Source organism: Ananas comosus, linkage group 23 (assembly GCF_001540865.1).
Source record: "Ananas comosus cultivar F153 linkage group 23, ASM154086v1, whole genome shotgun sequence".
NCBI lineage: Eukaryota > Viridiplantae > Streptophyta > Magnoliopsida > Poales > Bromeliaceae > Ananas > Ananas comosus.
In genome coordinates this window covers 2,803,269-2,873,724 of record NC_033643.1, presented here as the reverse complement: position 1 = coordinate 2,873,724, position 70,456 = coordinate 2,803,269, and the positions used below count along the sequence as shown (strand labels likewise).

General features: G+C 35.9%; 6 protein-coding genes across 9 annotated transcripts; 5 read left to right on the top strand and 1 right to left on the bottom strand.

The window, feature by feature from the left end:
• On the top strand, window positions 5,367-7,890 carry LOC109727852 (probable E3 ubiquitin-protein ligase LUL4). Its single transcript, XM_020258053.1, has 3 exons — window positions 5,367-6,020; window positions 6,927-7,413; window positions 7,515-7,890. Exons 1-3 carry the CDS (start codon window positions 5,779-5,781, stop codon window positions 7,617-7,619), a joined length of 834 nt encoding a protein of 277 aa, XP_020113642.1. The 5' UTR covers window positions 5,367-5,778; the 3' UTR covers window positions 7,620-7,890.
• On the top strand, window positions 9,502-10,537 carry LOC109728363 (DTW domain-containing protein 2). The gene is made up of 2 exons (XM_020258753.1): window positions 9,502-9,514; window positions 9,621-10,537. The coding sequence occupies exons 1-2, from the start codon at window positions 9,502-9,504 to the stop codon at window positions 10,433-10,435; spliced, it is 828 nt and encodes a 275-aa protein (XP_020114342.1). The 3' UTR covers window positions 10,436-10,537.
• Window positions 16,985-38,480, top strand: LOC109728365 (ABC transporter A family member 1). Of its 3 annotated transcripts, XM_020258755.1 has the most exons (40): window positions 16,985-17,335; window positions 18,228-18,307; window positions 18,662-18,833; window positions 18,947-19,029; window positions 19,346-19,562; window positions 20,369-20,598; window positions 21,483-21,543; window positions 21,642-21,728; window positions 22,288-22,520; window positions 22,598-22,712; window positions 22,791-22,880; window positions 23,789-24,009; window positions 24,093-24,205; window positions 24,288-24,394; window positions 24,516-24,578; window positions 25,899-25,985; window positions 26,124-26,222; window positions 26,311-26,495; window positions 26,941-26,995; window positions 27,093-27,164; window positions 29,637-30,347; window positions 30,421-30,599; window positions 31,121-31,331; window positions 31,810-31,893; window positions 32,627-32,668; window positions 32,754-32,850; window positions 32,973-33,100; window positions 33,204-33,308; window positions 33,646-33,792; window positions 34,834-35,097; window positions 35,212-35,347; window positions 35,501-35,580; window positions 35,673-35,780; window positions 35,898-36,048; window positions 36,489-36,625; window positions 36,726-36,800; window positions 36,866-37,163; window positions 37,473-37,606; window positions 37,757-37,815; window positions 37,912-38,480. In XM_020258755.1, the coding sequence occupies exons 1-40, from the start codon at window positions 17,249-17,251 to the stop codon at window positions 37,991-37,993; spliced, it is 5,685 nt and encodes a 1,894-aa protein (XP_020114344.1). In that variant the 5' UTR covers window positions 16,985-17,248; the 3' UTR covers window positions 37,994-38,480. The 3 variants fall into 3 exon arrangements, with proteins under 3 accessions (XP_020114344.1, XP_020114345.1, XP_020114346.1); XM_020258756.1 differs by lacking the exon at window positions 18,228-18,307; XM_020258757.1 differs by lacking the exons at window positions 16,985-17,335; window positions 18,228-18,307 and having other exon boundaries at window positions 18,703-18,833; window positions 18,944-19,029.
• On the bottom strand, window positions 39,268-42,057 carry LOC109728366 (protein RETICULATA-RELATED 4, chloroplastic-like). The gene is made up of 8 exons (XM_020258758.1): window positions 41,480-42,057; window positions 41,254-41,322; window positions 41,004-41,135; window positions 40,853-40,906; window positions 40,688-40,732; window positions 40,001-40,140; window positions 39,724-39,849; window positions 39,268-39,618 (listed from the first exon to the last, which is right to left on the bottom strand). Exons 1-8 carry the CDS (start codon window positions 41,969-41,971, stop codon window positions 39,570-39,572), a joined length of 1,107 nt encoding a protein of 368 aa, XP_020114347.1. The 5' UTR covers window positions 41,972-42,057; the 3' UTR covers window positions 39,268-39,569.
• Window positions 43,324-55,225, top strand: LOC109728237 (structural maintenance of chromosomes protein 5). Of its 2 annotated transcripts, XM_020258601.1 has the most exons (30): window positions 43,325-43,556; window positions 43,632-43,809; window positions 43,900-44,053; window positions 44,449-44,522; window positions 45,006-45,155; window positions 45,366-45,470; window positions 45,555-45,700; window positions 45,910-46,021; window positions 46,116-46,271; window positions 46,444-46,565; window positions 46,663-46,807; window positions 46,897-46,962; window positions 47,156-47,284; window positions 47,379-47,477; window positions 47,615-47,780; window positions 47,874-48,019; window positions 48,100-48,163; window positions 48,250-48,374; window positions 48,506-48,583; window positions 50,453-50,525; window positions 51,257-51,360; window positions 52,377-52,493; window positions 52,565-52,642; window positions 52,755-52,854; window positions 52,949-53,003; window positions 53,446-53,494; window positions 53,582-53,669; window positions 53,750-53,822; window positions 53,908-54,011; window positions 54,785-55,225. In XM_020258601.1, exons 1-30 carry the CDS (start codon window positions 43,516-43,518, stop codon window positions 54,841-54,843), a joined length of 3,156 nt encoding a protein of 1,051 aa, XP_020114190.1. In that variant the 5' UTR covers window positions 43,325-43,515; the 3' UTR covers window positions 54,844-55,225. The 2 variants fall into 2 exon arrangements, 1 of the variants encoding a protein (XP_020114190.1); XR_002220940.1 differs by lacking the exons at window positions 52,949-53,003; window positions 53,446-53,494; window positions 53,582-53,669; ... (1 more) ...; window positions 53,908-54,011; window positions 54,785-55,225 and having other exon boundaries at window positions 43,324-43,556; window positions 52,377-52,488; window positions 52,755-52,824.
• On the top strand, window positions 64,550-66,777 carry LOC109728298. Its single transcript, XM_020258675.1, has 2 exons — window positions 64,550-65,076; window positions 65,276-66,777. Exons 1-2 carry the CDS (start codon window positions 64,815-64,817, stop codon window positions 66,631-66,633), a joined length of 1,620 nt encoding a protein of 539 aa, XP_020114264.1. The 5' UTR covers window positions 64,550-64,814; the 3' UTR covers window positions 66,634-66,777.

Genomic DNA, 70,456 nt, shown 5'->3' with positions numbered 1-70,456 from the left:
TTTCCTTATATGTTGATGACATCCTATTGGCCGGGAATAATAAGGAGATGATTGTCGCCACTCAGACGTGACTGTCCTCTAATTTTGAAATGAAGAACATGGGTGAAGCGAATTATGTGCTCGGAGTTAAGATCCTACGAGATCGTTCTAAGAAACTTTTAGTTATGTCTCAAGAGTCTTACCTAAGAAAAGTTTTAGAACGATTTCAGATGCACAATTGCAAACCCATTGACACTCCTATTGCTAAAGGTGAGAGTTTGAACCTTAAACCGTGCCCTAAAACTTCTGAAGAGAAGGATAAGATGAATCGGATCCCATATGCTGATGCGGTCGGAAGCCTGATGTATGCTATAATGTGTACTCAGCCTGATATATGCTATGCCGTGGGCCTGAGCCATTTTCCGTCTAATCTGGGATTGGACCACTCGAAAGCAGTGGCGCAGAAGAAAATAATCCCGGAACACATATCTACGAGTCGCGTGGTTGCAGATTCTCTAACTAAGCCTGTTGTTAGAGAATTATTTTTTGGCTTATGTTAAAGCTCTTGCACTTCGTAGGATTTGATTATGTAGACAGTCGATTATTTTTGGTTATTTAATTACAAATTATTATTTTTGCAAAGATATTTGGTGAGATTAGTACACGTGGATATATTTTCTATATTGTTGTAGAACTGATTGATATTATGTCACAGGCTGATTGGCCCTCTCACACGGACAATCATTCTTTTCGGCGTTGTAGAGAGCGAGCGAAAATTGAGGCATTAATGGAAGCCGTCTTGGTTGGCACCAAGATGAGGTCATTAATGAGACCGTATACGAATAGTCCCACGATTCGTATAGCCTGTATATTAACAGCCGGATGTGAGCTCACCGTTTGACGCTTGAGATAGCGAGCAAATGGAGAACTCAGGCTAGACACTCCGGAAGTGATTGAGCTAAGATCCATATGACATTGAGAAAGACATACGCTTATTGGGATTCTCTGTCATAGCATGTATTTCATACTACATGTGCTAGGCGACTAAATAAAGAAGATGAGTGAATGGATCCCTGCTTCCTCATCGTGTGAGTTCTTACGGACATTATTTTGAGACGATGTCCTATATATGTTAGATGCTCTTAGTGATTTTTGACTATGTGATTAAGTGAAAGAATTGATGTTGCTACTTTGGCATGTTACCTACAGCTATGAATGATGCGGCTTTACGGGGCATTGCTGGAAAAGCAATCAGTTCTCAACTCAGTGGCATGAGGGCTCAAGGAAGACTAGTTGAATTACATTAAGACACTTTGACTCATTGTCGACAGGTTGTATCGCTTCAATATAGCGAAACAATCATGAGTATAGTGTCATAATGTGCGCAATTGCGGTTAGCATGGCTCTTTGAGGGATTAGAGATGCTAAACCTGATGTAATTCAATAGTCTAGGGCATCACGAGTCTAATATTTGTTTTTCCTTTTTTTGAGGGTTGATGTCTCTATGCTGGCCGGATGCGGTTTCTAGTATAGAGCTCCCAAAATGCAGGTTGACTCGGCGGTCGCACTATTCATTTTCCTGTATGAATAGAATTAATAGTGGTGTGATGTTGAGGAAGTGGTTACGATGGCATCGATGCGAGTGGGAGATGTTGGCATTCGGTTAATAATTAAATCGGGTACGCCCATAAGCGGGTTCGATCCGACGGATGTTATGTTATCTAATTGGATTGGAATTAATCTCGCTTTCAAATTGGAAAGTTAGTTAGAGATAAATCCTACTCATATTAGGATAACAATTAATAACCGATTTGGCCTTATCTCTAATACTATTAGGATTTTGGAATCCCTTATAAATATACGGGCGATCCCACATAACAAATATGTACAAGAATGAAAAAAGAAAAGAGAATAAGAAAACGAAAGAGAGAAACCACATCCTCCATCAACCTATTATTCTAAGAGTGACTTGAACGATGGATTTGTGATCATGCTCGTTTGTAGTTCGATCCATCGCGAGTTTGGAACGTGAGAAGATTTAATCAAGGACAATCAAAGGACACGTGAATCAACCTCGACGATCCGGGCTCATCGAGTTGTAACGCGAATCGCTTCCGTAAAAAAGTACGAACGAATACTTCCGCTGCGTTTTACATTTAGTATCAGAGCCGGTTCACCAGCTGGACATGTGTGGCGAGTCTCGGCTGAGCCAGGGTCTGAATGACGGGCTAGCGAGACGAGTCTCATATCGCCTGGTAATCTTGGGCTGTGTGTGTGATTAGACTGACGAGGACGTCAGGGCCTTAATGGAGGGAGTCTGTGACACCCCAATAGTCCCACATCGGATGGGAATGGGATTGTCATTGGGTTTATAAGAGACTTAAACACTAGTAATAATAACTGGACTTAAGCATTTTGGGCTGGTTGTTGGGCCCAACGAGTTATTGTTGCTAGTGGGCTGGGTCGTTACAAAGAGATATGCGGTTAGAATGATGTGGGCCCTCTAGGGTTGAGTGGGTGGTTGGTTGAATAGTATTATCTAACGGGTAAAAATGATTAAAAACGTAGATCTAACGGTAAAAAATTTACAAGCATCATAGCCGGACTCTAAAAATTAGTGCTAAACTTTTTTTTTTTGTTTCCTCTTGTTTACTAGTTTAATAAGTGTATTTATAGGAGTCCAATGGTCTATTGTTTAAATAGGCCTCTTTTTCTTCTCTTTGAGTCAAGTTGACTTGTGGTTTATTTTGGGCTAAGTGAGCCAAGTTGGGCTATATGGATTTTTCGTTAGGGGGTCAAAAGAAAATAGGTTAAGAGAAAAAAAGTGAGCTTCTTCTCTTTAGCTTCTAAATTTCCTTTGTTTTGGAGTTTCTCTCAAGTGCAAGAGAAGTGTGAGAGAGGATCCAAAAGGTGGTTGGATTTTTGCTAGGTTTGAGGTGGGTGACCTCTAATCTACCTCTTCTCCTCTCTTGTGAACATTCATTGTAAGGTGTTTTGATTGAATGTTCATTTGGTCTTTTTTTTATTTTCATTATATGGTATTTTGGATACTCTTGGTAAAGTTATTTAATTTTAGGGAAAACTTCAAAAACCCTCCCTGTGGTTTCACACTTTCTCATTTTAGTACCCTGTGGTTTAAAGTTTATCAAGTTAGTACCCTGTGGTTTCTCACTTTATCACTTTAGTACCCTGTGGTTTAAAGTGTATCAAGTTAGTACCCTGTGGTTTTGCACTTTATCACTTTAGTACCCTGTGGTTTCACACTTTATCACTTTAGTACCCTGTGATTTAAAAAACCACAGGGTACTAACTTGATACAAATTAAAACCACAGGGTACTAAAGTGATAAAGTGCAAAACCACAGGGTACTAACTTGATACACTTTAAACCACAGGGTACTAAAGTGATAAAGTGAGAAACCACAGGGTACTAACTTGATACATTTTAAACCACAGGGTACTAAAGTGAAAAAAATTGAAACCACAAGGGGGGTTTTTGAAGTTTTCCCTTAATTTTATATGTGGAGTTGTTTGAGATTATTATTGTAAGCTTTCTATTTCTTCATTCTTGTCCTCTTCGGTGGTTGTACGATCTTGGGCATGTAGGAAACTTGAATTTTTCGGTTTCTACACATCGGTGGAAAGGGTACGCTCGGGTTGGAGCCGGTTCTACTTTTCTCTTCATGCTCATAACTAGCTAGAATGGGTAAATGAATTGGGTAAATTACACTACTATTCCCCAAACTTTTGTCCATGGTCCACATTGGTTCTTGAACTTTCGCGTTCGATATTTGAGACTCTAAACTCTTACAAGCTCATTATTTTTGTCACTTCCCACATTTATCATTAGAGAGAAAATTGTTATTTATACTTAGGCCATGTTTGGATGTCAGAATAAGTTATTCAATAACAACTTAATTATGTCGTACGAGACTTTTCTAATACGATGGAAACTAAAGAGTTTGATTTTTGTTTCTTCAAATATCTTGTTATTCATGATTTAATAGAATATCTAGCATATTTTACCGATGAGATAATGTATCTTATTCTGAAAAAACAATTTGAAGATTGAATATGGTTTTCTATTTTAAACATCATACTTTTCATCTACCAAATGTATGAATTTCTTGAGTAAATTAAAAAAATATATCGAACAAGAAATTCACGCACTCAAACAAGACCTGCATATACAACTATGTTAATGTACTATGCATCTACCATGCGTTGATTTACTATCGCGTATTCAAATACCGCCACACATTGAGTCGCATCTTTAGCCATACTATTTCTCGTTCTAAAGTGAGGACTTTAATAAGTGAAACAATTTAAAAAGCTCGAAGTCTCAAAATGTCGAAAGTAAATGCTCGAGAACTTGACTGAGAATTCAGGAACTAGTGATGGAACTTACCCTAGCTAGAATCGACTTACAATTGCAGAATGTAAACTGCAGATAGTGGTGCGAATGGGCCGGATCGGGTGTTGCGTTGCAGTAAACCCGAGCTCGAATCGAACATTATTTGCACAATCCTGGGCCTGAGAACATATGTTATGAATCCATGACGACATAGCCCGCCCACTGAAGAGAAGAGGTTGGCCCAACTTAACTCCTAATAGGAAATAGCTTGTCATCATTTTGAATGTTTTGGGTATTCCGTATACAACACATTAATACGACAACACATCAATAGTTTTCAACGACAGCATTTTGAGATGATCGTGACTATATAAAATCATCCTTCAATACATTTTTATGCACAAATCCATTTCCCTTATGCCCAGTTTCTGAATTATGTGTTTCGAAAGGCATTTGCTTTAATATTTTAGAGAGCGCGAGATATCAAAGAGTTCTTAGGCGGAACAACTACTACCACCACTAAAGAAAAAGCTTTAACTATTTCATTGTATCGGAAGCTGCGAGCCCCAAAATGCTTTCGACTTTTTAGACCCCCCGAAAACATCAAATGAATGTGTTTAAACGAAATGGTCCGAAATTAAGCTTTAGAATATGTATGAAGCCCTTTGGAATAGGTAAAAAGCTTGCCTAAACCTCAGAATATGAGAAAGTCTCTCTTCTCTCTTTCTATGTTAGTGAGCTATAATTATAAAAGCCCACATTCATAAGAGGCTTGATCTAGTTCCGGCCCGAAAGGCGTTCCGGGACCTGCAAACCTGACCATAACCTATTTTATTTTGGAATAGCCCGATAGTCCGATGGACCGGCCCGCCCCATTTTTCGCTGAATATATGCATGTTGCATGATGAGCTAAGGTGCGATGCAATGCGGTGACCAGATTGTATCACAGAGTTCTACCGATCGCCATCCAACAATCCTATTTATTGTACCGAAACATCGCGCAAATATGAAATGGTACAAAGAAAGAAACTAACAAGAAGAAAAATTGTAAAAAGGAAAGCATCCTTTGACCCTTTGTAAGTAGCCTAAGGGTCACTATCTACCATGCATACATACAACAAACATACAACAAAAAGAAAGCTTTCATGCCTCTGTAGTTATTCACAAGCCCCAGTTGAACTCTTCTTCCTCTTCCCACCATCTCAACAACAAACCATCCGAAAACTATTCAACCATTTTCTCATTCTCCACACTCCATCCATTTCTATCTAAAACTATTTGGATCCAAACAAGAACTCGAACAACCGAGGAACCACAGAAAAGAGAGGAAAAATGAGAGAATGAGAAGTCGAGCAAAATTCGGCATGGGTCAATCTACAAGCAGGCGGCACCGAAGAAGGTACCAATGTGATCATCCACTTCCCTCTCCCCCTTTCATTTCGGAAAATGCGGGAAGTACCCCTTACTATTACTGCTGCCCAAATAATGTTGTACAGAGATGCTCTGACTATCACTTCCGGCTCCGCTCCCACCTCTGTGCAGACAAAGCCCTTGCCGTCACGACGAAGGGCCGAGACTGTCAAGAGCCTCATCAACGTGGACAAGGACTCGATCTGGATCGAGCCTGACGAGTGGGAACCCGACTGCCATTTGGTCTCCTTCTCCTTTGATTCATTGGCCGCCGGCAGGTAATAACTGATTGATAGTAGCCTTTCAGTAATCTCTTTGTTCAATGAATTTTGATTAAATTTAAAGTAGAGATAAGTATATTGACTCCTTGATGGATAAAATGGATAAGTTTCCTTTTTACTGTTGGTTTCTGGACTCATTCTGAATCTGCAAACAGAACATAAAAAATGAGAAAATAGAAGAAAAATGAGGACAACTGGAGGAGAAATTGGAAAATAAACTTCAAGAGTAACTCATCTTAATCACATATGACGGTAGAATTTATTTAGTAAAAAGTTCTATTTGAGTGAATTCCAAATAGTTGAGAAATAAGATTTTCCGATTTATTTAGCGTTAAGGGGTCTTATATGCAACTAGAATAGAATGACGTAGAGTTTGCTATGACCGCGTAGATAATCTATTGTAGTCAATTATAACTAACTGGATATTCAATCAAGATGATAAACAGTACACAATTTGAAAAAGAAAACAGCACATTCTGTTCTATTGCAAATTGGTGTTACTAATATTATGAAAGAAAACAACTTTCAATTGTTAAAAAGAAAAGGAAAGAAAAGGAGCATAATCTTACAATATAGTGGCCTGCATAAGATTACCATATATCCTGTGCGAAACAACGCTCGAACAAGTATAAGCGGTTCTTACTCATGGGTATAAATAATAAATACGACATTCTCTAAAAAATTAAGCTCTTGGAGAATAACGGTTGTTTCCCATAGTTTAACATGGTATCAGAGGACGAGTCCCATTAGGCTCCTAGTGTTATTCAGTTTTGTCCCATTTAATTCACATGCGAGGCAGGTCTCCGAGGCCTTGATTTTGTCATTTGAACATGAGATCAGAGATTTGCTCAGTTTCTACTATCTCAAGTTTTTGAACACAAGACCTTTTGTTTGTGGTGACAGTTTCACTATATTTTACTTTGCAAAGGAAGAACAATATTGTGGCTTCTCCCAAGTGTATCATAACATGGACAGGCCTGTGAAAGTACCTTTTCGACAAGGGTTCGGCCAGAGATTCATACAGCCTCCAGGATCTGGAACGGATTTGGGATTCTTCGAATACAATGAACTCTCGAGGCCTTTGCATGGCAATGTCTTCCCTCTTGTTCTTTATGCCGAATCTTATTGCGAACCAATTTCTCCATCAACAGCCTCTAAGTGCACGCAGGTCACCCAAGCTGTGATCGAGAAGGTCGATGATGGACCCTTTGGATTCCAAGTGAAGGTCAAACGGCAACTTTTGTGGGTCAACGGTGAATGTTATGACCAGGAGTTTTTCGGTGTTGGCTCTTCCCCAGAAGCAGAAATTGGCACCAATATTTCGGAGATAGAGTGTGTAATCTGTATGTTCAACGCAAGGGATACTGCTCTTCTTCCATGTAGACATATGGTAAGAACTGCACAAACTTAACTATGACCTGAACTGTGAGAAAACTGAATCAGTCTCTTAAGGTGAATTGTACTAATGATCGAACTTTCTTGCATTTACAGTGCATGTGCAGAGAATGTGCTGAAGCCGTTAAGCTTCAGTCTAAGAAGTGTCCAGTATGTCGCCATCCTATTGAGACGATTATCGAGATACCAATTAGCTACTAAATGGAGGTATAAGAGCCAGGACAAATGTTTTTTGTCACAAAATTATAATCCTCCGCGATATGTTGCTTGATATGTATACTTCAAATCAATTCAGCTGTACACTTGTAGGTATAGCTGCTGCACGGGGAAAGTGCTTATGACTTGTGGATATGTGGATTGCTTCTAAGAATAGTCGTTTCAGTTTTTCATGACTCTGTTGTATCATACACAGTTGATTTCAATGTGTACCAATTTTCATGCCAAATTTAAATGTTAATGGTTGTTTTGCTCATTTTGCTTTTTTCCTTTTATGTCGAGTACTCTCGAGTTTGAAAACTGCACAATATCATAAGATATTGTGCTACTAATTACAGAAAATTACCATCATAATCAATCTGCAATTTCTTTGGAGATCTTTTCAATTTTCTTTAGTAATCGTAGTAAGACTAACTAACTTTTCCGATGATCAAGCAGCCTAATTTAGCAAACAAGATACTGATAAAGTCTCTGACATTTAACACGGAAGAGATAGAGGACGATCTTGTAGAACCACTGCAAACTTAGTAAAGAAACACATTGTCTAGTTGAGATTATGAACACCTTTTATTTGAGAGAAATGATTGAATATATACTGGTCTACGTGCATTCGTAGTACTAGAATTGTTATTTACCATCATGGCACAATAGTATTGGAACTATCCAATCAGACTGTTTTCAACTAGCAGGAAAAGCTTTATTTCAAGATGGCGGTAAAAGAGAAGTGCTGGTGCTGTGTATCCTCAAAGATTCTTTAAAAAGTTGCTGATGTGCGTGCATACATGCATTGTGTGCAACAATTGGGTTTTGTATAGTACAACCAACGCGTCACGACTATAAAGTGGCAAGATAAACGGCACCCAAAGCATTACTTACGGTCAAATATTGCGAAAATGTTTTAGATACTTCTCATACAAACAAACCATCAATTGTCGCTAATGTTCTAGTTGTATTGCACAAGAGTTTATTGTTGCATGCCACACATGCAATCTAGAATGAACCTATTGTTGGCTTTTCAATGGGCCCTTGAGTAGGGATGGATCCGGATTGAGGGAGTTCTCGTGCTGATCTGCTCCGAATAGGGTAGTAAATGAGAAACATATAGACAATAAGCAGATTTGGCACAATAAACAGGGTCATTTTTATAACTTGAGACTGATCCGTGTTGCGAGAAGTGAAAAATTGATCCACCCTGAATCCGCCTAACGAAGCCCCGCCCTGAATCCGCCCAAAATAAATATTTAAATGGGTAAACCTCAATTTGCCCCTCTGTAGTTTACAGAGTATTTAGAATCAAATTGAATGAATTATTATTATTTTTATTTCTATTGTTTTTTTCTATTCAAATTCTATATGAACTTATTTAATCATATGTTAAAAAAAAAATTGTAAGGGCACAGCAGTTCCGATAATATTAATAAAAAAAAAAATCAACTTTCAACTTAGGACTTTTTTTGCATTTGGCCTCCTGAAAAAAATTTATTTTAAAAATAACACCAGCAGATTTATATTTGCAAATATTGTCCTAATCCTGCCACGCAGGCGCCACGTCAGCGCCACGTAAGTAGGACTGGGCCAGTTTGTTAAGTTAAACACGGTGAACCATTCACGATATCTAAACACGGTAAATGATTCACCGTGTTTGAAAAAAATACAAATATCTGTGTTGCGAAAAAATATAAAAAAAATGTAAGTACAGAACACGGTGAACCATTCACCTTGTTTGAATACGGTGAATGATTGTACTGTATCTAGAAAAAATATATGTACTGCGAAAAAAATATAAGTATTGAAAAAGAAAAGTAGGGGAATATAAGTGTTATTCACCGCGTTTAACCTAACACCCCCTCCAACTTATGTGGCGCTGATGTGGTACCTACGTAGCGAAAATATGGCCAAATTTGTAATTATAAATTTGATGGGACTATTTGTAAAGAAAAAAAATTGAGGGGCCAATTGCAAAAAAAAGCCCGTCAACTTAATAAGGAAATAAACACTTAAACGTTGTCGAACCTGTGCCATGGACGACGCCGAGTTCGGATCCGTTCTCCTCCCCCTCAGCGCCGGCGCCGGCGACGACGTGCGACGCGGGGTGCGGGCGCCCGGCGAGCGTGTGCGTGTGCGCGCACCTCCCCACGTCGCCGATCCCCACCGCCGCCACCGTCGTCGTCCTCCACCACCCCCACGAGCTCCGCCGCAACCGCCTTGCGACGCTCCCCCTCCTCTCCCGCTCCCTCCTCCGCCTCGTGCCCGTCCCCGGGCGCCGCCTCCGCCCCGGCTCCTCCCCGCTCCTCGACTCCCGCCCCTCCCCGACCCTCTTCCTCTTCCCCGGCCCCCGCGCCATCGACCTCGCGCGGTGGGCCGCGGCCACGCCGCCGAGGGACCGCGCGTCGCCGGTGCTCGTGGTGTTCGACGGGACGTGGGCGCAGGCGCGGGAGATGGCCGCGGCGAGCCTCCCGTTCCTGGAGGGGTTCGCGACGTGGGTCACGCTCGGGGGCGGGTTCGACGAGGGGACGGGGGAGGAGGGGGCGAGCGCGTGGGACTCGGAGCTCGTGCTGAAGAAGGAGCCGCACAAGGGGTGCGTGAGCACCGCGGAGGCGGTGGCGAGGGCGCTCAGGGTGCTGGAGCCCGAGGGGCAGGGGGCCGAGTTGGAGGCGGCGCTGCTCAAGGCGCTGAGGGCCATGGCGGGGTTCCAAGCGTCCTACATGAAGCCCATGAAGCCGAGGCCGAGGTTGACGAAGAAGACGAAGGAGAAGGAGAAGGAGATGTCGAAGAGGGACGAGGAAGAGCCCGGAGATTGATACTGCGTTCTAGGTGTTCGATGAAATTTCTGAGAGAATATAATTCATTCAATTTGATTCTAAATACTCCGTAATATTCAAATCTCAAAGCACCTTTTTTTTCTTTTTTCTCTTTAACATCCAACAAAACTGTGTGTATAGTCCACCCAACTAAACACAAAATATAAATTTACAAACACATCAATACATGCTTTGTAATAAAATTTCAGGTTATTTATATATCATTTACAATTATTGAATAATAATTATATTTCATCAATTATTAAAATTATTAAATTCAAGGTAACTTCATATACCACATATAAATAAAAAGTACCAAATCATCCAATTACATATCTTAGCAATAATTTTGAAGACAGGTTTACATAACATCTCAAATGTAGTGCAATGTAGAAGCTGGAGGATGATGAGATGCAGACGACTGTTCTTCAGATAATTGAAGAAATCATAGTGGCTGCATGATTGCATTGTATACTGACAGCTTTCATCTGAACTCAAACCCCAGCTGTTTGGGAAACTTCCCTGCTACATATACTCCGAGGCAGATGATGTTTTAGTTCTTAAATTTTAATTTTTTTAATTATTTTTAGTTTGAATTTGAAAAATTTATTGAAATCAAGTTTACAATCCAATTTAGTTGACTGAGCATCAATATATCACTAATGTCGAGAGGATACAGTAGCGTTGTGATTAATGATGATGATGAGCCAATAGTAAGATATTACATTATTTTTATATTAACGATGCGTTAAAATTTAGTTACGTAAATTAAATTGTAGAACTTGGTTGTAATAATTCAAAAAACTTGAGTCTAAAATTATAATAAATAAATTAAAGTTAAATATTAAAGTGTCACTTAACTCATAGTTTGAGGACCAAACTTGCAATTCATCCAAAAAAACAAAAAATAGACGCATCAGGTTTTGAAAATTCACCCCTTTCAGGTAATTCCCAGAATTTGAATCGAAAGAATTGGATATTAGATAAGGAATGGAAATTCCGCGGAGACGACTTTGAATATGAAACGTCTATTTCATTTGGGCTTTTTTTTGCGTTTAACCCCCTCTCAAAAAAAAATTCACATATAGTCTCATAAAATTTATAATTACAAAACTGATCATATTCCCGTCATGTAAGTGTCACGTCGATAGCTGTGGAGAGTTAAGTTGAACAAAATAAATCATTCATTGTGTTCAGATGACTAAATAATACCCAATTCCTGCAGTGCAGAATAACTCAAACAGTCTAGTAGTGTAATTTAACTTAAACACAGTAAATCATTCATCGTATCAAAATAAAGTGAATAGTTCACCATATTTAGCTTATACTACTACTCCAGCCAGCGGCTGATGTGGCGTTTGCGTGGCGGAAATAGAACTAGTTTTGTAATTATAAATTTTATGAGGCTATTTGTGAAAAAAAAAATCACGAGAGGCCTAAATAAAAAAAAAAAAACTCATTTTATATTTACTATTTATTGTGCAGATGACGTGAATCTTAAAATATTTTGGACAAAATTGTCTCGTCCAAAGAGACATTTTCCAGCAAAATATTTTCCCAAATGAGGGCATAATTGTCCTTTTCTAATATTTACATGGGTCCCTTCCCAGAAAGAAAAGGTCAAAATCTGAACCAACGAACAACTAAAAAATGTCAGAAAATGTCTGATTCTCTACGCCGAGATGACTGAGGGAACACGCCAACTATCCCAATCCGTTTCCTAAATTATTACCTACACTTGGGGCGTGTTTGGCTCGCTTCTTTTTCACTCTGGAATCGGAATCGGAATGGATAAATCCGTTTGTGGGTGTTTGGTACGCGGGAGTTCCATTCCGATTACAATTCCCGAGTGGAATGGGAATTTCCCAATCACCTCTTTTTTCAATCTGGCCTAGGAGGCCGGATTGAAAGTTGAATCCGGACGGAATGGATATTTATTCGGATTAAATTTATTTTTTCAACTTTTTTAATTAAAATATGAGTTAAAATTTTAAAATTAAATATATAATTTTAAATTTTAATTTAAACTTAAATTAAAAATTAAAATTTAATCAAGTATTTCGAATCTAACTTATGAATTTGAATTTAAATTAAATTTTAATTTATATAAAATGTTATTCAAATTTTATTTCAAACTTAAATTAAATTTATGTATTCAAATTAAAATTTAAATTGTAATTTTAAATTTGAATTTGAATAAATCAAAATTTAGTTTCATATTTTAAATTATCCACTCAACTTCAAAGTTTAATTTTTTTTAAAAAAAAAAGATTTAAAATTTAGACATTATTTCAAAATTTTGATGTAAATTTTTAATATTTAATTTTTAATTTGAATTTAAATTAATATATTATAAAGATAATGTTAGTATATTAATTTGATTACATTTTTTATATCTACCTGAACCAAACACCGACAATGGGAATGATTTATTCCGATTCCGATTCAGGTGATGAACCAAACAAAATTAGGTAATGAGTCATTCCGATTCCGATTCCAGCTTATTTTGATTCCGATTCCGATTTCGATTCCGACTTCGAACCAAACGCGCCCTTGGTGTATAAGTTAAGTTACACGGCATATACAACATTACCCCTAAAACTCAGTAATAAAAGCCTGAAACCAGAATTTAATTTTACAAACGTATATTTGTAAAGTTTTGTTTACAAGTTTTTTATGAATCAAATAATATTTTTCCCTTTTTTGTTAATTTTTTTGGACTATTTGATCACTAGATAATACGTTTTTAAAATATATAATTTGTTTTAAGTAAGCTCATTAAATATTATAAATCATATACGTTAAATTAAATTATTGTTTTAAAATGTAAATTATGAAAGAATAGATTTCAAAGTGTATTGAGAAAAGTTACACTTAAATATCATATCATTTTACTTGTATTTTGTTGTAAGGAATCATCATTAAACAAGATAGTGAATGATATTTTTTACAAATTATATATCAATAAATGTAGCATTATATAATTTGCACGATTTTGCACAAAGTGTTTTTTTTTTTTTTGAGAGAGAGATAGGTAGCACGCTACCTGCTTGGTTATTTTATTTAGAAATAAACTTAGTTAAAAATATAAATCAACTAGGATTAGAACTTGGGTCTCGGGTACCAACCACCAAGCCCTTTGGTACTTGCTCTAGAGACGGCCGGTAATTTTGCACAAAGTGTTACTTTGCTTTTTTGTTTCAAAATTATAGAATAGTGAGATATAATTTTTGAACCATAGATTAGTGAAATATATGCCAAACTACATAGCTAGGGCAAATTGTAGTTCACTCTTATTAAAAATTGAGCATTGCTAGGTGTAAATCTTATATCCTAGACTTTAAAAAGTGACCATTTTATTTGCTTGTCTTTTCAACCTTTTTCATAATACTACAAATCTAAAAAAGTTTTTAAATCTACTATCAATAGATGTAAGATGTACACACAATAACAAAGGGTAAAAATAGCAATTTTCTTAAATTTTTGGTATGGTGAGTAAAATGTATGAGCCGCTTTGTTTGACTAAAAGTGAAATTCAGATTAAATTAGACTTTCGAGTAAACTAGAGTTCAGATAAAAATTTATTTCTTTCGCTATCTGTATATATATATATTGTGTGAAACTTAAGTTACTCTAATTCTATTGTTTGTTTGATAAAAAGTAAACGATATAAAAACTAAAAATGTGAAATGCTAATATTTTATTATATTTTTTCTCACATTTTTTCTCCATAATTGGTTTCAGTCCATCCTAGGTTAAATTCAATTACAATAATAATTATAATTTTCAACTCGGACATTTTTTTATAATAATCCTATAAAAAATTTTAATTTGCCAAATGATCCTTTAAAAATTTTATTTATCCAATTAACCATTCTTTTATCAACTTAGTACCATGCTGAACAAAAATGAGGAACGTGGTGAATCATGCATTCACCGTATTTAGAAAACGGTAAATCATTCATCATTTTCAATGGTTATCATTTTTTTTATAGATTATGAGAATTTTTTTGAGGTTGTTAGGATTGTACATAAATTATTAGAATTTTTGTTTAATTGTTAAAATTATATGAATAGGTTGTTAAGATTTTGTAAGTTTTAGGATTATATATGATTTATTGGAATTTTATATAGCTGTTAGAATTATATATAAAAAATAGAATGAAACAATAAATTATTTACAATTTCTTTGCTGGGAAAAAGATGATAAATGATTCATCAACTTATGAATACGGTAAATGATTGACCTTCTTCATATTGTTATTTCACCTTTAGCTGAATTGGACAAAAAAATTATTTGGCTAAATAATTTTTTATAGAATCATTTAATAAATTATAAATTTTTTAAAGAATTAAAATGAAAAAAAATCTTTCGAACTTTTTATTTTTTATATTAGTCACATTGTGCTAAATAAACAGCATAACTAAAAAAACTTTAATTTGACAGTTATATAAATCAATCTAGACGTCACAAACACTGACACGGGACACGAAATACGATATGACGCAGACATGACAACTTGATAGTTTTTAAAAAATTGAGACTCAGACACCGCTAATAAAATATAATATTATTAATATAATAATATATATTTATTATATATAAAATATTAATTTTGATAAAATATTATCATATTTCTCGTACGAATGAAAGGTAACAAAAATTTCATTGAATTCATATATTTTGAAAAAAAGGTTCTCCATTATATATAATTTATTTATATTGTCTAAAAACTTTATATGCATTCATAAAAAAACCTAAAATATTTATCATCTTAAATTATATATGCGTAAAAAATAAATAAAAATATGTATATATATTTTTTAATTATATGTTTTATGGATCGGCATTAAATGCGCGTTCAAGAAGTGTCAACATTGGACACGAGTCCGACTCGGACAAGCGTGTGTTCGACACAGATACGCGAGGCTTATAAAAGTATCCATGATACATAAAAATAAGAAAAAACTTCAAATACCACTCATGTAGTTTCGCATTTTTTATTTTAATACCTTGTGATTTAAAGTTTATTAATTTAGTACCCTATGGTTTTATTTTTCTAACTATTTTTTTTTCGTTAAATCAGTGACAAAATTAAACATTAAAGGTACTAAGTGAATATTTTATAAACCTAGGTGGGGTATCTGAAATTTTTTGTATATAATTTAACGAATGTTGACGGAGGAGCTAACGAAAAGAGAAAAATAAAACCACAGGATACAAAATTAATACACTCTAAACTACAGGATACTAAAGTGGGAAAGTGTAAAACTATAGGGGTGGTATTTAAAGTTTACACTAGGAATAAATAGTACAAATAGAGTAGGGCTACTATGCTCTTATAATTATATAGCCCTTCGTACTCATAAGTTGTTTTCGATGATGGAGCTTTCGAATCGAGAATCCATTCCGTTAAATATGATCTAGAGTATCTGAAACTTCTAGAAAATAAATTTCGTAATTTTTCGAAATCATAATAAAGTCCATTAAGTGGGCATCAAATGAACGGTCAAAATCGAACGACGTACTAAAAAAGGATGATAGGATCCTTCAATTTAAGATCAAAGTTATTGATCTTTATCTAGGTAGTGAATAAAATTTTTTATCAAAAATTCAACAAATTTTGATTCTTTTACGCCGTTAACTAGCAAGTATCACATACCGGCCGTTAAAAATTGTCAATTTTGAGATCTTTTGATTGTAAGGTGAATGATATCAAAAAATTATGAAATTTGTTTTTTAGAAGTTTTAAATGCTCTACATGATGTTTAATGGTATGAATGGTCGACTCGAAAGCTGTATCATCGAAAACGACTTATGAGTACAAGGGCGATCGTACTCATAAGAGTATAGTAGTCGGAGTCATAGAAAAAATAATTTTTAGGAAAAACTTCGAAAACCACCCATGCGGTTTAAAGAGTATCAATTTAGTGTCTTATGATTTCATTTTTATCTTTTTATTATCAATCCACTATTTTTTTTTTATTAAATCGGTGACAAAGTTAAAACTAAAGGGTACTAAAGTGAATATTCAATAAACCTAGGTGATGTATCTGAAATTTTTTGTATATAATAATTTAATGAAAAATTAATAGAAAAACTGACGAAAAGATAAAAATAAAACCATAGAGCACTAACTTGATATATTTTAAACCATAGGGTACTAAAGTGAGAAAGTGTGAAATCATAGGGGTGGTATTTGAAGTTTACCCAATAATTTTTATGAGAATTCAACAGAAACCTATATGGCAAACTAGACTGGAATACTATCAATAGCACCAAGCTATTGGTGCTATTAGATTTTAAATCTTTGGATGAGAAAATATACGATTAGAATGATGTGGGTCTCCTAGGATTGTGTAAGTTATTAATTTAATAGTATAATCTAAGGGATAAAAATAGTCAAAAATTAAATCTAACGGTGAAAAATTTGATAGCACAAAACGCTTGCGCCATCCATAGTATCCCAGCGGGACTCCCTATACGCCGTACGCCGCGTGCAGGCAACAGTTTCTCCTTATTTCCCCCGACCCTGTGGGTCACCGCCCGCCACGCCGGCGCGCCAACTCCGCTCGCGCAGTCACGCGGGCGGCGCCTGTTACTGTTTCCCCGACCCCACCTGCACTCTCCGGCTTTTATCATTTTCCTCCTCGCCCAACCCCCTCCACCTCTCTCGCCTCCTTTCCCAACCTTTGTTCCTCTCCGCTTCCTCTTTGATCTCCCTCTAGGGTTTTGTTTTTTTTCCTCCCTTTTCGAATGCAGTGCTCAATTACTAATTTGTGAAAATTTGCGCAAAAAATTGGAGGAAAGAGATGGGGCCGACGCAGCGGCAGCTGCGCGCCATGCTCCGCAAGAACTGGCTCCTCAAAATTCGCCACCCGTTCACTACCTGTACCGAGGTATTAATCTATATTTATTCATTTCTCCTCACTGATCACTGATCCCTTTGTTATTTGTAAGCGGAGAGAGTTTGTGTGTATGGATGTGTATATATATATTTTCTTTTTGTGGTAAAAATATGTAAAACTTACCCGAACTATAGATCAAATCATTTTGATTTGGCTATCCAACTTTTCAAAATTTTAATTTTACTACCCAATCTTTCAGTTTATTTTAATTCAACTTCAAAATTTGAATTTATTTAATTAGTATATATTTTATGTAATACTCGCAACTATAACATAAATTCTTTAAGTAAGTAATTAGCTTAAATTTTGAAGTTAAAGTGTCGGTGACTTACTTGAATCAAGCAAATTGAAATGTTGGATAGTAAAATTAAAATTTTGAAAGGTCGGGTAGCTAAATCAAAATGGTCTATAGTTTAGGTAAGTTTTGTATGTTTTTACTTTTTTTTTTTTCCTATTTTGGTAAAAATATATAAAACTTAGCTCAACAATAGACCGTTTTGATTCAACTATCCATCTTTTTAATTTTTTCATTTTAGAATCCAATCTTTCAATTTGTTTCAGTGATTTGGTGGCTCTTCGGAAACGAAATTTAAGCTAATTGCTTGCTATAATGAATTTATAGTTATATAAATTGCGCAAAATATATTGACTAAACCCGTAAAGATAAACGTATTTAAAACTTGAAGTTAAAGAGTCACTAGTTGCCTCAAGTTAAATAAATTAAAATAGGCCAGATAGTAAAATCAAAATTTTTAAAGGTTACGTAGTCAAATCCAAATAGGTGATAGTTTAGGTAAGTTCTATACAGTTTTCCCTTTTTTGTTTTTGGTGAAACTTTTAGTTTTTATCGAATGGTTTGTGTTACATTATGCTCTGTTATCAGATTCTGCTGCCAACGATTGTAATGCTTATGCTGATCGGCATCCGCACGAGGGTCGACACGCAGATTCATCCCGTGCAAGCGTACGTTTTTTGGAATATATTTGGAGTCATTTGAGTATAACCCTTCTTTAGATTTGTTTGTTTCACTGATTTGATTTATAACGCTGCGCACATGCTTAATATTTGCTATTTGATATGGCAAGGGCATATGGCGCTTATTAAAGTGATGGAAACATTGTAGATTTTCCGATTCGTAAATATCTTACATTACCATGGGGTGGGACCTGAACATAATGTTTTTACGCCGTTCTGAGTTGAGCTGTGCAGTGGCAGTCTCGCAGTCTCACAGTTTCAGAAAGGAACGTAGAGAATTTGAGTTACAAGCCGATTTTCTCGAGAGGTTTTTTATCTGTTGTCTTTCGATTCAATGATCAGGTATATCAAGAAGGGCATGTTTGTTGAAGTGGGCAAGAGCGAGATATCTCTGAGTTTTGATAGCATACTGAAGCTGATGTTTGCAAATGGTGAACATTTGGCTTTCGTGCCCGACTCGTATGAGACTAGGTCGATGGTGGATGTGCTTACTTTAAAATTTCCACTGCTGAAGGTACAATTTATTTTAAGAATACGTACAAATAGTTAATTGTCATAGTTAAATGCTGAATTTTTATTTGCTGCTTCAACCTATACCTTTGGTGGTCATTTTTTCTCTGGTAGTAGATGGTCGGAAGAATATACAAGGATGAGTTGGACCTTGAGAGTTACATACGCTCGGATCTATATGGCATTAATGATCACACCAAGTAAGTTTTGTTTCTCCTATTCGCTTCACATTTCTGAGGATTACTGTTCAGTTAACTAAGTAGGTACTATCTTCTGTTGATCCTTTGCACCTTATCGGCATCTGCATGTTATCTATGCAGTTGCGTGATAATTTTTAAGTGCATGTTAAAGTTTGCATTACACACATTTTTTTTTCCCACTTAAAGAGTTATTTCGTTCCATTAGTCTTCCTTTGTCTCTTAGGGTGGGTAGCTCGACAAGGACATATCAGTTAAAAATGTGAATTTTGCAAATGTGGATATTGGTGCACAGATTAATGCTAATCTTTTTGTTCAGGAACTTGTCAAATCCCAAGATTAGAGGAGCTATTGTGTTTCATGGGCAGGGTCCTAAATTATTTGACTACAGCATACGCCTCAATCACACCTGGGCTTTCTCAGGCTTTCCTGATGTTAAAACCATCATGGATGTAAATGGACCTTATCTCAATGACTTGGAACTAGGCATGAATATTGTACCAACTCTTCAATATGGTTTTAGTGGCTTCTTAACTGTATGAGTTCTTTTCCCTCTCTCTTTTAGCTGCATATCTTCATCCCTTAGGAGACACTAGTTATTTCGAACACAGTTTTTGAACATTAATAACTCTTCTGCCGTCATCTTTTACTCTTTGATACTCTTCATTCGACTTTGGGATATTTTATAATATAAGGGATAATTGCCTATATACCCCTTATACGTTTGAAAATATCCGATTTACCCCTACTTTTTTTTTCTTTCTAAAATACCCCTCATATGTTCCACCGTTATTGCAAAATACCCCTGCAGTTATCTCCTGTTAAGTTAACTTGGGTTAAACGTGAGTAAAATATGTACCATTGTTAAAAAAAATTAAAATGCCAATTTTACCCTTAACTTAAGGGCAAATAAGAAATATTGGTGATGGTAGAGGGGTATATTGGAAAAGACCAAAAATCAAAATACTTTTTGCGCCCCTGACTTTAAGGGCAAATAAGAAAGTCAGTGATGGTGGAAGGGTATATTTGAAAGGGCAAAATAGTAATTTTACAGAGATAACAGAGTTAATTAACAGATTTTAACTCTATGGGTATATTAGAAATAGGTTGGAACGTAGAAAGGGTATTTTCAATATTAGCCTTCTAAGAGGGGTAAATCGAAAAGTCGGAAACTTTTCAGGGGTATATAAGCAATTGCCCCATATATAAATGGCTCAACTATCTTTTATTAATGGTATAAGATTTTTCAACTGTCCGTTAATGTGGTTTTATAAGATATTCCTTTAATAACTTGACTTTGCTATCCCTTCACTTATTTTGATCTCTTCTTCATTTCTCGCAGCTGCAGCAAGTTGTGGACTCATTAGTAATACTTATGGCACAGCAAACTGGAAATAATATTACTGCAGAGATTAGAGAGCTACGGCAGTCTCATTCATCTGTAGTTCAGTCTGATGTTGGCTCTTCTTGGACACGGTTTTTCCCTGCAAACATCAGTATAGCTCCATTTCCTACTCGTGAATACACAGATGATGAGTTTCAGTCCATCGTAAAGGATGTCATGGGAGTACTGTAAGTGCAATCCCATTCTCTCTGAGTTTCTTTGAACTCATTTTCCTTGAGGAAACTTTTAGCTGCAAATTATTGCTTTTGTAAATATCATTATCAAAGATGTATGTTATTCTTCGTAAGTCTAACGTACTTGGTGATTTGAAATTAGGGAACTGTCCCAGATTTATTGGGGAAAGCCCTTAATTTTCTCTACATGAGAGAATTGCGATGGACATAGGATGTTATTTAGTTGGAATGTAATTATGAACTGAAAGAAATTTAGAAAAGAAAGGTTTGGAAGAATTTTTCTTTTCAAGGTAGTGTAGGGAACTTAGTAAATAAAGGAGGAAAGTAACTAATTGACATGTCCATCGCATCCTATTGCTGAAATATGGGAACTAAATTTGGAGAGGACTTGTTTAAGTTGTTGATTGGCTATAGCTAGGCTTGTATCCAGGAAAAAAATGAGATCTCCTTTGTCAAATTAGCTTGACATGTAGTGCATAGAATTTTAAGCTTAATTTAGCATGTTTTTGTACTCTTTTTTTGCAGTTCATTCCACATAACTGGGTTAAAATTGTTATTACCAAATATTCATCATTCATTAACTTGTGTAATGGGCGTCTGATGTATTTAATGGTGAAATAGGGGCTCAGTTAACATTCAACTATTATGTTTCTCTGTTCATTCTTAACTCTTCTTTTTTGTATTTTCTGTACGTCCTTTTCGTTCTTCTGTATTTTCTTATAAAATGACTTTTTCTCCTAGTATCTGCACAGTTCCTGTTTTGTTGTTTCTAATTAAATAATGTCATGAATAGAATTTTGTTTTCCTTAGCTAGTGTAAGGCTGTTTGCCATAATTTACAGTTGTCGGGCTTTCTGATTAATTTTCCAATTGAAGCAGATATCTTTTGGGATTTCTCTATCCAATATCTCGTCTAATCAGCAATTCTGTCTATGAAAAGGTGCAGTAGTTGCAATGTATCTTGGTAATATATTAATTTAACGTTACACTCTTCATTATCTTGAAGAATGATTATTTTGCTGATTTTTACTGTATCAGGAGCAAAAGATCAAAGAAGGCCTGCACATGATGGGTCTTAAAGATGAAATATTTTACCTTTCCTGGTTTATTACGTATTCTTTACAGGTACTTACTGATCATCTGACTACATATTTCATTTGTTTTCAGGCATTAGACAATGTTCTTCTGAAGTTTCTAATGAAAGCCAGAAAATTGAAGATCAGCATTGCTCATTATGATCTAAAACTCTTACACTGTGTCACTGCCCACAAAGGAGAAATTATTTTGTTTGAAGTTCTTCTTCTTATGCATTGAGTGTGATAAAAAAGGAAAAGAATGGCCAACAAACTGGCAATTTGTTTCTAGCAGTCTTACTGCCACCATTTTATTTCATGTTATGTTAATATTTGTTAATTCTTTTATGATGCATAGACGTGTACTTCTTGAGCTGATATTTGTCATAGAATAATACTGCCTGTTTTTCTGCAGTAAGGAAAGCTAGCAGTGCAAATCGTTTATGTGTCCTCATTATATATCCTGGCGTTTTTCCCATTGATCAACATCAGTAGCATTATATGGATAGCGTACTCATGAGCCGTAACTATAGGACACCAAGTTATATATGTAAATTTCTCATTAACACAGGTTGTCATATCTCACTATACTTTTCCTCTTTGTTTTGTAGTTTGCAATATCTTCAGCAGTCATTACAGTGTGCACAATGAGCAGCCTTTTTCTATACAGCGATAAATCAATAGTCTTCATGTATTTCTTCTTGTTTGGGATAAGTGCAGTCATGCTTTCATTTTTTATCTCCACATTCTTTTCTCGAGCAAAGACAGCAGCAGCGGTTGGCACTTTGTCTTTCCTTGGGGCTTTCTTTCCTTACTACTCGGTCAATGACCCGGCTGTTCCAATGTTAGTATTAATTTGTTTTGAATTGCATTGGACTAAACTTCATGATGCATAATGCATTAATGTGTCTTTTGTGATAGGATATGGAAGATCTTGGCTTCTTTGCTTTCCCCCACTGCCTTTGCTCTTGGGACAGTGAATTTTGCTGATTATGAGCGTGCTCATGTTGGACTTCGGTGGACAAATATGTGGCAGGTAGTTGATTTTCATAATATTGGAATCTAGGTCACTGCAATTCCAGATTATATTCTGAGGAATAAATAAAAACTGCAGGCCTCATCTGGAGTAAATTTTTTGGTATGTCTTGCGATGATGGTGGTTGATGCTATTCTCTATTGCTTCATTGCTCTCTACCTTGATAAGGTAATTGAGTTGCTTCTTTTTTGAATTGGCATGGGGAACAGTTTTGCGTGGCTTAGTTATTCTGCTTCTCTTAGATTGTTACTTGCTTAGGTAGTGGTTCTATGGTCTATAGGTATCATTGTAGGTATCATTGTATCTCTACAAACACTAGCTTCTCTTATTAGTTTAATAAGGGCTTCTTATCCGCTTCTGAGGTCGAAAATTGTAAAATGCTTATCTTATTCTTTTTTATTATAGAATATATTTTTTTTTGTGCATTTGAGTTTCTATTTTGTGTCACATGTTTTAATGAGATTTAGTATCCAAGATATTTAGTGCATATACATCCACATACGTATCTGCTGCAACAACCTTAGGGCACTGCATGTAAAATAGAATGGGTGTGAAGCTCAGTGGCTTCACCTTCATGTCATGCAAAAGCTCAGCGGCTTCACCCTCATGCCATGCAATAAAGTATACAATTAGCCAGTTCACTCTGGAATATTTTAGTGCACCTAATGGGGATAACTTAGCTGTTGTCAATTCAATGGTCATATCTCCCTTTAATACCTCAATATTTATAACTGCTGAGTAGAAGAATAAACATGCTGAGTGTTAGGCTCGTAGACGAGATAGTATGTCTTTATATAATTAGTTCATTTTTCGATTTTCTTTTCTATCACGTCGCTCTGCTTTAGCCGTCAAATACTTCCTAAAGATAGTTTCTCTCTATCATATCATTTAGACTTTTTGTTATCTAAAGAATAGTTGTTTTATATCTCACACCTTAATCTGATGATTATTTGGGTCTTCTTTTACTCTTCAATTTGATAGAGCCTCATAAAACTAGATCATCTGTCACTGATGGTCATTTTCCTTTTTCTTGTGATCTTCTTCGTCCCATTGTTATAAATTTTCCTCGTAATCAGGTTCTTCCTAGAGAGTATGGAGTTCGTTATCCGTGGAACTTTCTGTTTACAAGGGTATACTGGCAGAGAAGGAAAACATTTGACTGTTATTCTGAGAGCCTGGGATCTATAAGTAGTGATCAATTATTAGAAGGCAAGGTGCACTCTTCTAATCAAGTTTTCTCTGCGCCTTCCGTTGAGCCAATAAGTTTGGATATGAAACAGCAGGAACTTGATGGCCGGTATATGCTGCAACCTCATAGACAAATTGTTTTTTTTTCCTAGAAGAAGATTGGGCCATATAATGTTTTTCTCTGTTTTCTAGTTGTGTTCACATCCGGAATTTGCGTAAAATCTACACGACAAAGAAGAGAGTCTGTTGTGCGGTCAACTCACTTCATCTTACTCTATTTGAAAATCAGATACTTGCTCTTCTAGGTATGCTTGCTTTTTTATTGCAAGTTTGCTTTTGATCATAATTCTCTTATTGAGTTTCTAAGATTTTCCTTTTCTTTTGTAGGCCATAATGGTGCTGGAAAAAGCACGACTATTTCAATGCTTGTTGGTCTTCTTCCACCGACATCTGGTGATGCAGTAATTTTTGGCAAGAGTATAAGGACGCACATGGCAAGTCCCTTGCAGATTCTTAGTTGTTGCTTTATCTTCATCTTTACAAATTTCCCATCGTAAGTAACTAAGTTTTTGTGGTTTGCATTGTCAATTTCTAAATAATCATTCTTTCTTGTAGGATGAGATACGGAAGACATTAGGTGTCTGCCCTCAAAATGATGTACTTTTTGCAGAACTAACAGTAAGCATAAACTAGACCATCTTTTTGTGTTCATTTATAATCAGGCTACTTGTTTCATCGAGCACGCATTGACATAGCTTACAGGAGGTGATATATGTTGTAATCATTTTTTACTTCTCCCTCCTCATGTTAAGCACAGTTATTTTGCTATGATTCATTTAATAAATTTCTAGTATGAACCATGTTATTATCGTGCTATTTTCCTAGAGGATGAGAATAAATAAAGAACCTAAGTTATTGCTGAGGCAGCTGCCGATTTTTTCTTCATTATATATTTGCTAATTCATGTGTGACATTCTATTATTATAAAATGGTCCATGTTCCTGTAGCATCAATGGCAACATCACCTAGCCAGACTACATACATATATAATTGGGCGTGTAAAGCTTTATTACTAGTAAATACTAATGGCTTATATTTTTGTCATTTTGGTCATTATTGGCATTGTTGAACTATTCAAACTGTATGGCGAGATCACGTTTTTAACTTCATTGCAAGTCCTTCAAGAGCTTGTTTAATATTTGGGACTGTGTAGACAGAATATATTTTGATAAAACTGAATTACAAATGGATATTAAATTATTGACCCTACCAATTAAAAATGTTTCTGATGGAATGTTTGAAGAGTTAAGAGGTTAGTAAATAATTTTAATGAGATATGCATAGGACATATGACTATAAGCTGCAGCTCAGAATCTTATGTGAATGCTTATCTTCATATTAGTATCGGACCCCTCTTGCATACAGGGAAAAGAACATCTAGGTTTCTTTTGAGTTTCGACCCTCTTTAACTATATTTGGGGTCATCCTAACTCTTTATGCGCTCACTTTGTTTGCTATTATTTTTCACTGTTTTAGTTTATCACAACATGCACATATATAGCAAATGCTTCTATAACTTTAAAAGTATGAAGGCCTCTCTCTCTCTCTATATATATATGTGTGTGTGTGTGTGTGTGTGTGTGTGTGTGTGTATATATATATATATAGAGAGAGAGAGAGAGAGAGAGAGAGAGAGAGAGAGAGAGTTGTGCTAGAATACTATTAATAATACGGAAATAGTGTTTACTATCCACTTTTGCACCCTTGGCTGCCTAGGGTTTAGTGGGGGTTGGTGGAATAGTAATAATCCAAGGGTGGAAAAGCGGATAGTAACCACTATTCATATACAATTAATAATATCCTAGTTCAACTGTCTTTCTATATATATGTATATATAGTTTGGTCCTACAATTGGTTCTTGTGCAATTTTTTTTTTCTAACCTTCTCATTTATTGATATAGATATTGCTATCTTACCATTCAACTGGATTTCTTCTAGGTCAAAGAGCATATGGAAATATTTGCTATTCTCAAAGGTGTTGAAGAAAACTGCTTGGAGAGGGCAGTGACTGAAATGATTGATGAGGTGAGCATCTTAATGTCTTCACGAACCATTAAAGATTAGTTATCAGACAAAATTGACACCTTTACATTCTGAATCTTCACAATGATTTCACGCAACTTTCCGGGATCTAATCTGTATTTTCTGCTTGGCTGGGATCAGGTTGGTTTGTCAGACAAAATTAATACAGTTGTTGGCTCTCTTTCTGGGGGAATGAAGAGGAAATTGTCTCTTGGTATTGCGCTTATTGGAAATAGCAAGGTCTAGCTGAACTTCATCTACTTTTCTATGCTTCTTTTTACTCTTCTTGCCATGTTATTCAGCTGCAATTTTTATTTTTAATATTCAGGTAATCATCCTTGATGAACCAACTAGTGGAATGGATCCATACTCGATGCGATCAACATGGCAGTTAATAAAGAAGATTAAGAAGGGAAGAGTAATATTGTTGACAACACACTCCATGGATGAAGCTGATGTTTTGGGTGATCGAATAGCTATTATGGCTAATGGTCACCTGAGGTGCTGTGGAAGGTCTAAATTCTTAGTTTGTCTAACATCTGATACAACTATATAACAGCAACAGTACATTTTTCAAAAAGAAATTTCTGTACTATTGAAGGTGCAAATTTTTTATTGTTCATCTACATGGTGCATCTTAGTTTAGTGAATATGATGAGTCTCTTTATTCTATGTCTGTCTCTACTCGTATTTTGGTTGCCCTTTCCCTTGAAAGTGTGAATTTGAATCAGCTACTCAAGGAATTTACTTGCCGCAGCACTGTACCGTGCTCAGTGCCAATGGCTCATAACTGCACTGTGATTTCAACATCTGTGTCGTTACTATTTAGGGCAGTATAGGCTTCAGTACATATTCTGCTTGGGAGGTCTCAATCGGGCAATTTCAGCTAGTGTCAACAATTTAAACTTAGAATATTCATTTTTGCTATTTAATTCACTGTATATTCTGTGATCTGCAGCTCCCTTTTCTTGAAGCATAGATTCGGGGTTGGTTATACGCTTACTATCGTAAAGGTCTTTTTTCTAGCTTATTTTCCACATGTTGTCTTTTTTTTTTTTTCAATTATTCTCCTTGAGTAGTGATTCTAATATTTGTGAAAACTTTTTTCAGAATGCTCCTTCTGCCTCTGTGGTCGTGGAGATTGTTCATCATCATGTCCCAACAGCAACACTGTTGTCCGATGTATGTAACTTTCCCCTTATCATCAAACTACTCATTCCTTAACAAGTAGAGAACTTCTCAATGCTGTTTCCATTTTTTTTCAATGATTGAAGTGAAGCTATGAGTAATAGACATTACTTAACAAGTTTCTACATTTTCTTTTTCTTTGATACATGAAACTATCTTATATAACTGAATATTTATCCAAGTCCTCTCTGGAAGCAATTGCTGAACTTTCATAGAAGCCCGGATCGCTTTCTTTTCATCTAAACTTAGATAGTTTATGTCCCGAAGTTCTTCCCTTTTTATCATAAATGATATATCCAACTGAACTGAATTTTCTGCTAAAAGATCTATTCCTAGCCCTACTTATTCCATTTTACTAGGAAATGATGTCCTTTTGGACTATACGATGGTAAACTCTACAGCTTCATTAATGTGACCGACAAACACATCTGATTTGGCCTTTGTATGAATCAAGTATTAAATTGCAGGTGTGATTATGATGGAAGGGTACTGAGTTGGTTGAGGAGTGGAGTAATAGTGATCTCAACCACAGTTAGTAATCTTTGGGTAGTAAATTTGTTGCAGGCATATTTTAATTTTATTTTATCATGAAATGTAAAAACATTTCTTCATTATTCCAAACCATTATGTCCTTTTTGCTTTTTTTTTTTTGACTTGATCTCTGCTGGTGCTTCTTTTAGAAGTTTTTAGGTTTCATGTACCCTTGTATTTTAGGTTTGCATAACTTCAGATTTAATCTCATGTTTTATGTTATTCATCCTGAACGCAACAAATTCCTGATGTTATGGGAAGAAACAAACCCTTTTTTGGTACATACTAAATTAATTTGTTTTTCTTAAACCTAAGTAAACATTATTTCTGTTGATCTTTTTTTTATTTGATTAATATTTCACATGGTCTTCCAAGACATGTAGTTAAGAATAATATATTTCTGGACCTGCGATTATTATTCTTGTGAAGCATGCAATCTTGTTTAGATGAATTACCACAAGTTGGTGAATTTCTCATCATATAGCTGTAAAAGCAAGCTCTTATTTCATTTTTAGTGATCGTAGATATATATTTTTAGGGTTAATTTCATACGGCTCCTTGCAAAGGTGTCAAATAGCGGATAAATGCCTACAAAGTTTAAGTGATCAGATTTATGCCTTCGATAGTTTTATGATTTGCAAATATATCCCTCTGAAAGTTTTGATATGTTCGTATTTGTCTCCGTCGTTTGATCCACTGTTAGTTTTTTAATGGTGGGTGCGTGAAATGGCCATTTTGTCCTTATAAATTTGTACCTGCAGAAAGCTGTCTTCTTCTCTCTTCTCTTGCCTTTGTTGTCAATTGCGTGTCATACTCATCTTCGCTATAGCCGAGGGCCTTGCGTTTGACGCCATTGCTGCCGCCATGGACTAAAAGAAAGGGGAGAAAAGGATGACGGGACTCAACATTGTAATACGAGTTATATATATAAGGGGTAAAAAGGTCATTTACCCCTTACCGCCTAGTGTTTGAAAAGGCGCAAGGCGCAAGGCGCAAAAAGGCGCTAAGGCCTTTTGGAGCCTAGGCGTGAGGCGCACCGCGAGGCGTGCGCCTCAAGAAGGCGAGGCGCACATCTAAAAAAAATAAAACACTCTTAACAAGGCTAATTTAAATGGATGTTTTACGTTAAAAAATTCAAAATAGCCATACAGAAACAAAATAATCATAAAAAAGTAATTAAATCATATGTATATATGTTCTCAAACTAAAAAGAAAAAAAATATATTTCAACTTTCAACTTAAAAGTGCTTGTTGCTGGTTCTTGCTTTTTGTTTCTTGCTTTTTATAGCGGCTGCTTATTGCCATTAGAGGGTGGAAGAGAGAACGACCAAGAGAAAAGGAGAAGAAAAGCGTTCAAATTAGGAATCTTCTTTTCAATTCCTTAACATTTTAAAATATATTGAAAAATCCAAAACCCCAAAACCCAAACCCTAGACACATTAAACGTAAGTATCATGAGGGGCGTCTTAGGTGCGCGCTTCACTCCCTGTGGCGTTGAGACCCGCGCCTCGCACCTAGGCACTGAGGCGCGCGCCTGAGGTGCGCCTTTTCAAACACAACCGGGCGCGCGCCTCTTTTCAAACACAACCGGGCGCGCGCCTGAGGCGCACCTTTTCAAACACAACCGGTTAACTATTCTTACTCTTGGTTATTGACGTTTTTGTAATAGAAGGATATATTTGCAGACAGAGGGACTTTTGGAGGGGCAAATCTGATCACTTAAGTTTTGTATGGATTTTCTTGCTATTTGATACTCTTGCAGGGAGTCCTCGGCAATTGTCCCTATTTTTTACATGGTTACTTTTATAGAGTTGTCTTCACTCTGCTTATGCGTTTTCACAGCATTAAGCAAATTTCAAGTTTCTCGACTCCCATGACCTAAGTTATCCATTATCAACTCTCTCTCTGAAAACTCTTGTTATTTTTGGCTTCCAGGTAGGTACAGAAATTTCCTTTAGACTCCCTCTTTCAGCTTCGTCATCTTTCGAGGGCTTGTTTCGTGAAATTGAAAGCTGCATTAGAAGACCAGGCATGAAAACAGAGGATGTCTTTGTATGTAATGATAACTTTTTTGGCGTCCAGAGCTATGGTATTTCTGTTACGACTTTGGAGGAAGTATTTATGAAGGTCTCTGGGCAAAGCATTGATGATGATGATACAGCCGAATATCACATATCTCATAATACGCCCGACTCTTTGGTTTCCGAAGCTTCTAATCCTGCACTGTTAAAGCCCTCAAATACAAAACCACTATGTTTTGAACTTCATTTGAAACTTTGCAGATCATTATGTTTTGCTGTAGGAAAAGGTTGCAGTTTGATATTTGCTGCAGTGTGCAGTTTCATAGGATTTTTCACTGCTAAATTCTGCGGTTGCGGCATGCTTACACAGTCTACACTGTGGAAACATTCCAAAGCCCTTATCTCGAAAAGGGCAATTTCTGCCCGAAGGGATCGAAGAACAATTGTATTTCAGTTGTTCATTCCAGCCGTCTTTCTGCTGTTTGGTCTGCTTTTTCTCAGACTTAAGCCACATCCTGATCAGGATTCTGTGACCCTTACGACTTCATATTTTAATCCTTTACTAAGCGGGGGTGGTGGCGGAGGTCCGATTCCATTCAATCTCACTCTGCCTATTGCTAAGCAGGTTTGCTCTATTTTTGACCATTCATTTTCTCGAGGAGAAGCTGTTATCTAGATAATCTGTTGTCATGGTACAGGTTGCCGCTAATATAAAAGGTGGTTGGATTCAAAAGCAAGAACCAAGGGCTTTCAAGTTCCCCGATTCTGAAAAAACACTTGCTGATGCTATTGATGCAGCTGGGCCAAGCTTGGGTCCTGTTCTTCTCTCCATGAGTGAATATCTAATTACTAGTTTGAACGAGTCTTACCAGTCAAGGTAAGCCTTCATTTGGACTTTTGATTATCTAGATATGTTGTGAGATGCATGTGTTCCTTCCATGTTGTCAAACTGGCAAAATATTTAAAACCTAACAAAAACATTTTTGGAGTAGTGTGGAGAACTACTTGCGTTTTTAATCGAATTTGAAACTGCTTGTGATAAATTTCTGATAAAACTGTGCTCTCACAATTGGAGAATGTGTTCTGCATGTTCATGTGTATTTGTCTGGGGCGGTGGTTGAGTTCTGTCGTTTCTTTTCTTGTTTTCTCTTTTGCTTGTCCCTCGTTCTTTTTCCCTAGTGGGGGGAGGGGGGTGTGGTGGCAAAGGTATGAGAAAAGATGCAACGATTCATAGCTCAATGAAGGTCATTATGCAAATATAACTTTTGCAAATATATTCATGTCGCTGAAACTGATTAATAAGATTACAGAACAATTTGTTATTATCCTTCTGGTTTTAGCTTAAGCTGCAGTAAGTCTGCTAGATATTTTCAATATTATTATCTATTTGTTTTGCAGGTATGGTGCTGTTGTAATGGATGATCAGAATGATGATGGGAGTGTAGGATACACGGTGTTGCACAACAGTTCTTGTCAACATTCAGCACCAACCTACATTAATATAGTAAATTCTGCGATTTTGAGGCTTGCAACTGGCGATAAAAATATGACAATTCGAACTCGTAACCACCCATTGCCAATGACTGAGTCACAGAGATTACAACGACATGTAAGTACCTTTCTTTAATAGCATTGTGCTAACTTCTGATATTACTTCCTGTTATAGCTTTCTTCTGCAGCAATATTTCCTAAGGTTTGTATATGTTTTGATGTCAGTAAACTGCAGCTTCTTCTTTTTACTTTTTAACTCATTGATGACCATAGTAAATTAATATTCATTCATTTCATAGTTATTACTACCCGAACCCTTTATAATAATTACTCTTTGCTTGTTCATGCATAGTTTCTTCATAGTTCATACACTTGTTTTCACTGCCATCATTTTACTTGCATATATATATATATATATATATATATATATATATATATATATATATATATATATATATATATTTCGAATGCTTTATGCATATGGACTCCTATCTGAAGATACTTGCTGTCTTGCTCAATGCATTTTGTTTTATTTTGTTACTTCCATGCTAACATGCCTTTTTTTTGTTTGTTATTGGCTTATGCGTTGGGTGTAGGATTTAGATGCCTTCTCTGCTTCAATCATTGTTGGCATTGCATTTTCCTTTATCCCTGCCTCATTCGCAGTCGCTATTGTTAAGGTAATTCTTCTTTAACTTTGATTTTTTATTTGATTGTTCATCTCATGGATGTCATGACTACTTTCTGATCAGTTGGTTATTCCAGTTAATCCTATGATGGCTTAATGAATCTATATATCATGTTAGTGATTTTGTGACACATCTGTAAAGCCGTGCAAGAGATGAAGAAGTACAACGATGAGAGGGAGAGAGTAGAAGAGAATTTCTTCTAAAGAGAATGGCTGTTATTCCCAAAAGATTGCAATTACAGAAACCCTAGGTCTTATATTGAAGTGTCATGTGGAAAAAGAAAGACCTTTCTTGTCCTTGTGCCTCATTTCTTAATGTAGCTTTACGGTTGCATTAAAGGTTTTTATTAGCTGTAGCAGGCAAGTAGCGGCTAAGAGGTTTCATAGTAGATGGCAAGGATTGTCGTGCCAGTCAGCATAGTCTGGCATTGTCGCCCATGCCACCTGTGCCATTAACCATGTACTGACCATGCCAACATATAAAATGGGGTGTGCCGAGCCGTGCCGGCGGCATGCCCTGTGCACTAGTGCATAGAAGGCGCTAGGTGCCCAAAACAGGGAGTGACAAGAACAATTTGTAACGTCAAAAGAATCGTAACATTTTCCTCTGGAGCATATAGCACAAACCTATATTACTATTGCGGATCTTTTTGTTTCTGATCTTTTTCATTTCATCTTTTCTTGTTACATTGATTGATGAAGTTTTTAATTTTATATTTTTGTAGGAGCGTGAAGTCAAGGCAAAGCATCAGCAGCTAATTAGTGGGGTATAATGAATCGATGATCTTTAACTAACTTGGTAGCTTCTTATATGCTATTCTCTTTATAACTAAACAGCAGCTTGCCTTTTAGGTTTCTATATTATCATATTGGCTTTCGACGTACATATGGGACTTCATCAGTTTCTTATTTCCTACATCACTTGCCATGCTACTATTTTTTATTTTCGGTGAGCCATGAAGATTAATTTAGATTGCATTATTGACCACATTCTGTTGGTTCTATTTTTGTTGTTGATATGTTGAAAGGCAGGATATGCTCAAGATCTTATTGTTTATTTTCTCCCTGCAGGTTTGAATCAATTTATTGGAACTAACTGTTTCATACCGACACTTGTACTCTTCTTGGAATATGGTCTGGCAGTTGCCTCATCGACTTATTGTCTTACATTCTTCTTTTCTGACCATTCAGCTGCACAGGTTTCTGTCCCTTTAGGCAATTTTTGACTCACTAACACATAATGCTAATATTTTTTCCCTTTTGTTTTCAAGTTCTTCACATTCTTTTGAACTCTTATTGCAGAATGTGGTTTTGCTGGTTCACTTTTTCAGCGGGCTTATTCTTATGGTTATTTCATTCCTTATGGGACTAGTTGAGGCAACTAAAAGTGCTAATTCTTTACTGAAGGTTTGCTTCGTCTTTGGCAATTTCTTTTGATGCAATTATGTACGACCTGAACAAAAGTTCTGCAATGAGCTTCTTGTAGAAGATCTCATGAGGTGAAATGTAGGAGGACAGATGTCCTCTCTCAAAATTCATACCAACCAGGGCATTACACCTTTTTATTGGTTGAATGTTACTTAGTGGAAAAGTTGGTTTGATGACACAGTGCTAATTAGAAGAAGGATTTCAACCCCTCATGCTTTCATCCACAAGGAGCTCCATATGAAATCTTTGCTCATTTCCTGTAAAATAATGTTCACATGACATGTTCTTCCTAACTATCTGCCTATTATTTTTTCAGATTTTATTTAGGTTATCCCCTGGATTTTGCTTCACTGATGGGCTTGCTTCGCTTGCTCTGAGACGGCAAGATATGAAACGAGGAACTGGTAGTGGTGTTCTTGACTGGAATGTTACCGGTGCCTCTATCTGCTATTTAGTTGCTGAGGTTCTCCTTTGCTACTAATTAAATATACTTTCTTATGTTATTTGTCAAGTCCCCTTAATTTATAATATCATTAATCAATGACAAGAGCATGTTATAAAGCACCGGAAAAGGAAGATGTCATCCTACAGGCTGCATTTTGCTACTTATGTTATTTCTTTTTCGTTCATTTTCCTGTCATTCATCTAGAGATGCTACTAGTTGATTTCATGTGCAGAGAATTGCTTGAGTATGCAAAAAATGGCAAAAAGTTTCATTATACTGGGTTGGAAATAGTTTCATTGCTAACAAATTGTGAAAGTTGACTAATAGGGTCAACAGTTCTTTGGCCGAAACATCAAAACTGTTTCCAATTTTCCTCTCTTGTTAGTCATTATTTGTCATTCTTTTACATCTCCTGTTGAGGCCCCTTGTTTTTGGGCCCTTGATTTTCATTTTCTTAGGACACAGGAATTCAATAAGAGTTCTAGATCTTATATGCACATCACATAGACAAGGGGTCATCGGAGGACATGATATCTTGAAGAGACTAGCAACGGAGTGTGTCTGGAAAATAGAGAAAACCTTATGTAGTTGAATTGAGCAAGATTGACCTTAGAATGACCTTGCTGTGGTTTGACTCCTTTTGTATTAGAGTTTGATACATGTATCTGGCTAAGCTTCTAACTTAAGAAAACAAACTTTGATCTTTGTTTGGGATTTATAAAATCAGAATACTTTAACTGCTAGTGGTGGAAGGATCAAAGACCTTTCAGGGTACAGAGTCCTAAGAAAAACTGAGCTAAAAGCTTGGGGTGTTGAATGTTCAACTTCAAAGTTTGAGGACCAAAGTGAAACTCGGCTAGAATTTTCTGGATTAGTGGTGCAGTTTACTGAATAGAGTATTTAGTTGTCGATGTGTATGTGACTCCAGAGACCAGCACAACTTCAGGAAAACTTTCACCTTATTAACTGAATAATACATCTTTGCAGTGTTACTTTAGATATTCATTATCTTTTCTTATTTATAATGATCCTGCCATCTTTTCCCTCCTGTTGCAACAGAGCATAATATATTTTCTTATCACAATTGGACTGGAACTGATGCCTTATGAAAAACCAAGATTAACCACATTTAAAGACTGGTGGCATCATTTTGCCTCTCTTAAAAATGGCAAAACTGACAGCCACCTCCAGCCTCTTCTTGGATCGCAAGATGAGACTCATGTCACAATAGCTGATGAGGATGAAGATGTACGAGCTGAAAGGAACAAGATACTTGCTGGTTCTGCTAATAATGCCATAATCTACTTGCATAATATGCGGAAGGTGCCACTTACCCTTTGGTTAAATATTTCTTTGGTTTTATAGCATCTAGCACTTGTTTCCCAGCCTCGCCTCTTGTCCTACAACAACTAAGATTATTAAACTAATGAATTACAGGTGTACCCTGCTAGAGGAAATCACGCTGCAAAGGTAGCCGTTGATTCACTGACATTCTCTGTTCAGGAAGGTGAATGCTTTGGCTTTCTAGGAACAAATGGTGCAGGGAAGACCACAACTTTGTCCATGTTGACTGGTACATGCTAGTGCTTGATTTACATAATTACTTCAAATCTTTTGCTTTTTTATCTTGGTAAATTTTGTTTCCTAAAATGTGGAAGGTGCTATTAATGTTTTTGTTTTAGAAGAAAGAACAAGAAAAATCTCAAATGATGTTTGGCTTCTGCAGGCGAAGAGTGTCCATCAGATGGTACTGCATATATCTTTGGGAATGACATAAGATTACATCCAAAAGCTGCTCGTCGGCATGTATTCACATATAGCCTTCTCAGTTGTCTTCACTTACTATTTTTGGACAGTTCTTTCCCACCTAAAGAACACATTTCCTTTCTTTTATACAGATAGGATACTGCCCACAGTTTGATGCACTTCTAGAATTTTTGACGCCTCGCGAGCATCTTGAGCTTTATGCAAGAATAAAGGATGTTCCTGAAATCAGCATAAATAATGTATGAGGGCCATCTAGCCGAGTCTTTTGGTCACTTATCGGAAATGCTTAGTTCAGTTGGCTTCTAATTTTTAACCTGCACCAGCATGTGATCTAGTAACTTTCTGCTGTTTGTTAGGTTGTCAAAGAGAAGTTGGTGGAGTTCGATCTATGGAAGCATGCTGATAAACCATCTTATGCACTAAGTGGAGGTAACAAGCGCAAGCTGTCTGTTGCTATTGCAATGATTGGGAATCCGCCGATAGTCATTCTTGACGAGCCCTCAACCGGTATGCTAAGACTCCTTTAGAAATCAGTAAATCACTGCTATTCTAGTTGTGAAGTAAGTAACGTGTTATAATCTACATCTCTATCTGTTACCAGAAAGTAAAACCTAATTACTGTTAATTGTTTATCTTTTAATTTCAACATACGGAAACATGTAGCCCTGCAATCAAAATTATCAATTTCCCATATTTGCCAGCAATATTTGAATTTCATATGGCATACATTAGAAAACCTAGTATCTTAGTTTTAAACTGTGGATGAATATCACTGTTTATTTTATAGGAGTTATTCAGGGAAAAGATTGCAATGGAATTCAAAATTTGGGGACTTTAGAATTAGAGGGTGGAGAACCAAATTAAAAGTTCAAGAACACTGGCAGCAGTTTACCCTTTTAACATACTGGGTTAACTTTTTCTTATTTCTTCTTGTCTACCCTTCACAGGTATGGATCCCATAGCGAAGCGGTTCATGTGGGATGTCATCTCTCGTTTATCTACTAGGCGAGGAAAGACGGCTATTATCCTAACAACTCATAGCATGAATGAAGCTCAGGCCCTTTGTACACGCATCGGCATAATGGTATGTAATCAAAACACGGCCTGCTTAATCAACCTTATATGGTGCAAGGATTATCTGAATCCTTTTTTTTATTTGTCCATTAATTATCTATTGTTTAAAGGTTGGAGGCCGACTAAGATGCATTGGGAGCCCACAGCACCTGAAGACTCGTTTTGGAAACCACCTTGAGCTTGAGGTACTTTTTAACTTTATACCCTGTGATCTGACAAGCTATATATTAATGGTTTTCCTTGTTTACAGGTGAAGCCCACTGAGGTCAGCTCAATTGAGATAGATGCTGTTTGTAGAACAATTCAACAACTTCTCTTTGATTTCCCTAGTCATTCAAGAAGCCTATTGAGTCACCTAGAAACTTGTATTGGTGGGAATGGAAATTTGTTGTTGGAAAATGTTTCAGAAATCTGTTTGACACGGGAAATGGTGAGTTTGATAACAAGGATGCTTGGCAATGAGGATTGTGGCAAAACAGTTTTATGTTCCAAACGGGTCACTGATGGCGTGTTTGCTGAACAAATATCTGAGCAACTTACTCGAGATGGTACTTAATATTTCAACCACCATATTATTGCTTCCTTTTATTTCTCGCTTGGTTTTTCATTTTCCCTGAGACCCAAACAGAACTTTGTTTGATTTTCTGATAAAACACACTTAGAAATTGCATCAGAGCATTTTAGAAATTGCTTTTTTTGATTTTCTGATAAAACATTCTTAGAAATTGCATCAGAGCATTTTAGAAATTGCATCACCTTCTTATTGCTATGGCTTGGTTTTTTTTTTTTCCCTGCAACCTTCTTTAGATGTGATATTATAGTTCTCTTTTCTCAGCCCTTTTAATTTGTGAAAATAGGAGGGGTGCCGCTGAGAATATTTGCTGAATGGTGGTTGGCCAAACAAAAGTTTTCACTGATTGATTCTTTTGTTCTCTCCTCGTTTCCCGGGGCTACATTCCACGGTTGCAATGGGTTGAGTGTTAAATACCAGGTAAACGTAGCCAATAAGCAGAATTTTGCATTATTGATCTGCATCAATCTTCTTCATAAATAAGATAGCTGTTCCTCTAAATTTTGAGTACATTTTTGTTTTGCCACTACAGATCCTTTTCTAAAACCAGTTTCTTTGGTTGAATTTCAGTTGCCATATGGAGAGGACTCTTCTCTTGCTGACATATTTGGGCATGTGGAGCATAACAGGTATTATTGAATAGCAACTGAACTGTAATATATCTAATAATTTTTATTTTATTTCTTTCGCCTAACATATCCTTTTTGCAATTCCTCTTTGTGAAGGGAGAAACTTGGTATAGGAGAATATAGCATCAGTCAATCAACCCTGGAGACTGTATTTAATCATTTTGCTTCTACTTACTAATTCGCCCAAGATGAAGAGAACGAAATAAATCCGACTCCGTGGTCTTTTTCTGACCTCGCAAGTTCTATAACTGCATTGCTCGAGAAGAAAACTTGATATAGCAAAATGGCCTCTAATCGCTTGATAGAAAGAAAAGGTACAGAAGAATACAGCATCAATCAGCAAAAAGAGTTAAAAAAAAGAAAGAAAAGAAAATCAAAGCATTACACATGTAATATTGGCAATGTTGAATGCCTCTCAACTTTGTCTGTATTTTGTAAATACTCTGCTGTATCCTATTTCTCCCATAGAAAGCAAAGCTCGGGATGTATCATAAGCCTGTATTTTATTTATTTATTTATTTATTGCTCTTCTTCATTCTTGTCCTGAAAATATATTATGGCAAGAAAAACTTCACATTTGGCCACATGGCTTTGAAAAGAATGTACAACTGTGTAAAGTATGGTATGAAGATCCCTGTTTGTGTGTGGTGATAAGTTCTTTGCTATATGGTGATCAGTTATGTGGTGAATTTATTAGGAATTATCCTATTTATAATATAGCATATGTTGAGTCTCTTATGAAACCTATTTTCTTGACAAAATACAATGTGTTAATCTTTTCTACAAGTTTGAAAATTAATTACTTACATAGCAGGACTCTTCAAAGTTCTCAGGTTGGTTTCTGAAAGCAGGTTTTCATAACAGGACTGCAAATTGGGTGTGAGAGTGGCAATCTTGAGAACATATTACATGGTACTATGCAGTAATATGGAAAGGGCTAAATTGCACTGTTGGTCCTTGATTTATAAGGTGTGTGGTACTTTAGCCTTCGAATTTTGATTTATTGCAATATTTAGCTTAAAATGTTTTAGATTGTTGCAATTAAATCCTACGGTGCAATTTAGTTGATTAGAGGATGTGTTGTTGATGTGATAGTGATATAGCAGTATTGTGATTGATTGATAACAGGAGAATAATTATAATATCACATTACTGCTATATCAACAATGTATCGTCATTTAGCCAACAAAATTGCGCTATAGGACTTCATTGTAATAATATAGAAAGTTGAAGTCAGAAATTACAGAAATTAAAGTTTGTGTCACAACCCTCATAGTTTGAGGACCAAAAGTGCAAGTTAGCCTATGGAAAACTATTCTCATATAGGTGTCAAATTATGGTCTTGTTTCATGACACAACTATTTCATGCTTGTTTTGCATATTTGATGTACCTAACAGAGGAAACATTGTTACCTGCATCCTATATGCATTTGAATTTCCATGAACAACAAATTTATCAGCCTCCTATCCATACCATGTTTCTCCCAATACAACTAAATTGAAAATTTTACTCCATTAAGTCAGGCAAGTTAACCACTTTCCATGATTCAGGAATTGTGGATTACCACTCAAAAAGGGCCAAGAAACAATGACAAAAGAATTGTACATTAACTATGTCCCCATTTATAACTGGCAATTTTTTTAGAAAAGCAATCAACCTTCTAGTGGCCAGGAACCTTTTGAGAGTAAGAATTCATTCAATGTAGAACTGTGAATATCCGAGAGCCCGAGAGCAGTAGCACACTTCAGGTGCTCTACTCGCGGATCTTCTGAATCCCTATCCAGCGGGCGTAGTCGACCCACCTGATTAGACAAGATGGTTCAAGTCAGGTAAGATAGGTAAAGAAAACTTCAAGCAGTCATACAATTTAGGGTATATGTTTTTGAACAAATCGCGATAGCCCTCACATTAAGGATCCCAGAAATGTGTTTCCTGTACGAACAGCGAAGCACATTGCGCTCAGTGCGAGTTTGCGGTTGTGCAGCAGCGGCTCCAGCATTCGCTGTTCGATTATTCCTGCTAGTATTTGGTACCTGTTGCATAAAGAAACAAGATCATTACTAAGGTTAAGATGCAAATGCATAGTAGTCCTTGCGTTTTTAATATCAGTTGGAAAACAGCTGCTCAGGAGTGTCAGATATCAGAGACATGAAATGTTCTACGCTTGTAATTATAAATACATACCGAAGGTTACTCGAAACTGCCATGTAGACGCCATACGCAATGCTAGTCGAAAGAACCGGGACATCTTCTGCTTCACTAGCGAAATCCTTGTCGAATGCTTTTCGTATGTTAATTAAGACATTTGTGATCCCTGTCCCAATCTGCATAAAACATAATTGAGTTCACGACCGGAGTTTTAGCATAAAGTTGTTCACGCAGATGATCACCGATAAGCTGTTACCGATGTATCAGTGATGCATGTTATACACGGTAAATTTTCTCCACACTCGACGTGATCTCGACTGTAATCTTCTTGGCCTACCGTAACACATGCTTAAGGCAAAAGAAATGAAGCAGTTAGGTTGCAAATTTTTATCTGATTTTGAAGTATTTTGGACTATTTCGTTGCACTCCGGCCTTTATCTGACATTATGTGTTCCATAATGTTCTACAATTTGCGGAACTTTCTAAGGGATTTTCGCCGATATTAATAGCATCACAATAATTAGTTCAAAGTTTACTCAATTGTGGTACAAGAAAGTTTTAGACGGATAAATCGATTTGCTACTGTCAAGTTCAGGAGTAAAATTTTGTCCCAAACAGATCAACTGTTGAAGCAAGCAATATCAGATAACAACATCAATTAAAATTGGTCAAAACATTAGTTATGTGATTCAATTATTAACCAAGTGAAATATGGAATTTTACCAGGGAAGCGCCGGTTCCGACAACGAAAAGCTTTGACCCATTTCTCTGAATGCAGAAAAATAATCAAGAGAAAATAAAGATTGAGCTAGCTTTCATACAAACGAAAGATTTTGAGAAAAGATACCAAAAAAAAAGGACAAGTAATGTTGGTTTTTTTAACTCTACCACAATTGCGCCAACTCTCTGCAAAACTGAGTACGAAGTTCCGGCTAAAGCAACCTGGAAGATTCATAAACTCAAAGTTTAATCAGAAGATACAGTAAAAGAGTTTGCGACATTTTGGCAATTTGATTCGAAATTTACCGACGAATATTACCTGAAAAGCGTTATCGGGGCAGCTGTAGAAGAACTTGGCGATCGGTCCGGCGCTTAACGCGAGAGGCGGTTTAAGCGATACAGTAGGAGCAGGAAGCCAGACTAGCATAAAATCAGCAATTATTGCCATCACCTGAACAAAGATTAGGAGAACATAAACAGATGCTGAACTGAATAACTAGTTCAGATCAAAAGCCTGCAAAAATTTCCCAAAATTGTACTTCCTGGAATCAGGTCCAACAGAATCATACCACATCTGCGAAAACAAAGTCCAGTTCTTTCGGAAACTTGTCCCTGCGCCGCTCCCATTCTGCGGCGGTCTGAAAAATGCAATCAAATAGACAAATAAACTAACTTTCTAGCTATGTTAAAGAATATGAAATAATCGTTAGTCTCTCGAACTGTTACAGTGAACCGTATTTTTAATATTTATATTAGACGCACGAACAAGTAGTAGAGTACAGAGAAATGAATCACCTTCGTGAAGATCCCCACTCCGCACTCGATGGCGACCTTGGTCAAGAAGAGATCGTCGGCGAGGAGCCGCTCCTTGAACCCGCCGAACCGGAGCAGCCACCGGAGCACCGGCGACTTCTCCAGCTCCGCAAACCGTCTCACGATCTCCCCCGGGATCCTCCCGGCCTCGACCGCCGCCGCGAGGTCCTGCGGCAAGCTCTCCAGCCCCCGCCCCATCTCCGCCAACACTAGCATCGCCTCCGCCCGATTCTTCCCGCCAAAATCCTCCTCACCGCCACCTCCGCCGCCGTCTCCGCCGCCGTGCCCGCCGCCATTGCCGCCACCGGAGGATCGGGCGAGGGGGAGGGGGAGGCCGCGGTGGGTGATGCGGAGGCGGCGGAGAGAGGGGGCGGGGGCGGGGAATCGGACGGCGGAGGAGGGGGTGGGGAGTGGAGATGGACGGTGGAGGATGGGGGGAATGAGGGAGGAATAGGAAGGAGAGGAAGTGGCCATGATACTGTAGGCAGGGTGGGAGGGAATGGGTGGTTGGTTTGGAGGTTATGGTTGTTAACGTCTGTCTGCCTAGAGAAAAGTGAGGTCTGAGAGTGTCCAGTCAGTCAGTCCGATGTGGGGTGAAGTCAGCCGGGTGCGGTCTGATGGAGGAGCAGCCAGCACTAGTGGTATTTGCACCACAGATTCTGTTGATTGGTGCAAGGTTTGGATGACATAAAACTTCACTGGGAGTTCTTCAACTAACTTTTAGAAAAAAAACTTCAAATACCACCTCCGTGGTTTCATATTTTTTTTTACTTTACTATTTTATGATTTAAAGTGTATTAATTTAGTGCACTGTAGTTTTATTTTTACTCTTTTATTATCGATTTTACTAATTTTTTTCGTTAAATCAATGATAAATTTAGTGCAGTGTAGTTTTATTTTTATTCTTTTATTATCGATTTTACCGAAATATTAACGAAAAAGTTGACGAAAAGATAAAACTGAAACCACATAACACTAACTTGATACACTTTAAATTACATGGTATTAAAGTGAGAAAATGCGAAACCACAGGGGTGGTATTTGAAGTTTATCCTAAATTTTATTACGAAGGTAGTGATCCTCTGTCGCTTATTAATCTTATCTCTATCTAAAAATTTATTATTATTATTTTTAATACAATTTTATTAAAAAAATTTAAATTCTTAAATAAAATATTATAATGTTTAAATAAAGATAAAATTAATACATGACAACGATGTAAGACTCATCAACAAGATGTCGTTTGGGAGCTCTACACTGAAGCTTTTTTTTTTATTTGTATACAAGTTTCTCCTAATAGCAAATAAGAATGAGGATTAAACTAAAACAATTATAAGAGTATAGAATATCAAACAGCGAATCTTTTTAATACTATTCAGCAGGATAGAAATGTAAAGAGACCCCCCAACTATATAGAATTATGAAATTACCCTTTCCAACTTAATGATTAATAATAAATAATAAATAAACTCTTTCTAGTGTTTTATGTCAGTGGGCCGGCCCGTACACTAGCCTTCTTTTTATTTGTTAGATCCGGCCCGGCTAATTTGGACAGGACTTGGACCGTAGTTTTCACCGGCCTAATTCCGAGTCGACCAGGCCCAAACTCGAACCCCTCGGTCCGGTAAATTGGGCCTGTCCGGCCCGGTCCATTGGGCCGACAAGTGGCCCGGTTAATTGGACCTGGATCTTTATACGATTGACCCGGACCGGAAATTTGGACCGGCCTAAAAGCCCTGACCGGACCGGGTCCGGGTTTTCCCCGGCCTAACCTCCGAGTCGACGATTCCCAAAGTCGAACCCACGATTCAGTTCATCACCTCCTCGCTCGCTCGCTCGCTCTCTCTCGTCTCTTCGCATCTCCTTCGCGCCTCTTTTTCTCTCTCTACGAACTCCCCCCTTCCCCAATTTTTACTTCTCCCGAAACCCTAAACCATTCCAAGCTCCGATCTCTCGCATCGCCATTAGAGCAAAGCCGAAGCTCTTTGAGCTCCCCGAAGAGGGGACGAGGGCGATCAATGGCGCATCGCGCCGCAAAGCGCCCCAAGCTCACCCAAAGGTACTGTTCCGCCCCCATCTCTCTCTCTCTCGCTCTCGTTCTGTCAAATTTTGACAAGATTTTACATGGATTTAGAGGGGAGGACGATTACGTGCCGGGGAACATAGTAGAGATCGAGATCCACAACTTCATGACCTATGATCACCTCAAGTGCAAGCCCGGTTCGCGCCTCAACCTCGTCATCGGCCCCAATGGTTCCGGGAAGAGCTCTCTCGTGTGCGCCATCGCTCTAGGGCTTACCGGAGAGCCGCAGGTTCGACCTTTTCGGTGAAATCAATTTTGGGTTCATCTTGGTTTTAACTGCATTACTTTGTTTCAGTGTTAATTTGAAGTTATGAAACAGCTTCTTGGAAGGGCATCGAGTATTGGGGCGTTTGTGAAGAGAGGGGAAGAATCTGGCTACATAAAGATATCATTGAGAGGTGACACCGCGGAGGAGAAGATAACTATTACGAGGAAGATTGATACCCGCAACAAGTCTGAATGGGTGCTCAATGGTATGATTTGTGATAGATGTTTTTTAAGGTTTGATGGTGGTGTATAATTATATGATAAAATTTGTTAGCCTTTTGTCGATTAGTTGAATTCTATTTGGATTTCATTATTGTCTTCTCTCAAATTCACTGTAATTCATAAACATTTTGCTCACTATATTCACTAGAGTGAAAGGGCTTATATCCTATGATTTAATAGCAGTACTCTAGAGTGAAAGGGCTTAAAGTATCCTATCATGGAAACTTTTTTTTCCCCCTTTACATGAACGTTATTGGTAGAATTATATATTATTTACTTGATTATTGAGACTTGATAGCTGTTTTAATTTTTATAGTCAAATTTCTGTGAAATAACATATTTTGATTCTGAGGCATCGAGAGCAAAATGCTCCTTTCAGGTACAACAGTGCCGAAACGAGATGTAATTGAGATCATCAAGAAGTTCAATATCCAAGTGAACAATCTAACTCAGGTTAGTGCATGTACATTGTCCTAATTCCTAAATACCTTTCTGTTGTGAGGAGTGAAAAATATTAAACCACAGTTATTCCTTACTGGATGCATAAAAGGCCATATATTGAGGACCTATTCAACCCTTTTTTGTTGTTTTGAAAGGTTTTAGCACTGGATTTCAGTGTTGATTTTGAATGAACCTGAAAAGGTTCAGTTTTGATCCTTGACTAAGTGGTGGTTGTGCCTGCACATACTGCTTAATGTTCATCGTGTCCTGTTATTATTATTATTTTTTACTGCTTTTTTAGTTATACCTAATAGTTTCTGAACTAACTTGGTTTCTAATTTGTTAAACTCCGTGTGACTAACATGAATCCTTCTAGAAAATATGATGCCGTAATCTTTCTTTTTCTCATTGAATCATTCTATTGCAATTTTCCTTTCAGTCTACTTGTGTTTGGATTGTTAGATTGTTATGACATCTTCAGCAATGTCCTTTTAGTTCCTGCCACAAGATCGGGTATGTGAATTTGCTAAGCTAACTCCAATTCAACTTCTGGAGGAGACTGAAAAAGCAGTTGGTAATCCTGAGTTGCCAGTTCAACATCGTGCACTTGTTGAGAAAAGTAAAGAACTAAAGAGGCTCGAGTTGGTATATTTCCATCCTTTTCCATATTCTCTGAAGTGATTGGGAGTTTTTAAAGACATCATTTTAGCTTTTGTTTCTAGCTTCTACTTATTTGCAAGATCCTGAAACTTAGTCTTCTAACACTAACCGTACATGTTCATTAGTATGCGACAATAAAAGTATTTTCTTTCACATTCTCACAAGTCATAAGCAATTCTATGTGTACTCTCTTAGGCTGTCAGCCAAAATGGAGAGACATTAAATCAGCTGAAAGCTCTTAATGCTGAGCAAGAAAGAGATGTAGAGCGTGTTCGTCAGAGAGAGAAACTTTTGGCAAAGGTATTTTTCTAATCTTGACATTTCTTTGTCGATCTTTCGACTATCCTATCCTGCAAGGTCTCTGATTCCATCGTCCAACCATAGGTTGATTTGATGAGGAAGAAATTACCATGGCTAAAGTATGACATGAAGAAAGTGGAATATAAGGAAGCCCAGAAACAGGAGACTCTTGCTAAAAATAAAATGGAAGAGGCAGCTAAAATTTTGAATGATCTCAAAAGCCCTATTGAGTAAGTTGTTCATGGCTGTCAAATATAGTAAGGTTGAGATAAAAGGTTACAGGTTCAGCTTCATAAAATTTCGGAGGAGAAATATATATATATATTTTTTAATGCTTTTTTTTATGATGCTTGACTTTATTAGATAGCAGTGGTGAAATGTGTTAATAAGTGTAGCATTTCATTATCTTTTTTTTTTTTTCGTCTGTCTCCTTCTGTAGGGAGCAGAAGAAAGTGAAAAAAATGCATGAATCGAACAGCAAGAACATAAACAACCAGATAAACCAAAATGCCAGTTCTCGCAGAGATATTATAGAGAGGGAGTGTCAATTGGTATTCTCATCGTTTATTTAAATAATCAATGCTCAGAGTTCTATATATATTTTGATGCAGTCGATTTTGACTATCAATTATTTATATTTCCTAGGGTGTGCAAGTACAAGCTAAATATGCTGAAATGGAAGACCTGAAAAGACAAGAGGAATCTCGCCAGCAAAGGATTTCGAAGGCTAAGGAAGATCTTGTTACTGCTGAAAAGGAACTAGCAGAGCTTCCAATTTTTGAACCTCCCAGAGTTGAAATGGTTCATTTCCGCACTTCTAATTTAGTCAGTTAGCTCGTTACTTCATTTGTATGTTAATTAATTACATGATGATTTTGGTGTTTATTTTAGATAGACTTCTAACATCTTATATAGTATGTAGTGGTACTGCTAGTTGTGCTTATCACACTTGCTGAATTCTTCTTGTTATTAGGAGAAACTTGGTACCCAAATTACGGAACTGAATTTTGAATTAAATCAAATGAAAGTGCGAAGGAAGGAGAAGGAATCACATTTACTCCATGAGAAAGGACTCTTGAGAAAGAGCTCAGAGAGGTAAGGCTGTTTTTAGCAATAAGTAGTTTACTCATTACTGCATGAGAAATTGATGATCAGTTGCACAAGTTCCTTCTGGCTGTTGTTTCTCTAACAGATTGAAGGACATGGAAAGCAAGAATAATAAATTGCTTCTCGCATTACAAAATTCTGGTGCTGACAAAATATTCGAAGCTTACCAATGGTTGCAGGATCATCGTGGTGATTTGAAAAAGGAAGTATATGGGCCTGTCCTTATTGAGGTAACTGCTACAATGATATTTTTCTTTTCTTTACTTTTCACACAAAAGTTCCGGAGGTATTTCATGTCTTTGGTTATATATATTCTCAGGTAAATGTTCAAGATCAGGGTCATGCTGCTTACTTGGAAAATCATGTGCCAAATTACATTTGGAAGGTATAGTATTTGTCAGTTCAGTTGTTGCATATTGTATTACTTCTAAATTGGTATCAAAGAAAACATATATGTGAGTTATTCAACTCATAATGTTAAAATTTGAACCATTGTCTTCTAGCTTTCAACACAATCCTATGCTGATATTTACTTTATATGATCTATATCATTTCTAAGTGCTTTGCTTTTGTTGCAGTCCTTTATTACTCAGGATGGTTCTGATCGAGATTTCTTGGTTAGAAATCTAAAATCCTATGACATTCCGATTCTTAATTATGTACCTGAAAGAGGCTCTAGAAGAGCGCCATTCAATATCACGCCTGAGGTAATCATTACTAACTGCCTACTTGTGTTTAAAATCTGTGAAGCTCTATATGTATTGCGCAAATTTTGCATGTAATATTGAGTTTGTTTGATAGATGCGAGAACTTGGAATATGCTCCCGGCTTGATCAAGTATTTGACGCTCCTAGTGCTGTAAAAGATGTTTTGATCAGCCAAGCTGCTTTGGATAATTCAGTATGCTTGCTTTGTAATATCTTGTAATTTAATTTGCCTATTTTGGGCAATGAAATGATGAAGCCATAACATCTGAATGATTATGATGTTATGTTATGAAAATATTCAACTCATAGCAACTTTTCCTATTATTTTAGTACATAGGTTCGGATGAGACTCATCGGCGAGCGGATGAAGTATCACGATTAAATATTTTAGATTTTTGGACTCCAGATAATCATTATCGGTGGACTAAATCAAGATATGGAGATCATATGGCAGCAAGTGTTGAACAAGTGAACCCTTCTCGCCTTTTTATGTGCAGTGTGTTCTAGAACCCTGTCCTTGATATCTACTTCCATGCATGGTTCATATATACTAATCGATGACTTAGTTGAGAAATCTCCATGATTGCAGATTTGGATGTTGGTGACATAGAAAATCTCAGGTCTAGGGTGGCTGAACTAGAAAGCAATATTACAGATATGGAGGATAGCCTGAAATCGCTTCAGAAAGAACAAAGGCAGTTGGAAGATGAAATGGCGAAGATACATAAGAGACGGGTTCGTTTTATTGTCCATTAAAGAGGGGTTCTCTTCATTTTTTAGGATTTTACCATTTATTTTCTCTTTCTGCTTTTCAGGAGGAAATTACTGAAAATGTTAAGTTTGAGAAAAAGAGGCGCCAGGAAATGCAAAGGCGTGTTGGTACATGCCAAACCTATTTCCTACACATCTTTGTGTTCTATGTTTGGTTGTATGGTATGGCTTATCTGCTTTGTTCTTTTCTCCAGATATGAGGAGAAGAAAGTTGGAAGACATAAGTAAAGAGGAAGACCTCGAGTTAAGCACAAAAAAGCTCATTGACCAAGCTGCCCGGTTGAATGAGCAGCGCTTTCAAATGGCAATTAAAATCAAGGTCAGGATGCATCAAGGGAAGCACATAAGCATCTCGTAATGCCAGTAGATGATTATCTATTTAATTGGAGTCAGCAGATTTTTTTGTATAGGTTGTGTGCCAAGTATTCATGGGGTCTTTTTTGTTCTCAGAATTTGCTCGTTGAAGCTGTCGACCTCAAATGGAATTACACCGAAGAGAACATGATGGCAATTGAGCTTGACATGAAGGTATATATTCTTCAGATTCTGCTAAAATTGCAGACTACAATTTTACAGCTATCATCATTTCTCTTATTTTTCATTAACAACCCTTCATGGGATGAGATGCCTGCAATTCATTCTCTTCAAGGGGAAGGATCTCCCCTATTTTAGAATCCTAATTTACTCATAGGTTACATACTTACACTGCATTAACCAACTTAATTTCAAAGCCAACACAAAAGGGCCGTGAGGGACTGTTTGTTGGACAAGTCTTTAAGAGACTCCGACTATGATGTGGACCACTGAGTACCAACATAGGAAGGATAAATCTAGCATAGACGCATCTCAATTAGGAAATAAGATTATAGAAATATATCCTAAATTAAGGCATCGTGTCAAATAGAAAAAATTGCCCCTAAACGTAATAGGTTACCAATCTGTGTTTCGGTGGTCAGCTATGCTAGCTTGATTTATTGATATGTCTAATGTGGCTGTGGGTCTAGATCTGATCCATGGTTTGGAATTAATGCCGTCCTCGTGACACATCTTGCCCTCTAGGTGTGAGTCAGCAGTTTGGTGCAACAATCAATGATTATTGCTTCTTCATCTTTGCCTACCTGTAAGTGTGACTTGAGAAAAACTCTATTTGCAATGCCTTGTCACCTTCGAAAGAACATAGTGTGAGGTGCCGTCAAGAGCCAAAGGAAAGACACTATTGCTTTTTGTTCACCCCTCTTCTTGAAGATGTTTGTTTGTGCTTTTTTTGGTGTTGTTTCTATTCCTCCCTTCTTTTAAGTTGGTTATATTATAGAAGTTGGCTGTTTGTGCCTTTCTTTGCTCTTTTTTAGGTTGTTGTGTGTGAGTGAATTAAATGATTTTATTGCCTCCTCCAATATTTATCTATATATTTGTGATCAACATTGATCTCTAGTACATGATGGAAGTATACTGAAAGGCTTTGTTAACTTTTTATCTATCATATGTTAGTGCTACGAAAAAGTTTTGTTGGATTGTTCTTTCAACTTGGCATCTTTTTATATACGAGAATTGGTGGATCTATATTTTGGAGTGAGCTGGTATGCTTCTGGCAGCACGGAGCCTTCCGGCCTTCCGTGCTTCTAAGTCGTTTTTGATGTTGGGACTTTCGAATCGACGATCGGCTCCGTTAAACTTGATCTAGAGTATTTGAAGTACCTAGAAAATAAATTTGTGATTTTTCGATATCATTTGCCTAGTGATTGAAGGGGCTCAAAAATAATAATTTTAATGGCCGTGGTGAGCCGTTTGCAAGTTTAACGGTGTAGAAATATCCAAATCACGTGAAATTTTGATAGAAAATTTTTTATACTATATAAAACAAGATAAATATTTTTGATCTAAAATTTTAATGTCATATCATCATATTTTGTAAGGTTTTTATTTTCAGCCGTTGATTTTGAGCCACTTCGATCACTAGGCAAATGGTATCAAAAAAATCGTAAAATTTATTTTTTAGATACTTAAAATACTATAGATCAAGTCTAACAGAGCTGATCGTCGATTCGAAAGTCCCAACATCGAAAACGACTTGGAAGCACGGAGCGCTTCGTGCTTCCAGAAGCATACCAGCCGCACTCCTATATTTTGTTCAGTTCTCAGATCATGACAACCGAAGGTGTTATTAGTACATGGTCATCTAAAAAGGTGTTTACACATTCCTTAATGTTTCAAAGGTGTTGTGTATAAGTTCGTACATACGGTATACATGATTCAATATAGTAATCTTTCCTCTCTTATGATATGCTATTTTCAATCGTGTTTATCACTACGCTGATACCTGCCATGTCTTTTCTCCATAATTTCTTGCAAAACAAATTGATTTCATTGTTTACTTACCTTCATTTGACAATATATTAGGTGAGGGAAATGGAGGCAAATGTTAAGCAACATGAAAAGTCTGCTATTCAAGCAGCAACATGCTATGAAAATTGTAAGTTTGCTTCACAATTCGCCCTGCTAATTATTTTTTGCTACTGGGCAAGTTCTAGTTAACAAAGTATTAAGATACATTTATAAATCTTTGCCGAAGAGATGGTGATATTTCCTATTACCTGCAATAGGAGGTGAGATGCAGTTCTATTTTTGTATTACTTTGCTGATTAATAATGGGAGATTAATGACCTTCAGTGATTATTATTTCTAATTACTGTCTTTGTTTATCCTATATAGAACTAAATAAATGATAAGTTGAGAAACACAGTATATTCATCATTACCTTTTTCTATGCCAGCTAGCTTCTTAAAGTAGAGATATATTGTAATGTGAAGTGGTAGGATCAAAACTTTTGAGTTCATGTACCTATTTCGAACACTGTATAAAGGTAGGTAGTAAAATGAGAACTTTTGGTGACTTATATGACCTCCCAGTTGGAACCATATTTTAGAATTTATGACCTAGTTTGATCTCTTATGTTTAGGTTATATAGATCCATTTGATAGTACTTCCTTGCTTAGTGATTGTTTGGGTTGTAAAGCTTTGCTTTTGAAACATGATAAAGACTGGACAAGTAATAGAAATATAGTGAGAAGAAAATTCGGTTGACACTTGTCAAAATAGAGCCACTTGTACTCTCCTTAGTGAATTGGATAGGTAGATACGATAATACATATTGAAAACATAATAATTTTCTCTAGGTTATCCTCAATATAATGTAATTGACAGGTAAAAAAGAAACAGAACAGTGCAAGCGGCAACTCAATGATGCAAAGCGTCATGCAGAATCAATAGCTGTTATTACTGATGATCTTGCAGAAGAATTTCGGCAGGTACGGACTTCTTAAGTATTGTTAATGATATCTAGTTTTGGCTATCTTATTTTGTTTTTTGCTATAGAAAATTCTCACAATTGCTCTTGCATGAGAAACTTTATTTTGTTATTATGCTTGCGCATGTTTGAGCACTAGTCACAATTTTCAAAGTAGATTCTGTTTATTATAAACTTTGCATCTGTCACTATTTTCATACTAGATTCTGTTTATTTCATTCAAGAATACTTTCTGATATTAAGAAACCGCCAATTGTTTTGAATTTTCTTGTAAGCAACTCTTGTATCTAGGAAAATCTACCATTTTTATTAAGGATGAATAACTCCCGGTAACAGAAGTTGTAATTCTGACATGAGAATTTTCCCTTGCTGACTTAGTAGGCTTATTCAGTCACTAAAACATATTATGCAACTGAAAATGTAATTATAAACATATTGAATCACGCGCATAGTCAAATACAAAACAAGGAAATGCGACATATTATATGTTTAGAACAAACTTAGGTACTTTATATGCTCTATATGTAAGGATTCCCGGCCACGTGTGTAGTTATGGTTGTGTCATTTAAGTCCTTTCTTTGGTTCTTAGTACAGAAAAAGCATTAAATGTAACTAAAAAATTGTGTTATCCTACTTGTAGTTAAATTATAAATAGTCAAACGTGTAATAATTGGGTATTCAGATCAGACGTGTAATAATTGGATATTCAGATGACACATTGCTTCCATAGTTCCATGGCATTAAATATTGAATTTCCGTTCTCTTTGATTGACAAAGCAGGATGAGAGGAGTTTCTTGTATATTCTGGGATGAGCCTTCTCTTTCCTTTGTTTAGGTTTTTTTGTGTGACAATGTGAAATATTGAACTGATTGCGGTAAACAGAAATAATTCTTATCTGACATACATAAGACTAATCTTTTTTGTAAATCATTTACAATCGAAGTTGCCATATAATTTTAGGGCATTCTGATTGGATGTAAAATCTTCGATAATCGTCTTGTTGTATCTGTCTGCAGATGCCTGAAACCATAGAGGAGCTGGAAGCTGCCATTCAAGATACTTTTTCTGAAGCGAACTCAATTTTATGCCTTAATCAGAACATTCTTCAAGAATACGAAAATAGGCAGCGTAAGGTACAGAAATTTGAGCGTCTGCTTACAATTTACTCATGATATCTTAAACACTGCATCCATACTGTACACAGATAGCTAGCATAGGAGCTAAACTACAAGATGATGAGAAAGAACTGAAGAGATGCTTGTCCGAGATAAACACCTTAAAGGTTCGAATAGATCTTTCCTCCTTGTTTTATCTACCATCTTTCTTTGCCTCATTGAAGGGTATTTCTCGGTTCACTTAGCATATAAACTCGCTCTAACAGAAAGTTATTACAGGAAAACTGGCTTCCGACGTTGCGTGACCTTGTTGCAAAAATAAATGAGACTTTCAGTCGTAACTTTCAAGAGATGGCTGTTGCCGGAGAAGTTTCATTGGGTATAAGCATTTGATATCTTTTTATGTTATTTCTCGGCTTAATGAAAATTTGACTAGTGTGTTTTCTCAACTTTTTTTTTTTTTTTTTCCCTAGATGAGCATGAGGTTGATTTTGATCAATTTGGTATTCTTATAAAGGTGAAGTTCAGGTAAAGCTTTTTGCCTATAAACTCTACCCTGCATACTCATCTATTTTGATAAGGTGGCTTTTTGGTAATATATTATTTACTGGTCAAGAAAGAATGTCAAGAAAGAAGGTTTAATGACTCAAGTTATCGAAATTTTTTGTATGTGACCAAAATATTAACGTCTTCCTCCATTTAATAGCTGACTTGTACTATGTATGAATTTTTACCACTATGATGCTTTGAAGTTCTTTGTTTTTAGTATGACCAGAGTCTCCTTCTGTGAAATGAATCCGTGGAAGTAATTGAAATGCCTAAATCTCCTTTCAGAATGCAGATTGACTTATATATTCTGCATTAACGGCTAATGAACATGTTTGTTGCACTTGCTTCTTTGTTATGCATTAGCAAAGGATTAGTGTTGGAGACCCATGTGAACTTATTACTTCAATGCTGTTTTCAATAGGCAAACAGGACAGCTTCAGGTGCTAAGTGCTCATCATCAATCTGGAGGGGTATTATCGAAAAGCTCCAGTTTTGTTATTATTACATGTGAAATTTGCAGATAAAAGCTTATCAACCTTGACTTCCAATCTTAATAGGAACGTTCAGTTTCGACGATTCTTTATCTCGTCTCCCTTCAAGATCTCACAAATTGCCCATTCCGTGTGGTTGATGAGATAAATCAAGGTAGGCTAAACCAGTATCGTGCATTTTATGACTGTTTAAATGCCGTTCCGTTATATAATGTTTAAACATTTAATACTTAGGGATGGATCCTATAAATGAACGGAAAATGTTTCAGCAACTTGTGAGAGCTGCCAGTCAACCAAATACACCTCAGTGAGTAAACAAATGTCTGCTATAAGTCTAACAAGAAACACTTAGTGTCATCTTTGATCAAAACTTCCCATGCTTTTTGCTGCAGGTGTTTCTTGCTTACTCCAAAATTGCTCCCGGATTTGGAGTACAGTGAGGCGTGTAGCATTTTGAATATCATGAATGGTCCATGGATTGATAAACCAGCCAAAGGTATTATAAGGGATAAAAAGAATTTGGGAGACACCCTTAATTATAAGCCATTTTAAATAAGGCCCCCACCACTCTTTTAATTGACATTGTATTGTCCGTTTAGTTTCATGACCGTTTTGTTAAATTTGAATGCTCTGCCGGTTTTTTAGCCAACAAACTGTGGACACCACTAACCAAGGATTTAAGTGCCGTGGCATGAGGTCGTGCCGGAAACTTGCCGGCACGGTATGGCGCGTGCGTGCTGAGCTGTGCCGATGTGTGCCGGTTAAAAAAATTCTTGTGTGCCGACATATAATAGCATGAAATATTTATTTTCTTTAGCAACAAAATATTCTAACTATTTATTATATTTTTTTATCACATCTTTTGAACTTTATTGAGGAAATTACTTACTAATTTAAAGAATAGGGGGTTTTGAGCTATGCCATCGGTACGGAGTTTGTATCGTGCCGGTATTTTGTTGGTACGGTACGGCATGATGGATACGCCCCGTGTCGACGGGCACTTAAAACCTTGCCGCTAACGGTTAACAGAGCCCTTCATTTTAAGGGAATCCTAAATTCAACTGATGGAAACAAATAATAATTGGAAGTGGGTGTCAATGAGAGAAATAAAAAAAAGTCTGAGGACCTATTTCAAAATCGGCAATAGTTTAGGGGATCTACAATTTAATTTTACCAAAGAGAACTTTCGCTATAGTTTACTCTTCAGGTTGATGTGTGAATTTCTTGATTCTTTATTTACCAAGTGCAAATGTACAATGACTCTTGCAGTATGGTGCAACGGTGAATGTTGGGGAGCAGTGATGGGCTGGGAAGGAGAGAGAGTGTAAGTTGATTTGATTTTGGCCGAGTGATTGATGGATCAGTGGATAGAGCGCAGTAGCTTTGGTCGAGCTTTTGCCTTCGCTTTCGCCTCCTTTCTGTATTATATTTGTATGCATTGCATGCAGCTGGCGTTTATTTATCCTTTTTAAGTGATGTAATCTCATTTTAGCGCATAAGATAATGAATGCAGGGCATGATGGTGCTAACTTTTGAGAGAAGACAGAAGGGTACTAACCCATTTGTTGTATTCTATCGCTAATTAAAAGTGGCAGATTGAATGCCAGCTTTTGTGTTACTGAGCCATCTATGCTTCTGCTCGTGTATTGTTCACTTTGAAGATAGTATTTGCGGCACATAAATATAGTCTAGCCTTTCTGTTTGATGACCCTCTCGGATCATTCATCTACTCGTCAATGTCAACTTTCACCCAACAGGACTGATTTATTTATTTATTTTTTTTTTTGTCAAATAATTCGCCTTGACAGTAAAATGGAGCGGAGTAGGACGCAAGTTTTACCAGATTGGTCTTTTCAGATACACCCTTCGTCAGTAGGGATGCAAATGGATTGAGGTTGATGGAGTTCTTGTCTTGATCCATCTTGAATCGGGTAGAAAGTTAGGGCCGACAAAAAAAATGTCCGTTCCCAAACCGTTCCGATCAGCGTCCCAATTGCTCACCAAGGAAACCGAGTGGGAGGTGGGAATCGCTTCCGTTTAGAATCCGTCGCATTTGCATCCCTACTCTCCAGTCTCAATTGTTGGTTATTAATGTATGGCGCTTTCAAATTCGATTGACATAATCCAGCGGTAATAACGATATGTGTTTTGAAAATGACATGTTATTACCGATATGTGTTTTGAAAATGACATGTTAAATAAAGAAGATGCGTATTTTGAAAAGGATATGTCTGATACAATATAAGCCTAGTGGAAGAGGAGGATTAGAGATGGATTTGAGCGAGTGTTGGTTTGGATGGGGTCAGCATTATAAGTCACAATCCCAAACTCGGGTCAGGCTAGATTTTTACACCCGAGCTACTTTCAAAGTCTTTATCTTTGTCTTGACTTCGCGCGCCAACGTAACAATCACATTATTTAAATTTCAGTAACTAAAATTCGGCTGGTGGCAGCTGCATCAGCAGTAGTTATTTGTCTCATCACCAACAATAAAACGAATCTTCACGCGTGCAAGAAAGAAGAGAAAAATCCTCTCTTCTCTTTCGCAAATATAACGACTATCAACATCGAAAAGTCCTCTTCTACTTTGCCTGAGCTAGAGAAATGGATAGAGACAACCAACTAAAAATAACATTGAAAAGTCATGCCCCTCCACTGTTGTGTAACAATTTGATCTTTCAAAGTGCACCATAAGTGAATGAGAAAGGTTCTACAAAGTGCTTAACCTAATTAGCAATCACTTTAATTAAGTTTTTAATGAGATAAACGTGTCGCAAAATGATTAACTTGTTGGCCTATTAACTTCTGAAATTATTTGGATTGACGGCCGGTACCTGAGCTTCTAAATTCGAACACTAGTTATTTTATATTTTTGGCTGAGTTAATTTTAAGATTTACCTTTCTTAAAAAAAAAAAAATCTCAAATTAATTATATTGGAGGTACTGTTGAAATATGGCATTAGCAACCTCACCTACTTCTAGAAGCTACATGATTAAACGAGTACCAAGCTCTCCTTTTTTGAACTTTGAAGATATTGTCACCTTGCTCCTCAAGAAGTTTCTAGTCAACAAATAATCACATCATTAATTTGCTCCTTCCAAAGATTAATTTTAATTTTCTATTCTCCTATTTACCAAAAAATCATTTCAAATTATCCAGTGTAGCTCAACATCTAATTCTTCTTCTTCTTTGTTTCCTTACGAAGGAAAAGGTGATATAACTTCGTTGGATTTGGGACACATTAACAAAGGACAAAACCATGTGTGAGAGTTAATAATGTGATACATCTCTCTCTATGATCAATATTTTGAGAACCTTGTGTTGATATACATAGGTCTCATCTTGAACCCTGACTAGGTCAAATCCAATTTTGGTTTCAACCCATTCTAAAATATCAGGCTACGGTTGGAGCAGGTTGGTGAAGTTCATATTGCGACATTTTGATGGTCCAACCTATGCCATAATAATTGGAGTCATTTTCTCCTAATCAAGAGGGTCTAGAGAGTGTTTACCCATTTAAACTTAGGCGGTAAAAGCCGCGAACGAGTTCCGCACCGCCGTTAAATTTCGTCGGAGCACTTGTTTAGATCTTGTTGCAAGAAAGTTGGAGATTCATCCTGTCATCGAAATGTGAGAAGATGTTCTGAGTTCAAGTACTGAGTTGATCAGCATCTCCCAATCTTAATAAGTTCAAATACGCATTACCAGCATATATATATAACACAAATTCAATTAACATGTTAGACCCTCCTAGGGCGTGACAAAGAATTAATATGCTCGAACTAAAGGAGTGTACTAAATTCTAATATCGTGTTAAAAAGCTTGAATAATTATCAAATTAAGTAAATATTTTGAGTCGCAGATAAAAGATTTTCTTTATATTGTTGGTATAATGGACTCTATAATATATATGTCAACACATCAACAATATATAAGTGTACTATTATAAGATCCAACAGTAGCATTCTAATATTTAAGCTAACATATAAAAAAAGAAAAATCTTTATATTTTTACATATTAATCTATATTTTTATTTTATATTCTTTTCTTTTATTATTGACCAAAAGTTGATGGCATAACATGAATGAGTGGATTGACCCAATTTTTGGGTCTAAGAAAGTTGATGGCATAACATGCGTGGATTGACCCAATTTTTGGGTCTGAGTGGGTGAGAACTGAGCAGAGAAGCACAATTCCGTGGAGAATTAGTATAAGCCCTTAAACACAACATATGTATCTTCTTTTAAATAAGGGAAAACTTCAAATATCATTCCTCTCGTTTCACATTTTTTCATTTTAGTATCATATGATTTAAAGTGTATGAATTTAGTAATCTGTTGTTTCGCACTTTCTCACTTTAGTATTCTGTAGTTTAAAATGCATCAATTTAGTATTCTGTGGTTTTATTTTTCTCTTTTCGTTTGCTCCTTTGTTAATATTTTGTTAAATTATATACAAAAAACTTTAAATACCCTATCTAGGTTTATCGAATATTCATTTTAGTACTCTTTAGTTTTAACTTTGTCACTGACTTTTTTTTTACTCCGTTAATATCTCGTTAAATTATATACAAAAAACTTCAAATACCCCACCTAGATTTATCGAATATTCATATTAGTACCCTTTAGTTTTTAACTTTATTACTAATTTAATGAAAAAAATTAGTGAAATGGATAATAAAAAGAAAAGAAATGAAACCACGAGGTACTAACTTGATACATTTTAAATCACAGGATACTAAAGTGAGAAAGTGCGAAACCACAGGTTTATCGAATATTCATTTTAGTACTCTTTAGTTTTAACTTTGTCACTGATTATTTTTTTACTCCGTTAATATCTCATTAAATTATATATAAAAAACTTCAGATACCCTACCTAGGTTTATCGAATATTCATATTAGTACCCTTTAGTTTTTAATTTTGTTACTAATTTAATGAAAAAAATTAGTGAAATGGATAATAAAAAGAAAAAAAATGAAACCACGAGGTACTAACTTGATACATTTTAAACCACAGGATACTAAAATGAGAAAGTGCGAAACCACAGGAACTAACTTGATACACTTTAAACCACAGGATATTAAAATAAGCAAGTTGTGAAACCACAGGGGGGTATTTGAAGTTTACCCTTTAAATAATAATAATGCCTGTGGAGTCCTTTTGGTGGGGGGGGTGGTTGGTTTAGAGAAAGATAGCATGCCATTCGCTTCCTTTATTTTACTTAGAAATAAACTTAGCTGGAAATATAAATCAACTAGGATTCGAACTTGGGTCTCGAATACCAACCACCAAGTCTTTTTTTGGGGGGTTTGAATCCTATCAATGTACGATGAATGGGTTGATCAACAAAGCATCTAAACTTGTGTTGCTCATGGACCACAAAATTTTGAGTGGTGGGGATTAATGCGGTACACCTCATTTAAACCCTAACATCATCATCATCATCATCATCATCATCATCATCATCATCTTCCTAATAGTGACAACCATTTTGGAGTGATAGAAAAATAAAATCTCAAAAAAGGCTATATAAAAAATATGGGCAATTGCTTATATATCCATAAAAGGTTTTCGACTTTCTGATTACCTTTTTAGAAGACTAATATTGAAAATACCTTTTTTACGTTCAAACTTATTTCCAATATACTTCTAGAATTAAATTTGTTAATGAACTGTTAGTAATACCTATTATTTCTGTAAATTACTATTTTGTACTTTCAAATTATACCCTTCTACCATCCTTTAAGTTAGGGGTACTGTTAGATGTGACTCGAAATTGATAATCGACTTCAGTTCGGAATTTTGAGTCGCTGACAGTTTCGCGGTACAACCAAATTGGAAAATAAAATTGTGAAGGAAAAATGAATATATGTGATGGATAGCGGAGGGCTCGGGCTGACAGACTCGAGCCCGTAGAGGATCCGAAACCCGTTAAGAATTTCTCGTCGTTTTTGTCCTAGAGGCGATTGATCGAAGTTGGTTATACTCTCTGAACATTGTATTCCCTTTTTCGTTTGATTGTGAAATTTTCTCCTCCCTCGCCCGTGATTTTTTCCTACAAAGAATTTTTCACGTAAATCTGTGTGTTCTCTTTATTTTCTGCTTGTGGTTTATTTATTTTGTGTCCGCGATTTCGTTTCCGTTTTTGCGCTTGTCATAACAGATACAAAAAATATTTTGATCTTTGGTCTTTCAAATATATCTTTTTATCATCACCGATATTTCTAATTTATTTTAGGTTAAGGACAAAAGAGGCATTTTTATTCTTACAAAGTTTAATTTTTCATAGTTATTCTTGCAAAAGTTGAATAATATTCCTTCTAAAAGTGAATAATGTAGATGTATCCTCATAAAATTTTTAACAGTTATCTTTTTTTTTTCTACCGTTATAAATAATATAAGAAAAAAAAGGTCAATTCATCTCATTCACTAACAAAGTTGAGTATTTTAGCGATGATTAACTATATTTTCCTGACGGATCTTAACAGTATGAATATATTTAAAAATATTAAAATTTTTATAAAAATAAATATAAAAATTAAAGTTTATAAAAATATATTTATTATTTGATATGTTTGTTGAGAGGTGTTCATGCAATTAACCTTATTCAAAAAGATCTCTTTGGCACTCTATGCCTATGGGCTATCTATGGCTAATGGGGTGGGCACGTGGGTAAGTAATGCCTTTTTTAAATAAATAAAAAAATTTAAATTCTTTTTTAATTTTTTTATATAATAATAAACAAACAAGAAGGCTGGGAATGATGGGACTGCTTGGCCTTGTATTAACATTATTATTATAATAGTATCAAAAAATATTATATTGAAAGAGTTTGGATTATGTGCTTTTAAAAATATGGCGGCTTTCGTGCTGTCAAATCGTTTTCAATATTAAAACTTTCGAATCATAAATCGTCTCTCTCCATTAAACTTGATTTAAAATATTAAAAGTACGTAGAAAATGAATTTTATAATTTTTAAATATTATTTACGTCATGATTAAGAAAATTGAAAATCAACAGATGAAAATAAATTTTTTTCAAAAAATAATAGTATTGATCTTGTTTTGTATAAATAAAAAAATTTTATTAACATTTTATGAGATTTCTTATATTATTGAATTTGAAAACGGCTAATCATGGCTATTAAAATTGTTAATTTTGGGCCAGTCAATTATTGGATAAATGATATTAAAAAATTACAAAATATTATAAATGAAGTCTAATATAGATGTTAAAAGTTATCATTTGAAATATATTCCTAAAAATTATAAAAAAAAAAATATGGAAGAGAATATGGCTTTATAAAAAATCCAACTATTTCTACAGTTTTCCCCCTCTAGAAAAAAAATTGTAAATATATATTATAGGAGAGTAAAGTGATTTTCCATCATATTTTTCATTTATTTTTTAATAAGATTTATATTAAAATTATATTTATGTTTACTAGATAATAAATTTTATTGAATAAAATATAAACATGCAAAGTTTGAACAGGATTATAAAATTTTGGGAAAACTTCAAACCCCCCCCTGTGATTTCGTAGTTTCTCACTTTGCCTCCATGTGGTTTAAAATGTATCAAATTGTCCCCCTGTGGTTTTGTTTTTATTTTTTCGGTAGCTTTTTTATTAATATTTCATTAAATTATATACAAAAAACTTCAGATACCTATCTAGATTTATTAAATATTCACTTTAGAACCTTTTAATTTTAACTTTATCACTTATTTAAGAAAAAAAATTAATGAAATTGATAAGAAAAAGAAAAAAAAGAAACTACAGGGGGGCAAATTGATACATTGTAAACCACAGGGGGGGGCAAAGTGAGAAACTACGAAATTACAAGGGGGTTTTTTAAAGTTTTTCCAAAAATTTTAGCTGCAACATATGTCTTATTCTCGCTAATTTAAGTTTATATGTACACATGACATCTTAGTATATATTTTTATCCGAATAATTTACCATACGTTACATTCGAAAAAAAAAAATATGGACATGGTTATGGTTTTGTAAAAAAATCTGACTGTATTCGACCGTTTTGGCTTGCATTCGGCTTCTTGCATATATAGCTAGGTTGTACTAGTTTGCTGCAACCGGAGTTGCAGGGAATTCCCCCGTTCAAGAAAAATCAATGAATGAATGCTGGTAATGTTCCAGAATACGAAGAAGCGCTTTCCAATGTCGGAAGCAATCCTCGGATTCTTGTGTCCAAAAAACCGCTGTCGATGACTAAGCCAATCACAAAACGCCAACCCTCCATCAAAAAATACAAAATAAAAAGAATAAACAAATAAGCAAGGATGAAATGTATGAAACGCCAACACAATGACGTAACCAAGATTATATATATATATATATATATATATATATATAGAATTATGCTACTATACTATTAATAGTACGAAGCTCTTGGTACTATTGAGTTTTCGGCCGTTGGATGAAAGAATGTGCGGTTAGGATGATAGTGGTCCCCGGTTAAATTGATAGTGGTCTCCTAGGGTTGAGTGGGTGGTTGGTTTAATAGTATAATCTAACGGATGAAAATGATCAACAGGTAGATCTAATGGTAGAAAACTCAATAGTACCAAACGCTTGGTACTATTGATAGTATAGTAGCCGGACTCTATATATATATATATATATAGTCCGACTATAGTATTTGTAAAAACATCAAACAATTCGTGTTTGTAAGTTTTTCGCCACTAAATTTATTTCTTAATCATTTTTATTCGTTAGATTATACAATTTAATCATCTACCTATTCAACTCTAGAGAAGCATTATCATCCTAATCACACATTTCTTAATCTAAGGACTAAAACTTTCAAGCACCAATAATTTGGTACTTTTACAAACACAGAAGTCCAATATATATATATATATATATGAAATAAACTAAAATTAGTAGATCATTTTCTAAAGAAGCATAAAATAATTATTCTGTAAACATGTTTAAGTGTTCTTGGGAACCCTCCTTTCTTTTTAGGAAAAAAAAAGAAGGTTTTGAATCTTCAGCTTAACTATAAACAATATTAGCTACTTATATAGATTTATGGGTTATATCATATGTAATATCATTTCTCGATCTGAATTGAGTTTTTAAGATAAAAAAATTATAATTAACTTTATGACAAATGAAAAATAAACATAAAATTTTTAAGTAAAATACACAGAAACCAAGTCACAATATTATAATACAACAATAGGATCTCTACCCATACATTTTTGCCACTAAAAAAAATTTAAAGGAATAAACATATAGAGTATGCATTACCCAACACTCAAACCCCTTTTGGGACCATTATTGAAAAAAAGAAAAAAAAAAGAAAAAAAAGTGTAACTCCTTTTGGGACCAAAACCACGCCGCCCAATCCAGCTTTGCAACCCAAATTCCGGTAAACCCACCTCTCTTGACTTTTCCCAACACCGCACGCCAACAACACCCCGCACACCAATTCGAACAATGTTTTTTTTGGAAAAAATTTCAAATACCATTCACGTCGTTTCATTTTTTTTATTTTAATATTTTATAATTTAATAATAAAGTGTATCATTTTCGTTCTCAGTAATTTTATTTTATTCTTTTGTTATCTCTTTTACTAATTTTTTTCGTTAAATTAGTGATAAAGTTAAAATAAAAAGGCACTGAAGTAAATATTTGATAAACTATAGACGGGGTATCTGAACTTTTTAATATATGATTTAATAAAAAGTTAACGAAGGGACTAACGAAAATAAAAAAATAAAACGACAAAGTACTAAAATGATATACTTTAAACAATAAATTATTAAAGTGAGAAAGTGCGAAATCACATGGATCGTATTTGAATTTTATCCATGTTTTTATTGTGTGTCTTGACTCGTTCTATAGACGGCAATAGCAATAGTATGAACTTTTTTTTTTTTTTGAGAGAGAAATAAGTATGAAAAATTGGACCGTTGAAACTATTGAGGAGAAATTACATATTGGCCCAAAAGTCACTTTTGTAAAAGATAAAAACATTTATTGAAAATTGTTTTATTGAGAATATTTTATTCTAATGTAGTGTGAAGTTTTTTTTTTAGTTTAATGTTGAAAAAAATATGAATACTGAAAAAAAATTAAAATATCATTTACAATTTCTCTTCTAGAAATAAGTCTCAATTTAACTTTTTTTTTTTTCTCAGAATCTCCTGATGCTTTTTCTCCAAGCAAGACATCTAGACTTTTCATTAATCCAAACTCACATTAATTTGTATGTCAAAATAGAATTGTAAGTGGGACCAAGCACACATTAATTTCGGGTAAAAGAAATACTGAAAAAAATAAATATTCAATATCTCAATTTCAATCATCCGGTCATTCTTTTTTCACTTTAAACTATCACTCATCCTTTTTCACTTTAAACTATTACTCAGGACCGACCGTCTTTAGAGCAAGTGGCAAAGAGCTTGATGGTTGGTATCCGAGATTCAAGTTCGAATCCTAGCTAATTCATGTTTCCAGCTAAATTTATTTCTAAATAAAATAAACGAAACGGGTAGTGTGCTACCTATCTCTCTTAAAAAAAAAAACTATCACTCAGGAATTTATCACGCTACAATATATACCACTATTACTACTACCTCTCTATTTAGAGAGAGTAATAAATAACTAAGATTAAATTTATTTTATTTTATTTTATTAGTGCACTTTTCAGATGAACTAGAGACTCTGATCCATTGATATTCGTTTGCTAAATTAGCCACCAAAATATTAGGCGGCTCTACCGACCGTTTCTAGAGCAAGTGATAAAGGGATTGGCAGTTGGTACCCGAGATCTCAAGTTTGAATTATAGTTGATTTACATTTCTAGTGAAGTTTATTTATAAATAAAATAAACGAAACGAGTAGCGTGCTACCTATCTCTCAAAAAAATAACATTAGGCGGCTCTCTAAGAAAATAGCTTACTAAGTGCTAGCTGTTCATGCTTTGGGTCCATAGACCGGGTCCAAGAAAATAGCTTCTTCACTCCCCAAATTAAAGAACCTTCGGAGAGACATTTAATACCAAAGAAAATAAACACGGTTTCTTTCCCTCCCCCGCTTCCTCTCCTCTTCCTCTACTCCATCCAATTCCCCCCTAAATCATATATAAAAATATATATAAAAAACTCTCCCCCTACTCTCTTTCTTCTATTACTATCCTTTCCCTCCTCTATACTCTCTCTCTTCTTCTTTTTGGTGCAGCACAATTACATAAGCCACTGGAGCAAAAGTGCTTGTGGAATAAAAAGAGGCTTCTTGGGAGGAGAAAGGAATAATAGTAAGTTAAGAGAGATGGTGCACCATCATAGGAATTATCATGTGCAGCCGCATAGGAAAGAGGATTTGGAGGAGCAGCAGCAGCAGCAGCAGAAACAGAAGCATCAAATTCAAGATCCTCCGGTGGAGCAGGCTCATCGCCTGCGCCACCTGATGGATTACGCGTATTTCGTGGGCCACCACCGGTCGAGGGTGTCGAACACCGCCTTCCTCCGCCTCCTCTTCCTCTTCTCCCTCATCTCCTGCACCCTCCTCTTCGCCCCTCGCGTCTTCTTTTGTAAGCTCTCTCTCTCTCTTTCTTTCTCTCTCCTTCCGCCGTCCGAGTATAAATGATTAAAACACCGTAAAAGTTTTACGGTGATTGAAATTTTCATACAAAGCAATCGTATCGTGACCGAGTTGTAGTTGTAGTGGTCAAAGTACGCATCACACGTGCAAATTGTTATGATTTAATATAACTGCTTTGTTGTGCGCAGACACCTTCGGAGCAGACGACGTAGAATTCCGAATGCGGCCGCGGGAAGACGACCAGAGCTGGGCCGCGCCGTGCTCGACCGTCAGGAACGACAGCATCTGCTGCGACCGCACGGCGTTCCGCACCGATGTCTGCTTCATGCGCGGCGACGTCCGCACCCACGCTGCCTCCAACTCCATCTTCCTCCTATCTCCTTCTTCTTCTCCTTCCAATTCGACCGTCGACGAGAAGATCAGGCCCTACACTCGCAAGTGGGAGGCCAGCGTCATGAGCACCATCGACGAGCTCAGCCTCCGCACCGTCGCCGCCGCCAACCGCTGCGACGTCGTCCACCGCGTCCCCGCGGTGGTGTTCTCCACCGGCGGGTACACCGGCAACGTGTACCACGAGTTCAACGACGGGCTAATCCCGCTGTACATCACGTCGCAGCATTTCGACAGGCAGGTGGTGTTCGTCATGCTCGAGTACCACGACTGGTGGATGACGAAGCACGGCCACGTCGTCTCCCGCCTCTCCGACTACCCGCCGATCGACTTCTCCGGCGACCGCCGCACCCACTGCTTCCCCGAGGCCATCGTCGGGCTCCGCATCCACGACGAGCTATCGATCGACGCGGCGAAGACGAAGTCGAACAAGAGTATAAGCGACTTCCGCCGCCTCCTCGACGAAGCCTACGCGCCGCGCGTCCGCGCCATCGACCGCGACGAACAATCACATCGCAACAACAGCAACAGCAGCAGCAGCAGCAACAGCAACAACAGAAGTAATGAGAAGGCTCCGAAGATGGTGATAATGTCGCGGAACGGATCGAGGGCGATCGAGAACGAGCGGGAGGTGGTGGAGGCGGCGGAGGCGGTGGGGTTCGAGGTGGAGGTGATGAGCCCGCAGCGGGACACGGAGCTGGCGAGGATCTACCGGGCGCTGAACTCGTGCGACGTGATGGTGGGCGTGCACGGGGCGGCGATGACGCACTTTCTGTTCATGAGACCGCGGTCGGTGTTCGTGCAGGTCGTGCCGCTCGGGACCGACTGGGCGGCGGAGATGTACTACGGCGAGCCCGCGCGGAAGCTCGGGCTGCGGTACGCCGCCTACAAGATACTCCCGCGCGAGAGCTCGCTGTACAGGAAGTACAGCAGAAATGCTACAATATTAAAAGATCCGGACAGCGTCAACGCGCAGGGCTGGCAGGTGACGAAGAAGGTGTACTTGGACGGGCAGAACGTCAGGTTGGATATTGGGAGGTTCAGGAAGCGCTTGGTTAAGGCGTTTGAATACGTGACTAAGAAGAGAAGGAGGCAACAGCTGCAGCAGCTGCAGCAACTGCAGCGGCGGCAGCAGCAGCGGAGAATCAAGAGATGAGAAATAACGGAGAGTATAAATTGTGAATTTTGTTCTTTCAATTGATTTTTATACTATCATATGTATACATACATTTGTGATTTTGTTTGTGAATAATTGCTGAGAAAAATAAAATGTAGATGCCTGTGTATTGTTCTACTGCAATCAAGTTATAAGCTAAAACGTATTTATAGGTTTAATTGTGTCCGAATAGTTTTCTAACTGTTAAATTGAATAGTATGTTAATCTAATTCCTTTGATTTTTTTTTTTGCAATTCAAATAATTCTACTTCACATCATATGCATCAGCATCCAATGTTTGCCTACATCATTTCTACATTTTTTTAATGCTTCTCAAAATATTTTTATTATTACAATATTTTTCACTACAATTATGTAATTTTCTTTGTTTTTTTTTTTATAAGGTGCCGTTTATTGCACGAAATCAAAAGCTCAGTGCACATCATATTGCAATTCCACAAAGGCAACTTATTAATTATGAGCAAACAAATCCAGAACAACACGTTTTCTATGTATGGACAAGTCGTTTCGCTATTAGAGATAATAATTGCATTTGGAACTAGATAAGTAATACTCCACTTTGGATGGGTTCTACCCAGGAATTAGGATAAACCTATAAATGTTTTTTTTTTTTTTTTTTTTTTTTTTTTTGCGAGATAGGTAGCACGCTATCCGTTTCGTTTATTTCATTTAGAAATAAACTTAACTGAAAATGTGAATCAATTAGGATTCGAACTTGGGTCTCGGATACCAACCACCAAGTCCTTTACCACTTGCTCTAGGGACGATCGGTATAAATGTTGATACCATTTTTGAAGTTTTCAAGTAAGGTATCATTGCATGGCCAATATCTGAACTGCAAGAATTTTCCAAAATCCAAAGGTGTTGATAAAAATTGACCTCAAAACTCTAAACAGCATTTGGTTGCGGGATAAAGTAGGAATAGACCACTTTATCTCTTAATTCACCCAAATACTAAATGAATCAATGGATTTATTTAATCTCTCACTTAATGGGTTATTCTGAAATAACCCATTAAGAAGGTGAAATTGTTGTTCCGCCTTTTTGGTGGAATAATAATTCCTTCTCTTTATACCTTTACTAATTTAATAATAAAATATTACTAATTAATATATTATATATTATTTTATTAACTAATTAGATAGATTAATAATTATCCACTTGATTTACTATTATAATAAATATTTAACTAACTATTTGAGTGAATTAATTTATTACTCATAATTAATTAGTTAATTAAAAAATTAATTATTTATGGTGTTTATATAATAATAACTATTATGTACATTGATTAACCAATTAATATTTTGATCAATATAACTAACTAAATAATTAACTAATTAATTTATTAACTTAATTTGTTAATTTATCAAATTTTTTATAGTTAGTTAATTTATTAATTAACAATACTCATGGTTAATTAATTAATATTCTAATTAATTAATTTATTAATATTTATAATTATCTAATAGTATTCATAATTAATTAATTAATTAATTTGTTAAATTATTATTTAATTGATATTTTGATGTTAATTAATTTTATAAAATATTATTATTTTAAAATTATAATTAGTCTTATTCCTATTGTTCCTACGTAACTATCCAAACACTATTTTTTTTATTCTCGGAAGTAACCCAATTATCATCCAAACAAAAAATTAATTTTATTTTCGCTTATCCCTAAAGTTGCACGTACCTATCCCAGGAATAACCCAAAAAAACTTATTCCTGAACCAAACGATATGTAAAAAGTTTTTTTTTTCTTTTTCTATTTTTGGGCTTTTATTATTTCAAGGAATGAAATGTATTCTTTTGGATGCAAATCTTAAATACAGATTTTATAATTATTTTTGTTCAGAAAGCTGAGTTCATGCATCAGAGAAAGGAAATGTTGAGAAGAGCATCTTTTTCCCTCCAAAAATCTCAATACAAAAAGGGCCAAGGCCCAATAACAGAGCAGCCCAATGAAAAGAAGCACCAGATTTTTTTTCAATTTTTTTTTTAAACTAAAGTATCTGCGGACCGGATCTGAATTGTTGATATACTATAGCCATATTTTGAAAAGAAATGGATATAAAAAAAAATACTCTACTCATTTAATTTCAGGTCGCGTCTAAATCTAGATACTTAAATTACTAATTTATCTGTCGGGTCTATTTAAGTGGGGCTGGATAGTGACGACCCATACACTATCTTTCTAAGACTGGATATGTCGGATATAGATCTGGTACATATATTCGTATGTATATACTTTTTATAGATAGTTTATGGATAAACTATAAACCTTTTACTATTAAAAACTCGCATTTTAATTAGTTGCACACAGTCCAATAAAATTTATTGCTCAGGTTTGATTTTTGATTTTTGATTTTTTTTTACTCATTTCTTTAACTTGAGCAATAAATAGGGACTCCTGTTTAGAGAGGAAGACTCAAGAGTAAAAAAAACAGCTAGAATTAAAAAAAAAAAAAAGAGTAAAAAAATATAAAAAAAGAAATAAACAACTTGGAAGAAAAAACACAAAGACCACTTATCTATAAATCCTATTGAAATTGATCCCTCAACTTCAAATATATTTTATTTATTATCATGTATTTCACTGGATCCGTGTCCGGATTTGAAAACTATTGAATCCTACCTATTAAAAGGTTGGGTTCAGGTCGATCCAAGTCGGGTATGATATAAAGTATCCGGAGTAATATCCGACATTTGAATGGGTAACCTTTTGTTACCTAATGTTATTCATTTTTTATCGGTCCAGAATCCAGATACGGTCCGAATCGAATATAGAATGCCGAATATTTTGAACAGTTTTACTTTAAACTGTCCGCAAGCATTATTATATTCATGTAGTTATCCTAAAACTTTAACACTCAATCCAGAGAGGAGCTTTCAAGCTTCTGGCATCTTAGTCAATTCTTGCCAACCTAAACCACCGAAGAATTAATGGTTTGAGGGACTATGATTAATTTTGTATAAAATGTTTACAAATAATAAAAAATAAGGTTAATTTCATACAACTCCTGTAAATATAATAAATTACAAATATATTTCTACAAAATTCAATTTTTATATGTTATCTCTGTAAAAATTCTGATATTTTCAAATATATTCTTGCCGTTAGGATCCGTTAGGTAAAATTATTAACCCTACTTAGTTAATGAGGTAAATTGATCTTTTTATCCCTTTTTAATTAACAGTTAGGATTTTTGGAGGAATATATTTGTGATGACAAAACGATCATTTTATTTATAAAATAAACAAGGTTTAACGATAAAAAAATTAGAGAGATATATTTTAAAATATTAGAACTTTTGCTGGGACAATATATGAAAGTTGAAATTTAAAGAAATATTTTATAATTTATTATATTTATAAAGACATGTATGAAATTAACCCATATTGATAAGCCCATGTCGTCTGTGCACGATATGCTAACAAAGTAAATAGGATGTGTGCATATCATACCATAGCCATAACACAGGTTATTGACACAGCAATGTTAATATAAAATAATGGGTTAATTGTATACAACTTTTTGTAAACATATCGAATAGAAAATTTATATCTATAAAGTTTAACTTTTCATATTTATCTTTATAAAAGTTTAATATTTTCAAATATAGTTAACCATATGTAAAATAATTAGCTCTATTTAGGCTTAGTTTGGTATATATTGAAGTCTATTTAGCGCTATTAGATAAAATGGAGTTGAGAAAAAAGCATATAAGAATATACTTTTGCGTTCTCCGGTGGAGCCGACTCATCGCGATATATGGAACGCAATATTACATATGGAA

Bases quoted from the DNA above. Each gene is read 5' to 3' on its own strand.
- LOC109727852 (XM_020258053.1), top strand. From the start codon at position 5,779: ATGCGGGAAGTACCCCTTACTATTACTGCTGCCCAAATAATGTTGTAC. The intron at 6,021-6,926 runs GTAATAACTGAT...TTGTGGTGACAG, and splicing joins GATTCATTGGCCGCCGGCAG to TTTCACTATATTTTACTTTG. The intron at 7,414-7,514 runs GTAAGAACTGCA...TTGCATTTACAG, and splicing joins TTCTTCCATGTAGACATATG to TGCATGTGCAGAGAATGTGC.
- LOC109728365 (XM_020258755.1), top strand. From the start codon at position 17,249: ATGGGGCCGACGCAGCGGCAGCTGCGCGCCATGCTCCGCAAGAACTGG. The intron at 19,563-20,368 runs GTATGAGTTCTT...CATTTCTCGCAG, and splicing joins GTTTTAGTGGCTTCTTAACT to CTGCAGCAAGTTGTGGACTC. The intron at 30,600-31,120 runs GTAAGCCTTCAT...TTTGTTTTGCAG, and splicing joins AACGAGTCTTACCAGTCAAG to GTATGGTGCTGTTGTAATGG.
- LOC109728366 (XM_020258758.1), bottom strand. From the start codon at position 41,971: ATGGCCACTTCCTCTCCTTCCTATTCCTCCCTCATTCCCCCCATCCTC. The intron at 40,907-41,003 runs GTAATATTCGTC...TGAATCTTCCAG, and splicing joins GCCCCGATAACGCTTTTCAG to GTTGCTTTAGCCGGAACTTC. The intron at 39,850-40,000 runs GTATGTATTTAT...TTTATGCAACAG, and splicing joins GCAGTTTCGAGTAACCTTCG to GTACCAAATACTAGCAGGAA.
- LOC109728237 (XM_020258601.1), top strand. From the start codon at position 43,516: ATGGCGCATCGCGCCGCAAAGCGCCCCAAGCTCACCCAAAG. The intron at 45,471-45,554 runs GTATTTTTCTAA...GTCCAACCATAG, and splicing joins GAGAGAAACTTTTGGCAAAG to GTTGATTTGATGAGGAAGAA. The intron at 53,670-53,749 runs GTAGGCTAAACC...TTTAATACTTAG, and splicing joins GGTTGATGAGATAAATCAAG to GGATGGATCCTATAAATGAA.
- LOC109728298 (XM_020258675.1), top strand. From the start codon at position 64,815: ATGGTGCACCATCATAGGAATTATCATGTGCAGCCGCATAGGAAAGAG. The intron at 65,077-65,275 runs GTAAGCTCTCTC...TGTTGTGCGCAG, and splicing joins CGCCCCTCGCGTCTTCTTTT to ACACCTTCGGAGCAGACGAC.